Source organism: Lissotriton helveticus (assembly GCF_964261635.1).
Source record: "Lissotriton helveticus chromosome 1_1 unlocalized genomic scaffold, aLisHel1.1 SUPER_1_unloc_1, whole genome shotgun sequence".
NCBI classification, from domain to species: domain Eukaryota; kingdom Metazoa; phylum Chordata; class Amphibia; order Caudata; family Salamandridae; genus Lissotriton; species Lissotriton helveticus.
The window spans coordinates 3,999,056-4,071,144 of NW_027611648.1; positions in this window are offsets into that span (position 1 = coordinate 3,999,056).

Genomic DNA, 72,089 nt, shown 5'->3' on the forward strand with positions numbered 1-72,089 from the left:
CTGACGCCAACCATAGATGACATAGTTGGAGAGTTGTCTGGCTCAAAGTGGTTCTCGAAGATGGACCTGAGGTCTGGGTACCACCAAATTCCCCTACACCCTGATTCACGGCCGATTACCACTTTCTCCACTCACGCTGGCTTCTGGCGGTACACCCGGCTCAACTTTGGGTTATCGAGTGCAGCGGAGGTGTTTCAAAACATTATCCAGAACGTCCTGCAAGGGCTAGACGACGTCTTGAATGTCAGTGACGACATTTTGGTCCACGCACCAACCTTGGACGAACACATCCGATGCCTCTAGGCAGTGTTTACCCGGCTTCAAGAGCGAGGTTTGACCCTCCACAGGGAAAAGTGTGACTTCCTACGTAAGGACATTAGCTTTTTTGGCTACAGGTTCTCCGACCAGGGAATAGGCCCGGACCCAGAAAAAGTCAAAGACATCCACGCAGGTCCCGCCCCAACATCGGTGACAGCAGTTTGCAGCTTTCTCGGGATGGTCAACTACTGCGGGAGATTCATCAAGGACCTGTCCGACCTCACCGGCCCACTCCGCGACCTCACAAAAGCCACTGCCACCTGGGAGTGGGGTCCGGAACAGCAAGAGTCGTTCCAGAAGACCAAGGCGGCGCTCTCAGCTGACACGACCCTAGCCTACTTCGACCCCCGAAACGAATAACAACTCGTGGTGGACGCCAGCCCGACAGGCCTAGGGGCCGTGCTAACCCAGCAACAAGCATGCAGAGAATGGGCCCCCGTCGCATATGCAAGCAGAACCCTCATGCCAACAGAACAGCGGTACTCGCAGATTGAAAGGGAGGCCATCGCCATCCTGTGGGGTGCCGGCATTTCCACATCTACTTGTATGGGCACCCTTTTGTGGTAATCACAGATCACAAACCCCTCGTTCCGCTATTCCAAGGATCCTCCTCACGGCCTCCTCCTCGGATTGAAAAATGGGTGCTCCAGCTCCAGGAATTCCAGCTCACCGTGGAGTATCGACCAAGCACCCAAAATCCAGCCGTCTTCTTATCGAGACACGCCAGTCCGGCCACTGACTCAGAAGCTGCAGAAGCCGTTGCCACGGAGGAGTATGTCAGGATGATCGTAGAAAGGTCAAGGCCTCTGCCAATCTCCCTGGAGGAAGTGGCGCGAGCCACGAAAAACAACAACTGCCTGCAGATCGCCATCCAGGCCGTCACGTCGGGCAACTGGAAGCCACTCCAAAGGCAGTCATCTTTCCGCATGCCTGGTGCCCAAGCAACGCTGAAGGTGCTCCACCAAGTCCGGAACGAACTGTCCGTGTCTCCGGAAGGATGTCTCCTGAGAGACCCCGGCCTGTTGCTACCTGACTGTCTCACCCAACAGGCAGCCCTCCTGGTGCATGGCGCGCACCAAGGCATTGTAAAGTCAAAAAACCGCCTTCGGAGCAAACTCTGGTTCCCAGGCCTTGATAAAGTTGTTGAAACAATCGTCCAGCGATGTCCTGTAAGTTTGGCGACCAGCCTTCCCAACCCTCCGGCGCCAGTGATCACCGAGGAAGGACCGACGTCTCCATGGGTAAGAGCCAGTGCTGATTTCGGCAGTCTTCGGCAGAAATACATGTTGGTTGTGATGGATGACTTCTCACGATACCCCGAAGTGGAGATCCTGTCCTCGACTGCCGCATCTGAGGTAATCCCCAAGCTGGAAAAGATCATTGCCACCCATGGCCTCATTGGGGAGCTGAAAAACAGACAATGGTCCACCTTTTAACGGCGCCGAGCTGGCTGAGTACCTGCAGTCCCACCGTGTCAAGCACCGACGCATAACCCCGAGGTGGCCTCAAGCTAACGGGGAAGTCGAGAGGCTAATGAGGACTCTGAACAAGACTATTCAGATCACCCTAGCGGACGGCCAGGGCCTGGAACTAGCCCTCTACCAATTCCTACGCGAATACAGGCTGACGCCCCACTGCACCACAGGAGTTTCTCCAAGCCGCCTTTGTTTTGGCAGGGCAGTGACGGACACTATCCCACATCACCCCACGTGGGCGTCATCACCAACCCCGCCTAACCGATCCATGGAACAGGGAACAATGATCTATCGCGAAGCATCCCTGAAGAGGAGAGCCGCCGACAGCCCAATCCAAATTGGTGACCGAGTGCTAGTGAAAGACCGCCATCCAGGTGGAAAGTTCCGCCTGCCATTCAAGCTAGACCCTTGGACTGTCTCGAACATCAACGGTACCCTGATCACGGCGGCCAGGGACGGAGAAGAGGTCACAAGGAATGTATCATTTTTTAAGAGAGTCCCAAATGGAGTCGAGGAAGAACTTCCCCAGCCAGGAGAACACCGCCCAGTGTCATCCCCAGGTCCCCGAGAAGCCATAGAAGAAGAGACCCCACGCGAAACAGAAAATACAGGAAACGACTCGGCCACGCAAGCCCAAGGAGATTTTGTGTCGCAAGGAACACAGAGCCGCCCCGGCGTAGCTAAGACAGACTGCTCTGAGGACGTGTTTCAAACCACTCCAGACGGGCGCAGCCAAAGCAAGTACCATCTACACCCTTGTCCGAAGCCATCCCAGAGGTACCGAGACTTTGTGGCCTGCTGTCGACTGCTGAAGTGAGAGTGGGCTGTACCTCCGCCAAGACCAAGTAAGACTGTTCCTTTTTGTTTGTGAAACTCACAGAGACTGTGTTTGAGACTTTAAGATGTTTTGCCGCTATGTTTGATGTTTGTCGTTTTTGCATTTCTGGGTAAAGGAGGAATGTAGTGTTGCCCAAGCCGGGCCCGACCATTGCTACGGGGGTCTCTGGAGATGTTTGTATAGCCTCTCCCTGTGCGTGTGCATAGTGGACACGCCCTACGTCCATACGGAAGGCACGCCAGTAACCAAATAAAAAGCCCGGAGCACTGGGCGTGACCAGACATTAAGCTGGCCACTATAGAGCACCCGTGTGGTCTGCATTGATTTCTAGGCCCTAGGCTGGAACACGTCAAGCGTGGCCTTAAAATAATGTTGTCCTAATCCGACAAGATGGGAACGCAGTGAGAACGAATGTATCCTCGGAGTAGTAGAAGGTGTATGCGTCCAGCAGAATGAGCAGACTTTCTAAACTCCGAGCACCCTCTTCACGCATAAACCAGAAAAGAGGCCCAAGCACGTGCGCAGAAATGGAAAGTAATCCGGCGGAAGGCTCGCGCCGCAGACGGCACTTCCATCGATGTTTTGAAATCATTAGTGCACCCAGACCGCCTCCCACAACTTCTCACCCCGTCAAACAGTCAGGGTTTCACGTCCCACTGTGGGTAGCAGATACCTGCGGAGCCCCAGCCCTGCCGCCCCTTTCTGCCCCCAGAGAAGAAAGTATTTGAGCCTCTTTTTTAAAGTTCCCTAAAGCACCCCAACAAATTGATGATTGAAAAGTTTACTTTGAGTGGTGCAGAATGCTAGGCCAAACCGAAATTCCCATTACGCTGGCGTAGCTTTGCGTAATTTATTAAATTGCTTGTTGCACAAAGTTCCACCCTTATGGCTCAATTTTACCATGGAAGCACAGGAACGGTACGGGCACGGGCAACAAGTGACTTTTGTTCGTGGCACTTGTGCCTCTGTAATATTCTTGGACGGGAGGACACATTCACACTGAAATGTGGCGCCAAATGTTGGCCACTGTAGTTCGCATAATTCTACCAATTTTGGGGGGAATTTTGCATTATTATGTATATAACTAGGGTCGGGCTGGACTATAGGGTAATCAAATCAGGCAGTGCCAGAGGGACTGATCCGATAGATGTGGGTATGAACTGATCTTTTTGGAAGTCTGTATGCCTGTTTTATGGTCTGCTGGCTCCGGGTTTACTGTTGGAATTTCTATAATATTACCACAAATATTTCCTGCAACAAGATAGAATCCATGCTTTTTCCCATACCTTGCAAAACACCTATACAACATGTCTGTCCCAGTTCAATACTGCCATATTTGAAAAATGTGGGACAGTTTTTTTGTTTATCTGGGGGCCGTACTATGCATAGGGCGGACTTTCCCTGTTTGCACCACGTTAAACCTTTCAAAAAGGGCGGCAAGGGCAGTGCATCCTATTACAAAGAAGGCACACACGCTTCTCTGGGTGCAGCTCAGTCAAGGGAGGTGGGGCGAAGGTGTCCTTTAAATGCATCAGTGTAAAAGTCAAACGCAGACAGGGTTTGTTCATCTACTGTTGCTTCTTTTGTGACCTCGCCTGCATTATTTGTGTTTCACCCTCCCCCTGCACTTTGAAGAGTGGCTTACCAGATGTTCCTGTTCAGAATTGCACATTGAAGGACGACATGCCTGGGCCTTATGAAAGGGCTCTGATTGCCCTGTTCGATCTCCAGGCATAGCCAATAGGTCTCGCTTTGGGACCTTATAAGTGTTTAGCCACGCAACGGTTAATGTTGTTGCAACAAGGATATTGTGCTGCATAACTAAATACTTAGAAGGTCCCAAAAGTGAGACCTATTGGCTATGACAATGCTTGTTACATTCTGTTTTTGAACATACCACATTTAGTAAGTAGGTATTTTCTTGCCTAACCATCCAGTATGCCTCTGCTAGGGTTGTGTATTGCATGTCTGGCTTTTGGATGACAGGGGCTGGAGAGGGGCAGTGGCTCCAGACGTCTGATGTGTCAGGGCTGGGATGAATAGACCTGGGCTGCATTTGGAGTAGGGGGGAGAGATTTCCTTTCATCTGTATGGGCCTGGTCTGCCTTCAACAATGCCGTCTCCACCTCCTGCCAGGAAGCTGCACCAGTGAGGACAGAACTGGTTCTGGCTGGGTACAGACACTCTCTGCCTTCTGAGAACAATGGATTTTTGTTTATCAAAAGAGGGGCACAGATCACAGACTTTTAGATCACTTCTGGGAACTCAAGAGGAACCTTTGCCAAGGAGAAGAGCTGGGGAAGCTGAGGAGGAATACTGCCCCTGTGCTGTTTGCTGTCTGGGGTTGGCCTGCAGTGGCTACTTGCTGCCAAGGAAAGGAGAAGAAGGACTTTGCTGCTTGCTTTGTCACCTGCTTGAAGAAGACCTCCAAGGGCTTGAAACTGAGCTTTCCCCCCAGTTCTAGTGGCCTCATGAGCAGCAAAGTCCTCACCACATCCGTGGAAACTGTCTCCGATTGTCTCCACAGAAGAAAAGGGTAACCGACTCTGTCACCAAGTCTGTCGCAGGATCCCGTGTACTGAAAGCCCCGCCGAGAGCAAAGACTTGTTTCACAACGCAACCCTGGTCTCACTGACTCCGTCAACGAGACGCTGCTTGCACCGCATTATGAGGGCTACGCACTCCGCAAAGCTTTGCTACAAGCTGCAAGGACGTCATTGACTCCGTTGCTACCCGACCCGAACATTGACCGGTTTTGTCGCCACACTGTGACCTGCCAGCACCGCAGCGAGCACCGTCTCATCCTTCAAACAAAGCCCTGGTCTCCCAGACTACGTCAACAAGCCACTGCCTGCACCGAATCATGAGAGACATCGCCCACCGCAATGCTCCGCTTCACAACGCGACCACAACATTTGCCCCGACCGTCTGGCACTGACGTATTTGTCACAACAAGACAGGTACTGTGCCCGAGTCTGTTGACGCGTTAACTGGCTCGTATCGATGCAGTCAGCTGGAATTGTTAGACTTTGTCGTATTCAATATTGCGGTGTTGTATAGCTCCTATATATCCATATTTCGTGTTAAGTTAGCATAGGTACATTTTAGATTTAAACGCCATTTTTCCTTTCTTGCAACTTCTGCACACGACCCTTAATTGTTGACTTAGCTTTCAACCTAGTGGTTTGCCGTGGTGAATGTGAGAATAATATGTTATTGCTCTGATATCTGCTTTGTTTAATAAAACATGTCTGCACGGAGAGTGCTGAAGTTTCAGGAGCAACACGATATGGAATTGTTATGAGGTCTGATCTCCACGCCTTCATAGTCATAACACAAGTGCAGCCTTTGCCAACTTGGGCTTGAGGCGGGATTGATATTGCTTTGCACGAGAATTGTTAACACACTTGATGCGGTGCACATGCAGAGAGAGCTGGTGTATGCTGATGTGATTCCTTCATGCTAGGACACTAAGGTATGGGCCCGCCCTAAAACAACCCAAAGAGACCTTCTTAGATAATAATATAATATATGTGTTAGGGAGGGTGAGATATAAGTGTTGTTAACTCTTATTCATTACAGCATGTTAACATGCTGTCACCATTCGCTTTTTATGTCTTAGTAACTATGCTGATAATTTTGCTACTGATAATAAGTATACTTGTATTATCAAAGATACTGCGCCTGAGAAGACGGCATTAGTAAATAAACATTTCAAATGCACATGTGTCTTCTTTACTCCATGTTCTGGTTTGTAATGATAATATAACGAAAGAGTGTTCATGAGTCCCACGTACCCTGAGGTACTGTAAGTTCATGTTCTGGTTTGTCTAAACATTGGGTGTTTGATATGTCCAATGAGACACTGTAGCTAGCTCGGTAAGGGGTGAGTTGGTTGCTAAGGTAAGTTTTGGGACATCCTAATTTGCCGAGGTTCCACTCCTCTGTGCACAGTTCTGTGTGAGTACAGAAACCCTGCAACATGGCGCCCAACGGTTTCGGTGGTCTTATATCATGACACTCGAGTAGTTTATCGTTCATGCCTCAACCCCTTCACGTCCGTTTCCGGAAAACGGGGTGTTGGTGAAACCTACCTATTTTTTGAAATAGGTCTTTATTCAAGCTTGATTCTTACTTAAACGGTTTCTTTGAATTACTACCCAGTTGTGCTACAAAGTATTCTTTGTGTTTTCTTGTTTCCATTCTGTGATGGCGGCAGCGGTGGCTATTGCGCAGCATAGTCGCGTAGCGGTACGCAACCATCTTCAGACGTACCAGGTCCCAGTAGATGGGATGGCTGTGATTTTCGTGGTAAGTGCAGATCCGGCGTTTCCTTACGAGTTGTTTTACTCTTGGGTTACGTTTCCGGCTGTGGACGCTAATTCTGGTTTGTACCACTCCTGCACCGCCTCGGATGTCCCGGCTGAATATACGCCATACAGAGCTTTGGAAATACCTATTGATCATTGGCAGCATCGGGTTTGGTTTGCTGGCGCCCTCCCCCACTCTTTGTCCCCACTCTCGATTCCGGGTACTATTTGGCCTGCGCTGGGTGGCTTTACCCCGCACCCGAATCACGGGGCTTGTACCCTGATAGGAATTCGCAGGCTGCATGTAGTTTCCATTTCCGTGATTCGTGCTTTGGTGCAGTACATCGGTCGACATCTTCCTGGTGGTCCCCAGGTGGGTGTGATCGCTCCCATGGAACGAGGCGGGATGCGTCTCAATCCTGTTATGGTAAATTCGGTTTTTGGTGCGCGTCCTGTTGACAACGATGACTTCCCATTCTGGCTAGCAGAGAAGTTTGATCAACTGGAAGCGGTTTTTCCGAATTCCACTCGGAATTGGCCTAAAAAACAGACACAGGGGAAGCAGACAACGCAGACTCAGGGTCCTTTTCCTGCAATACTAGCTCCTGCACCACCCGAAAAAGTTTATGATTTGCGCGACCGCGCGATGATTAAATCACCTGATCGTTTTCAGGGTTCTGATCAACGCTCTCCTCGTTCCTTTCAGGACACATCGGCCCAGAAAACCGGTGGAGGAGGAGGGGGTGGACGTGGACGTGGTGGCCAACAAGGACGTGGTCAGTCCCGCCAGACGGACGGCGCAGTGAAGCAGGAGGATTCTACACCTCGGCGTCCGCAGTTTGCGAAAAAGAAAGTCGCAGCCTTAACAGCGCATCGATATGCCACAGATAGTGAGAACGCGGCTTCGGAATCTGACGTGGGCTCTGACCTTGCTGGACAGCGCGGCGGAGATAACAATAGTCAGAGAGGCGCTGCGTCCACTACTGAGGGTGACAGCGACTGATGTCTACGTTGTGATAGAAACAGCGGATACGAGACTTGCTCCCCCTGAAAGACTATATGAAATTGTCCTGTTAATTGAAGGTGACATACAGCGTACCGTTAAGGGTGTATTTTGGGAGAATCTGTCTTCTACATATGATATTTTACTTTCGGAGGCTGACTGGCCCCCACCTTTTGTGCTCGCGGCGCCGCGAGGGGAGGAGGTGATCCTACCCAGTTTCGCGAACACTGTCTCGAAAGAGCATGCGCAGCATTTTGCAGAAGAGTGGGCTCGGGCTCTCGCGCCGGCTCTGTACCGTAACCAATGTGGTTGGGATAAATTGTCGCCTTGCCACGAAATACCGTTGCGGTCTCAGCCGCAGCCTCAACCTCAATATCCCATCCGGCGTGAAGCAAAATCTTCCGTCGCGGAAATCCTTGAACAATTGGAATATCAGGGAGTTATTGAAACGTGTGTGTCACCGATGAATAATCCCCTTTTTACTGTGAATAAACCTGACGGGTCATATCGTTTGGTTTTGGATTACCGGCATTTGAACTCGCATTGCCGTAACTGTGCAGTACAGAATACCCACGGCTCTGCCCTAGTGGATAGTCTCGTGCGTAAGCGTTTCAAGACAACGCTTGACATATCCAATGGTTTTTATGCCCACCGATTGGACAGCTTTAGCTCCCAATGGACCAGTTTTACAAGCGCTGGAGTCCAAAAGCAATTCCGGCGTCTTCCAATGGGCTACAAGAATAGTCCTGGTGTATTTACCGCTCGAATTGTCTCTATTTTGGAGGCACTCGACCCTGATGCTTTTTCGTATGTGGATGACATATATCTCACAGACGACGATATTTGGGGGCATCTGTGTCGTGTAAATTCTCTTGTTTGCAACTTCGCAGACATGGGTTACAAATTCAACTTTGCAAAATCGCACATTGCTGAACACACAGTGTTGTTTTTGGGCTATGAGCTCAACAATGAAGGTAGAGGTTTGGCTCCTCACTTCTTGGAGAAGTGCGCACAATTACGCGCACCAACAACACTGAAGAAATTACAATCCTTACTGGGCTTTTTGAATTTCGGCAGAACTTACATTCCGGAATATGCCCAGCGTGTCAAGCCTCTGTATGCTTTGATACAACCAACTTTCTCAAAATCATGCTGGCTGCCTGAGCATTCAGCCATTTTGCAATCCTTGCAGGCTGATCTGCTCGCTTCTAAATATTTACTGACTCGTGATAACCACACCAACCTGGTAATAAGAATAATTCCTGGGACGGTGGGTTTCACCTACCTCACTTTTAATGAAGGTGACACAGTACCTATTGCTTACAAGTCACACTTGTACACCTCGGCTGAGATGCGGTTTCCCACCATAGAAAAGGTTTTAACTGCAGTACAGATGGCAATTCTAAAAGAACGTGCTCTGTCACAGGGGAAACGCATGCTAGTGGTAACACCCTGTCCTCATTTGGAGGCAGTCACGAAAGCCAGTGTACCAAATTCAAAGGCTTTGCACCCTCGGTGGATTCAGTGGGCTGCGTCATTGTCATCCGCAGATGTCATGTTTATTTTTGACGCCTCCTTACGGTCACAGGAGTACTTGCAGTATGAATTCGTTCATCCTGCTCCTCTGGCGATGCGACCTTTGGAGGACTTCCATTGCATCATTTACACTGATGGGTCGGCGCAGGTTGCGCATGGCTCTAAACATGCCTACGTTTCCGCATGCGCCATTGTGGTCGGTGCTATGTTGAATGACGAGTTCATTTCCAGGGAGGTACACACGTTGCCCCTGGGCGATTGCACTGCACAATTGGCAGAGCTTCGTGCTCTATTACTAGCTTTGGAGTACGCAGATCCAAGTGTTACTACTCTAATTGTAAGTGATTCTTACTACTGTGTCCAGTCTTACAATGAAAACTTGTTCTTTTGGATTCAAAATGACTTTCGTGATTCCAAGGGTAGCACAATAAAACATAAAATGATCTGGGTTCGAGTGGCAGAGCTTAAAGCTATGTTGCCACTCGTTTATGTGATTCATACTCTCGGTCATCAGCGCGTGGGAGTACACGCTCTTGGCAACTCGCTTGCTGATGAAGCGGCGAAATCAGCAGTATCTACATACTTAGTTGCAGCAGTTACTAGGTCTAAAACCAAGATTGATAGCGACATCTTGGCAGCGGTTGCTGCCTCTGAGAAGGGAAGTACACATCCTTCGGGATTCCCTTCGAAGTATAAATACCACTTAAGTCCCGAAAAGGTTCCTTTTGTGACAATTCCTGATGTTGGGGAACGGCTGATTCCCAACTCGGATCGCAGAACAGACTTGATTACAGCGGCTCATGAAGGTGTGGCGTCTGCGCATGCGGGCGTCTCAGCCACTGTAACGCAATTACAACAACGTTTCTGGTGGCGGGGACTGTACAAACAGACGCGTGATTATGTCCTTCTTTGTGACATATGCCAGCAGATTAAACCTTCAACTGCTACGCGTCCGCCTCAGACTCAGTTGTACATTTCTAATAAACCACTAGGCTGTGTTTATTTAGATCACTGCGGTCCATTTTCATCTGATACTGCGTATAAATACATCTTAGTAGCAGTTGACTCATGCACACGCTTTGTGTGGTTATGGCCACATCGCAGCGCTGATTCCCGGACTGTCATCAGAGATTTGCGTATCTTTATAGGGATTTTTGCCTGTGGTACCTTCCATTCGGATCAGGGTCCGGCTTTCGCCTCTAAGGCGTATAAGGATGCCATGACTTCGATGGGGGTCCAAGTCAAGTTTTCGTCACCCTACAGACCCGAGGGTAATAGTGTAGTTGAACGAATGAACCGTGATTTAAAGCAATCTTTGACAGCCCGAGTTATAGGCACTGGCAGAAACTGGCTGGCTCACCTCTATGGCGTGCAGCGTGCTCTTAATAATCTCCCTAGAAGGTCTCTGGGTGGGCGGACCCCATACGAAATGCTCTTTGGCATCAAGATGTTCGTCCCTGACCTTGACGGTCTAGACTCGGTGGTTCGCGCCACTGCCTTTGACGCAGATGAACATTGCAATGTTTTACAGAATCTACAAAAGACGAGAGACACTCTTGCAAAGGAACATTTGCCCTCCACATCGGATGATGCGTTGCAGATCCCGGTAGTTGGCTGGCTACCCCAAGTTGGAGAACTGGTTCGAGAGAAGATCGACAACAAGAAAGAGTTTGGTCCCTCCTATCGAGCTCCAGTCCCAGTGCTTGGAGTGAAGGGCACAAGAACAGTCATTTTACCACCACTTCCAGGTCGTAAGGAAAACAGGTTTATTTCTATTGACAATGTCAAGATACACAGAGTGGCCGATTCTTCTTAGCATGACACCGGCAGTTTCCTGTCCTTCCATTGTGAGAAATTCAGTTATGCACACTGCTTCTGATAATGAACCTGAGGTGGCAATCGATTTACCTGCTGTTTCCAGTCCATTATTGAATAATTTACCAGGAACTAACCTTGATGAGACAGACTATACATACCCCACTGATCTGTCCATGCCTGACCTGCAAGCTCGTTTAGCCACGGAATCCAGATTTTCATTTGACTCTGCTTCCCTTGCCTCGAAAAAACTCTCTAAAATTGCAGTATATGCCAGCCTGTTTAAAAAACATTTTTTGATACCTCCTTGGATATACATTTGGCTGGTCCTTTTTTCAGTTTACCTTTTTATGTCAATTGGTTTTGTGTTTTATTTTTTTCGGATTATGAATGGACACTATGTCGAGGAGAGAACTTGCATTACTCATTTAAATGGAACTTTGGCCCCACTTTCCTCTTCACATTCTACACACAGATTAAAAAGAGACTTGACTTTGGTTAACATCACAGCGTGGCCTGTTCTGGATGGAATCGCGTGGGATGCAGTTCGTTTTCAGATTCATGGTCCAACGGAAGTCGTTAATGTCCCTAATGTACTAAGAGTTAATATGGGGGATGTAGTGAAACAAAACATTCGTTCTGATGATTGGGATGTTAATGCTGTGGAGAGTTTGTTTTCTGATTTGAAATATTATGCTGCTTTTGATGCTGAGGATTTATATTTAGAATCTGCTAATTATGGTGAATTGTTCTGTTACCAACATTATGGCAATCACTTCTTACACAAGACATCTTCCCGAAGGGATGCGGTTAATTTTACTCAGTGGGAACATTGCCCAGCACCAACACAAGGGAGTTCTGAAACGTTTCTTAAAAAGTATACTTATTTCACTGACTTTAATCAGTCCAATCCCGAGTCCTTTTATTTTAAATTTCACAAACAGCCACAGTCCAAGGTTCGACTTACAAATACAAAATTGTTATATTCAAAAGCCTTCCTGGATCAATTAGTTACTGGAGGGTATGAGTTATGGAAGGATACCATAGACCTTAAATCAGTTTGGGGCTCAAGGGCCTGGCAGGTACAAGGCACTGAGGCTTTGCACCGTGCATGTCTCATCCCAAATCATATGTGGTTTTTAAATGAAACCATTTCCCAGACCACGTGCTTTGGATTGGCTACGTCTAAAAGGTTAAACACCCCGTCTTTCCCGGAGTTGGAGGAATATGAGAATTGGAGTAATTTCACTAATTTGTCCATTAGAGAAATACAGGCTTTGCTTCTGAATTCCTCCTTTAACATTTCCAGTATGAATCCCAAGGGTTGGCTACTTTGGCACCGTAGTGCTGATTCTTGCCAAAAGAGATTTTTAAATATAACTAACGGTTTTAGGGCTGTTAGATCTGATCCCCGTTTTGATTTGAGTCATACTGTCACCTCTTACTCAGTTGGCAAGTTGTGTCAAGCTTGGCTGAAACATTCAACTTTACCTGCGGTTAAGTATCACCTTTCCAAACTGAATGCAGACGTGGATTTGAATGATTTCATTAAAGGCCCGGCTAGTGGCAGATCAAAAAGATGGTTATATGGGGTTTACAATGAAATTTGGAAACTCTCACAGATTGAGGCTGCTTCACGTCTTAGGGCTATTGATCAAGCAAATCTTGAAAAAGTGCTTGCAGTGGTTGACAATAGCATTAACGTGCTTTCCTCTAGAATTTACACATTAGATAATATTGTGTCGTCTGTTGTTGATATTGTGCATGATGAAGTGTCTGTATTATACCATGGTCAAAATCAATTACGTTCAATCATGCAGTTTGCATGGACACTACAGACTCTAAAAATGGGTAAAGTTCCCTGGGGATACATGAACGTTTCCTCTTTATTTGCACCATTTAATTTGACAGACAAACAACGCTTGCTTTCAATGCGTGATGCTTCCTTTTCAATGCTCCATATTGAAAGGTTGGAATCTTTACCTTTCTCTGTGGCAGAGACCACTGCTGCTACGTGGCTTATCCACGGTTTGATAACACTGCCTTTTGCTTTATATAAGTTTTCAAATTGTATGAAATATGTGCCAATAGGTCGTTTTGAACCCTTAGGTAGCGGTTTTCTTCATGAGGTCTGGTCACTCCCATACACATACAGATGTTTCAAGGATGATCAAGAGGTTTATCTGACAGGGGATGAGTGTACTGAGACTCCAGATCATTCTTTAATGTGCAGACACATACAGTTGCACGGTTCATGTAACAAGGACCGCCCGAATATGGCTTGCGTTTTACAGGGCACGCCAGTTCCTGCTATCATCCCCACGTTTAAATTGTTAGAGAATGGTAGTTATTTAATGCTCAATAATGAAAACTGTTGTGGTTTAATTAAAGGTATAGCTTTCATAGTAACAGTTAGTGAGCGAGTTATTTGCTGCAGAAATGTTCTTTATCCTCCCACACGTGAACATAGGGAGTCTTCCATTTGGCCACAGATACCGACCTTGGGAGCAGAATTCAGCGGCATGGCTAGAATAAGAGCTCTATTGTCCCAGAAAGAGGTGGCCTTGAGCTCGGCCCGTGAAACTTTCGTGCTTCACATTGCTAACACCCGCACGGAGGTTCAGGCTCTTTTAAACACTGATTTGCCCTTGCATTTCGGAGCCATGGTCCGTTCTATCTTTAACGCGTCCTCCACGACGGGCCTAGCACATTTTTTTAAAGTTGTTAGCGGTGGTCTCGTGACTTCCTTTGAGAAGATTTTTGGAGTCATCCCTGCTTTCTTCCATTCTATTTTTTCATCCTTGTTTGGAGGGTTTCCGTTTTTGCTTGCATTAGCGGCTGGCGCATTGGTGGTTTTCTGCCTTTTTAAATATGGATGCCCTTCCTGTGCAAGACCACGCACGGCTACTACTGACGCGGTTTCGCACCCGCATGCTTGATTACTATGGCACACTGCCGTTAGCGACTCTAAGCACGGCTTTTGGATTATCTTTTCGGTTCTCCTATTTCACCTGTGTCCAGCCTGTATTTCGCTGCCTGACCTGTGATTTCCTTTGGGCCATTGATTTGTGTCTCTGCGGACCGATATCTGCTGACGTCGATTTTGATCAACTGATGAGTCCTATCATTGCTCACGAGTTGGTTTGTTCTGACGAAAGGATTATGGCCTTGGCAGTGGCACGTGGACTAATGGGTCCCTGGGATGTGTTGTCGGCAGCGCGAAATTTCTTGGAACTAAGTTTTCTTGAGAACCCACCGAGCTGTCCTCTGATGGTTATAGAGGATCCGGTGCTGGCAGATCACGTATGTTCCTTTCATCTTTTAAATTGGATGGCTGAACTGTTTTCGGATGAGGACGGTGACTTCCTCCTGGAGGCTGTTGCAGCTTACTTTTCATATACGGTCTTATCATAGACACTGCCTCAAATTGGCATGCTGATTGGTAGCATTTCCTTGATTTTATTGACTTTTGGTCAAGACATTTTATTTTTGCTTGCCTATTGGCTTGAGCCACATTATATTTGTGGACTATTTTTTAGCATTAGTTTTTATTTTTTGAATTTTTATTCATGCTCGTTTATAAATGAATTCTGCTCTCATGTGATGGCACTTCTGTTACCTTATTTAGTCCGTTCTCGGATCATGGGGGGGTGTTGTATAGCTCCTATATATCCATATTTCGTGTTAAGTTAGCATAGGTACATTTTAGATTTAAACGCCATTTTTCCTTTCTTGCAACTTCTGCACACGACCCTTAATTGTTGACTTAGCTTTCAACCTAGTGGTTTGCCGTGGTGAATGTGAGAATAATATGTTATTGCTCTGATATCTGCTTTGTTTAATAAAACATGTCTGCACGGAGAGTGCTGAAGTTTCAGGAGCAACACGATATGGAATTGTTATGAGGTCTGATCTCCACGCCTTCATAGTCATAACACAAGTGCAGCCTTTGCCAACTTGGGCTTGAGGCGGGATTGATATTGCTTTGCACGAGAATTGTTAACACACTTGATGCGGTGCACATGCAGAGAGAGCTGGTGTATGCTGATGTGATTCCTTCATGCTAGGACACTAAGGTATGGGCCCGCCCTAAAACAACCCAAAGAGACCTTCTTAGATAATAATATAATATATGTGTTAGGGAGGGTGAGATATAAGTGTTGTTAACTCTTATTCATTACAGCATGTTAACATGCTGTCACCATTCGCTTTTTATGTCTTAGTAACTATGCTGATAATTTTGCTACTGATAATAAGTATACTTGTATTATCAAAGATACTGCGCCTGAGAAGACGGCATTAGTAAATAAACATTTCAAATGCACATGTGTCTTCTTTACTCCATGTTCTGGTTTGTAATGATAATATAACGAAAGAGTGTTCATGAGTCCCACGTACCCTGAGGTACTGTAAGTTCATGTTCTGGTTTGTCTAAACATTGGGTGTTTGATATGTCCAATGAGACACTGTAGCTAGCTCGGTAAGGGGTGAGTTGGTTGCTAAGGTAAGTTTTGGGACATCCTAATTTGCCGAGGTTCCACTCCTCTGTGCACAGTTCTGTGTGAGTACAGAAACCCTGCAACAGCGGTAGTGTCAGGAGAAGCTACTGAGTCAAATGAACTGTGTTTTATTGATTTCCTGCAATTTAAAGGTTATTTTGCACAAGGACTATTTTTCAAGAGTATTGTATGTTGGATTTTATCGTATATGGTCTTGTTGGTTTAGAGAAAGATTTGCTATTTTTCTAAACTGATGTGGTGTCCTTTTGTAGTGTTTTGACTGTATTACTGTGAGAAGTTGGCCTGATAGGTGATGTTTCCAATTCTGGAACCACCTGTTATCAGACCAAACAATCCCTTATGGTGTCTGGTTGTAAGTCAACCTTATTAGACAAGCTATCCTAGGGGTAGCATGGACTAAGCAGCCTAAAGGCTTAACTTAAGAGGTCGTGTTAAGCGAGCTGTTTTACCACATACAATCCTGTAATATCAAATGAAAGGACACCACACAAGTATATATTATAAAAATATATGTATTTATTACAAAAAACAATTCCCAGTATTCTTTATGAATAAAGGGGCACAAGCGTTAAATCAAAAGCACAGTATAACATACAAAGTTGCACAATTATGGATGAGGGCAGGGGGCCACTCAGACCATATACTAAAAAAATGGTATAAGAGAGACCATTCGATCAGTGGTTAGGCCTAGGGCCTAGGGAATCGCTGGGAGCAGTCGGGACAAGCAATGCTGAAGTCGGGAAAAGCCCGCGGGATTCGGGTGCAGTGCAGAAAGTGCACGCATGCATCAATGTTAACCAATGGTGCGTAAAAGTTACACAAGTAGAGTTTAAGGACACTTCTGCTGAACCTAGAGGAACAAAACTTAAGACACAGACCCTAGAGGTGTGTATCAGTGTGGGAACACCGGCGTTGCAATGTTACCTCACCCACAGGAAGTGGGTGCACAGGGTCGAAGTTGAGTCGGGTTTCGTCACGCAAGCTCTTGGTGCTTGAAGCTGAAAGGGCTGCAGGCGGGGTGAAAGAGAAGTGTCCGGTGGAGTCCAAGGGTGGACTCAAGTCGAAAAGTACCTGAAAGCAGAGGGGACAGAGTCTGGGCCACTCAGCAGTGACCAGGGTGGAACCAGGACGGAACCAGGCAATGTCGGGCGCAATCAGGTGGTGTCGAGGAGCTTCTCTCCACTGTCACGTGGGCTCTGGGGCATCTACGACGTCCAGGAGCGGGTCACGATCTGTCCCATGCAGGCTCTGGCCGTCGGCGCTGTCGACTTCAAGATTGGAGCAAACAACACTTGGCAAAAGCAATCCACGCGGAACCGGGAGATTGCCTCTTACTCAAACCAGGAGGGTCAGAGTGGGGGCTCCTTTTCAGGGAAGCTGGTGCAGATCTGGAGCAACCAGAATCGCAAGTTGTATTTCAAGTTTCGTCGGCACAGGGGCCACAAGCCGGCTGGCAAGTGACCAGGCCAACGCGTAGAGCCAAAAGAAGCAGAAGGGCCCCACGCAGCACTCGTCGAGTGTGGAGGGCTGGACTTCGGTGCAAGAGTGGCTCAGGGTTGGGGCTTCTCAAACCCCGGTGTACAGCTTCGAGGGTCACTCGTGGGCTGCACGGTCAGCGTCTCGTGTTCTTTTCAAGATGGCGTGCCCCACGCTTCCGGGTCGCCTCCACGGGTCTCAGCTCTGCAGGGACTGTGGATCGGGCTGTTAGAAGGCAGGCAAGCTTGATCTCGTCGATCTCTGTTGCTCGAGTTCCGGCGGGAACTGCAACAAAGCAGACGTCGATGGCTGGATGGTGCCTGTTTGCACAGGGTGGTCACTCCTTGACCACAAGGGAGATTCTTCAGTCTTCTACGTCGAGTAGGATGTCGAAGGGTCCAGAGTTTCGTTTCTTATGTTTCATCAGGATAATCTGAAGTGCATTGGCACTGCTCCCATTCTTATACCAATCTAGGGGGCTGGATTACCTGCTAGGTCCCCTCCTATGGGTGGGACCCAGGAGGTGGGTGGATACACCCCCTTCCTTTGATCCAGGCCGCGCTGGCACGAGGGCTGGAGTGCCCCAGAACCGGTTTGACCGGATTATGCAAGGGGCAGCCTTGTGCGCCCCCAGCACTGTCTGGTTTCTTTCAAACCTCCCTGCTACAATCCACTATCTCCTGTCTGGGGAGGTGTAACACCTCCCTGCGACAGGAAACCCTTTGTCCAGGCCCCCTTGGCTGAGTTTCGGTCAGCTGCAGGGGGTCAGACCTGTGTCTGTGGCAGAAGCATCCATTTTGTGGATCTGAGGCTCTTTTAAAATTAACCGCATTTCAGTAAAGTAACATGTCTTCTCCCTCTAGAGGGGTGGAATGCTATCCCCGTCGCCAGAACTGGCGAGGGGATAGTATTCCAAATCGTATGACACTTTACACAACATGTTTTGATAAAGCCAAACCAAAGTTGCTATATAACAGCGAGGATTATAAGGCACTTAAGAGTATATGGTATGGCATTATCCTGAAACAGCTTAGGGAGTTGTTCCCGACAGCTGCAGACAGGCTCAGCTCATGCTAGAGCTCCATCTCACATAAAACCACGCACTCAGCCTCCAGGATTGATGAGGCCTTCCATAGGAGTGGCTCACAGGTTTACATGTGTCCAGATATAGGTTTAGATATAGGTATACTATATCTAAGCAAGGGGTGATTACACCACCTTACCCCAGCTGAGTGATCAGCCAGTTGTGTCAATTTAAGAACCAGCCAGGGGTGGCAAAAGATATGCTGCAGCCCCTGGTAGGCCTTGGTGGCTCCTATGCCCTGGGCACCTATAGTGCATTATACAGGGGCTGACAAGGAGTCCATTTCCAATTGTGGTATGTACCTAGGGTACATGGAATCCATTTTACAGAGAGAGCAGATGGCCTGGGGCCCTGATTAGCAGGGAACCAGGTCAACTAAGGCAAAAAACCAGCTAAACACAGGCAAAAAATCTGGGGTAACCATAGTCAGGTAGCCACCTTCCTACAGTTAGTTTGTCATAACTGGAAGTTGCCTGGGTAAGGTCAACTGTCACAGACAGAGAGCCTGAAGCTTCACCTGTGCCAGACATGACTCTAGTGTGGTGTAAGTGATGCACCTACCTACACTAAGTGTTTCCCTACTGTACCTTGCTAGTGAGTTGTAGTCAGGGTGTGCTAATCCCTTTAATCTACAACTACTAAGTTCAGTAGAACTTATATATGCTAAGCTTTTGATTTTATATGTACCTAAGGTACTTGATGTGATCTTTCAATTTGATAAAAGATTGCAATGGTAAAACAACAGCAAGCTCAAATCCGCACCGCTGCTCACCAATGTGAGAAGTTGGCCTGATAGGTGATGTTTCCAATTCTGGAACCACCTGTTATCAGACCAAACAATCCCTTATGGTGTCTGGTTGTAAGTCAACCTTATTAGACAAGCTATCCTAGGGGTAGCATGGACTAAGCAGCCTAAAGGCTTAACTTAAGAGGTCGTGTTAAGCGAGCTGTTTTACCACATACAATCCTGTAATATCAAATGAAAGGACACCACACAAGTATATATTATAAAAATATATGTATTTATTACTAAAAACAATCCCCAGTATTCTTTATGAATAAAGGGGCACAAGCGTTAAATCAAAAGCACAGTATAACATACAAAGTTGCACAAATATGGATGAGGGCGATGGGCCACTCAGACCATATACTAAAAAAATGGTATAAGAGAGACCATTCGATCAGTGGTTAGGACTAGGGCCTAGGGAATCGCTGGGAGCAGTCGGGACAAGCAATGCTGAAGTCGGGAAAATCCCGCGGGATTCGGGTGCAGTGCAGAAAGTGCACGCATGCATCAATGTTAACCAATGGTGCGTAAAAGTTACACAAGTAGAGTTTAAGGACACTTCCGCTGAACCTATAGGAACAAAACTTAAGACACAGACCCTAGAGGTGTGTACCAGTGTGGGAACCCCGGCGTTGCAATGTTACCTCACCCACAGGAAGTGGGTGCACAGGGTCGAAGTTGAGTCGGGTTTCATCACGCAGGCTCTTGGTGCATGAGGCTGAAAGGGCTGCAGGCGGGGTGAAAGAGAAGTGTCCGGTGGAGTCCAAGGGTGGACTCAAGTCGAAAAGTACCTGAAAGCAGAGGGGACAGAGTCTGGGTCACTCAGCAGTGACCAGGGTGGAACCAGGACGGAACCAGGCAATGTCGGGCGCAATCAGGTGGTCGTCGAGGAGCTTCTCTCCGCTGTCACGTGGGCTCTGGGGCATCTGCGACGTCCAGGAGCGGGTCAAGATCTGTCCCACGCAGGCTCTCGCCGTCAGCGCTATCGGCTTCAAGATTGGAGCAAACAACACTTGGCAAAAGCAATCCACGCGGAACCGGGAGATTGCTTCTCACTCGAACCAGGAGGGTCAGAGTGGGGGCTCCTTTTCAGGGGAGCTGGTGCAGATCTGGAGCAACCACAATCGCAAGTCGTATTTCAAGTTTCGTTGGCACAGGGGCCACAAGCCGGCTGGCAAGTGACCGGGCCAACGCGTTGAGCCAAAAGAAGCAGAAGGGCCCCACGCAGCACTCGTCGAGTGTGGAGGGCTGGACTTCGGTGCAAGAGTGGCTCAGGGTTGGGGCTTCTCAAACCCCGATGTACAGCCTCGAGGGTTACTCGTGGGCTGCACGGTCAGCGTCTCGAGGTCTTTTCAAGATGGCGTGCCCCATGCTTCCGGTCGCCTCCACGGGTCTCAGCTCTGCAGGGACTGTGGATCGGGCTGTTAGAAGGCAGGCAAGCTTGATCTCGTTGATCTCTGTCGCTCGAGTTCTGGTGGGAACTGCAACAAATCAGACGTAGATGGCTGGATGGTGCCTGTTTGCACAGGGTGGTCACTCCTTGACCACAAAGGAGATTCTTCAGTCTTCTACGTCGAGTAGGATGTCGAAGGGTCCAGAGTTTTGTTTCTTATGTTTCATCAGGATAATCTGAAGTGCATTGGCACTGCTCCCATTCTTATACCAATCTAGGGGGCTGGATTACCTGCTAGGTCCCCTCCTATGGGTGGGACCCAGGAAGTGGGTGGATACACCCCCTTCCTGTGATCCAGGCCGCGCTGGCACGAGGGCTGGAGTGCCCCAGAACCGGTTTGGCCGGATTATGCAAGGGGCAGCCTTGTGCGCCCCCAGCACTGTCTGGTTTCTTTCAAACCTCCCTGCTACAATCCACTATCTCCTGTCTGGGGAGGTGTAACACCTCCCTGCGACAGGAAACCCTTTGTCCAGGCCCCCTTGGCTGAGTTTCGGTCAGCTGCAGGGGGTCAGACCTGTGTCTGTGGCAGAAGCATCCATTTTGTGGATCTGAGGCTCTTTTAAAATCAACCGCATTTCAGTAAAGTAACTTGTCTTCTCCCTCTAGAGGGGTGGAATGCTATCCCCGTCGCCAGAACTGGCGAGAGGATAGTATTCCAAATCGTATGACACCTTACACGACAGGTTTTGATAAAGCCAAACCAAAGTTGCTATATAACCGCGAGGATTATAAGGCACTTAAGAGTATATGGTATGGCATTATCCTGCAACAGCTCAGGGAGTTGTTCCCGACAGCTGCAGACAGGCTCAGCTCATGCTAGAGCTCCATCTCACATTAAACCACGCACTCTGCCTCCAGGATTGATGAGGCCTTCCATAGGAGTGGCTCACAAGTTTATATGTGTCCAGATATAGGTTTAGATATAGGTATACTATATCTAAGTAAGGGGTGATTACACCACCTTACCCCAGCTGAGTGATCAGCCAGTTGTGTCAATTTAAGAACCAGCCAGGGGTGGCAAAAGATATGCTGCAGCCCCTGGTAGGCCTTAGTGGCCCCTATGCCCTGGGCACCTATAGTGCATTATACAGGGGCTGACAAGGAGTCCATTTCCTTCCTACAATTACTGTATGTGTTCACAAATGCTTTACACACTGCCTCTGAGATAAGCCTGTCTGCTCATGCCAAGCTACCCCAAGAGGATGAGTAGGGGTTATTTTAGGAGTGTATCCCCCTTACCCTGACTAGAAGCAAGGGTCCCTATTTGGACAAAGGTACCTACCTCTGCCAACTAAAGACCCTCATTTCTAACACTGTCAGTTGGCTTGCGGTGCAAAGCTGCTATTATCTGTCTTTGAATGCCCAGCATTTCTACATTTAAGTATATGATACATTTCTTACTTTTGGTCATACTGAACTTGATGTCGGGAGAGCTGTTATTCAGCCAATTGAAAAACTGGTCAAGGGAGTGTTCCTCTCCTGTCCAGATACAAAGAATGTCATCTACGTATTGATGTAACAACAGCATAAGAGTGACATTGAACTAATTAGTATTTGGTAGAAAACCATTCTTATAAGACATGTTTCTCAGGTAAGTATGTTCTCCTCTTTTCTCACACCTGTCCACACCCTCCTGCTTTTTATTGATCTTATTTTTGATGGTTGCTATTGGAAAATATTATCATTGCACCTTTAGTCACTCTTATGTTGTTGTTACATAATTTATAGGGGTAAAGGAGTGGCCTACTGACCCTGACTCTCCTGTTGTTTAGCTATATTTATGTATTGATGCCAGCTTATGACATGGTGTCTACAGATATTGTTATTGTAGACAAACTTGTCCTTGAACCGCCAGCTCTGGGGTGAAGGAACATCTCATCCCAGTCCCTTTGATTTGGAAGAAGAAATTATCTTCAAGTGTAAAGTAATTTTTCCTTAAGGCCAGTCTTGCCAAATCAATCAAAAACTCAGTCAGGATGAATTGTGGTTTTGGTCTTGTTTCAAGATATATTTCAATGGCTTGAAGGCCATTCTCTTGGGAATTTTACAGGAAACAAATTTTCCACCACATTCATGCAGCTCACCATGTCCCTTTTTTATTTACAGTGTCACCCAGTTCATGGTCCTGAGGAGAACCCTTAAGGGTCGGGTTCGAAACACGTCAACACTTTCAATATTAGGGAGTTGGTAAAAAAACTATGGGATAAAGGCAACCTGATGAAAATAGAAAGAACACTCAGGTCCCCAAGTTTCTATAACCTCGAGTTTTTTTTTGTAGGAGTATAGAGTAAGGTAATGAAAACTTCCTCCTTGAATATTAGAACTAAGAACTGGGATAACATTAATAGTATAATTATTCACTCAATGTTTTAATCCAAAAATAATTTAAAATGTATGATTTGAATGCTAGTTATTGTTTATCCAAGTGTGTTCACTACTGTAGTGTCTTTGAAAAGCAGCTACCCGAGTTTCACAACTGGTTTTGGGTTCCAAAGTCTATGACATGTTGGTTGTTAGAAATGGGATCCCTGGCTGGCAAGGGCTTGCGCCAAAGTCAGTCAGAGACCACCACTCCCAAGTCAGGGCAAGGGAGTTACACGCCAAGATAACCCCTGCTCACCCTCTAGGTGACGTGGCGCGAGCAACAAGGCTAAACTCGGAGGCTATGTAGGTTAAGTGTTTGCGCTCGCACCCCAGCAACAACACCCAAGGCCCACGACAAAGGAAACTCCACACAAGGTTATATATAAAAATAGCCTTTGTATTACACCAAAACACATTAAGTGAAAACACACACTTTACAATGTGCCAACAGGCACGGGCAGAATTTACAGGGGATATGTACAAGACAGGGCCACATGGACCACTGTCAGGACTCAGCACTTTTAGAACTTAGAATAATAATCACTGTAGCACAAATTAGAAAATGTAGCACACAACCAGTAACTACTGGTAATAGGTAAGTACCACCTACGCAACCCTAACCACCTTAGGAGAATGTCGTGCAGGGAACTAGGACCTCACTAGCACCACCTGTACTAGCAAGAACAACCACCTAAGTATCATAATACCTGTAGGGGTATAAGCACATAACACATGATGCATAACATACATTCAGAGGTGTAAGGAACAAGGCACATGATGCATAAACAACACATTCAGAGCTGCAGCGAAAGAACAATTGCGCCAACTCGCATAAGTCACCACCTGTGACTGTCCATAGGCCAACTGACCTTGTTGGGGCTAGGACGCCCTGTGTCCCAATGTCAGGGGCCTAAACGTGGCAGCTGCCCAAGAAGTGCTGGGCAGCTGTGTAGACAATGAGGGGGGCCAACTTGGGAGCCTCGCAGGCTCTTCGCCACTGACTTGGCCCTCAAGAGCCTCTCTGGGCTCTAAACACAAGAATGGGGCCCTGGAGCCTCGGGGCTCCTAATTACAAATGCCCCCCTAGAGCCTCCGTGGCTCTGACACAAATCTGGCGCCTTGAGCCTCTCGTGGGCTTTGCAGAGCAACTCGAACTGCCCCATAGCTCTAAATCAACAATGGCCGCCGTTGGAGTCCCCCCTTTGGGGACTCAAAGTACAAGATGCCCCCAGAGCCTCGCGGGCTCTACAGAAATGCGGCTGTTACGGTGGAGTCCCCCACTGGGGACTCCGAACTTGCAATTGCTCCAAAAACAAAGGTAGGACTTAGCAGGTGGGGGGCGGGCACCGGCAATGTGCCCCGACGCCCCCTCTAGCAATAATGGCCCCTGGAGTCCCTTGTGGCTCTGCAGACGAGGGAGCGCTTCACGGAGCGGAGGAGGGACGCCCGTACTCACCAGCGGATTCGTAGGCGGCGTCTCCTCTCGGCTCTTGGGCTGCGGGGCTCTCCCTCCGTCTCGGGAGCCCCGCTGGGAGATGCCGACTTCTGCGTGGAGCCTCCGAGGCTCCGGACCTCTCCTCCAGTGTGTCCCAGTGCGGAGTAGGCACCCGCCTGGGTCTTCCGGCTTTCAGGGACACCGGGCCGGTCCCGCCGGTCTCTTTGGTCCGGGGGCGGGCCTTCATCGGCTTCCGGGACTTCTGGACGCGCTGCAATTGGGCGGTTCACTCCGCTTCCGGGTCTCTGGAGGGGCACTTCCGGGTCGTCGCAGGCAGCGCAGCGGCCCGGAAAAAGCGGCTGGTGGCACAATCCGGGGTAAGCTCCCAATAATTTAAATAATAAAAACGGGGCAACCCGAGGGGTAGGCTCACTCGTTAATTTAAATATCAAGTGTGCTGGCCACCCGCTAGGCCACAAATATCGGCACAGCGTCCAGGGACCTCAAAATGCGGCAATTGAGCGGGGAGCATGCCGGGTGGGAATAAAGCGCCCTCAAGCACTAAAGGACAAGAACAAGCGCCCTCAAGCGCTAGGAGTAAAAGTGAAGCGCCCTTAGCGCTAGAAATCACATACAGCGCTCCCAGGCGCTATAAGCCCAATAAAGTTCCAGTAACGTTCTTCAGGTGGGCAGGGGGCAAGGCTGGGCCCAGAGCCAGCCCACTGGGCCTCCAGGCAGGGAGGCAATCCAAGTGGCGGTCCTCCTGCCCAGCAACAGCAGCAGCCCCCTCAGACAGGATCCTGGAAGAGAACACCTTGTAAGGGGACACAACCCCTTCTTATACTTGAAATCCCTTTGTTTGTAGGTGCAGGGTGGGGGAGAAACCAGTCGCAGCTGGTTTTGGAGCACCCTTGATGTGCTCAGCCCCTCACTCTATTCACTAGGGAGGCTAGGGTCATTAGGCGCACCACAGGGGGCGGAGCAAGCATTGTGTGGGGAAAGCCCAGCCCTATTCAGCCCTATTCAGGAACCAGGTGCAGTCCCTCCCTCACATCAGCATGCTAATCTCTCCATTCACCACTGGGGCAGATCCACACAGACTCATGGAGCCTGGCATCCCAGCCAGCTCCAGCCAATCACACGCCAGCACCTTTACAGCACACACACAGCAATGTCTAGAAGTGGCACTTCCACACTAGACACTTACACGCCGCATACATCATTTCGCAGCATTCAATCACACGAGTCCGCACATACCAGACTCGAGCCTGTACACCCTCGCATCAGGAACTACCAGGGACACATACATTCCCCATGCATTCCTATGGGAGGGCAGGCCAACCCTACTCCACGCACTCAGAGTGCGCACGCACCTCCCACTGGGACACAGTGAAAGTGCGCAGAACCCAAAAATCACCATCACCAGGTCACCATTAAAAGCAAAAAGTTTAGGGGTGAACCTGCCAGAAGGGCCAAGTCCAACATTGGTTTTGAATGCACTTGTTATAAATTTGTAAAAAATGTAAGAGAATAATTATGTGGCAAAGCTAATTAAGTTTTGTGCCCAATAAATTGATTTAAATGTGTTGGTAATTAAAGTCATAAATGGTCAATCTTCTTTCCGGACCTTTCTAAAAGTATTGCTATTTAAAATCCAACTTCACCATCAGTTTGGATTTTAAATTGTGATTCCAGAGACATGAGACTTGAAAGCTTTATTTCTTCCCAATTGGGAATTACACTTACTAAAGTGTGATAAGGTAATCCCAATGGTATCCTAGGAGATATAAACCTTGCTGTAGTGAAAAACAAATTTTTGTTTTTTTCACTACTAGGACATGTAAAACCTAAAAATGTATGTCCTGCCTTTTAAATACATTGCACCCTGCCCCCTGGGCTGTCCAGGGCCTACCTTAGGGGTAACGTATATGTATAAAGATAGAAGGTTTGGGCCTGGCAAAAGGTTTATTTTGTTAGGTTGTCATGGCAGTGTAAAATCGCACACATGCTCTGCAATGGCAGATCTGAGACATGGTTAAAAGACTACTGTGGGTGGCACAAACCATGCTGCAGGCCCACTAGCAGCATTTCATTTATAGTCCAAGTATAAGTAGTACCACTGTACTAGAGATTTTCAATTAAATGAAATATACCAATTGGGGATGAACAAATATTGTAGGAGAGAATGATCTGTTTACTATGGTTACCCCCTCTTTTTGCTGGTGTTTCACTGTTTTTCGACTTTAGTCTGGCTGGGGCCCTGCTATCCAGGACCGCAGCCTTGCCGCTTCCTCTCTAAATTGATTGCATGTACTTTAGGTACACTCCGGATTGGTTGTTGGGTTACCCTTTTGAGTCCCTAGTATATGGTACCATAGGTACTAAGGGCATAGGTACCCCAGAGGCTTGCCAGGGGCTGAAGCATGTATTATGCAACCCCTGGGAGCCTTCCAAATTGGCACCACAGGTCTGCTACTGCAGCCTGGGTAAGGTGGTGCATGCACCCCTTACTGAGATATAGGTTACCTATATTTACCATAAATCAATGACACATATAAACCTATAAGTCACTCCTATGGCAGGCCTTATCAATCCTGAAGGCGCCTTGCTTGATTTTGTGTGAGAGGGTGCCCATGCATGAGCAGGACACCTCTGCAGCTTTCAGAATCTATGCAGCCAACCCATAAACTCTTAAGAGCATTATAACCTCGCGGTAAATGCTAACTTTGGAATGGCGGCATGGAAACATGTCATGTTTGGCGTCAAACACTTTGCAATCCTACCCCCACCCCCCTCCAGTCCTGGCAGCAGGGGTATAATTCCACCCTTCTAGAGGATGAGACATGTACACAATGGTCTAAAGGGTAATAATTTAAAAGAGCCCTGGCATCACAAAATGGATGCTGCTGCCACAGACACGGGTGTGACGTCCTGCTGTTGGACGAAACTCCGGCAGGGGAGGTCAGGACAATAGGTTTCCTGTCACAGGGAGGTGTAACCACCTCCCAGACAGGCTTTAGTGTATTGGGATTGGGTGGGTGCATTCAGAGAATGCTGTTCAGACAGTGCAGGGGGCACACTTGTTGTCCCTGTGCATACCCCAGTTCAAACTGGTAGCAGGGGCACTCAGCCCCTGCTCTGGTGCGAAACTGGACAAAGGGATTGGGTGTAACCACCCCTATTCCCAGACCCTCCCATAGGTGGGTCCCCAGAGTATGTCCAACCCCCTAACGTATTATTATTATTATTATATTTAAGTTTATAGAGCGCACAGCTACCCGGAGGTTTCCCGGTGCTAGGAACCGGAAGAGGGGAGTGTACCAGCAGAATAGTGACTCAGGATAAGTGATGCCTATTGGTTAAATAACCATGTTTTCACATCCCTGCGGAACGTAAGGTAACTAGGTTCAGTGCGCAGGGAAAGAGGAAGAGAATTCCATAGGGAGGAAGCCAGAAAAGCAAAAGAGCGGCCACCCATTCTGGCTCTCTTGATCCTAGAGACCTGAAACCTGTGCTGGTTGGACGAGCAGAGGGTGCGAGAGGGGCAGTATTGATGAACTAAGGTTCTAAGATAATGTGGGGCCCTACCTGCGTTGATTCTATGCATAAAGCAGAGGGCCTTGAACTTAGTACGACTTTCAATACGGGGCCAATGAAGGCTTCTTAGAGAAGTGGATGTGGAGGACTTGTTAGGTAATTTGCAGAGTAGACGGACCGCCATGTTCTGCACAGTCTGTAGTTTCTGAGTCACCTCCTTGCAAGCCCCCAGGAAAAGAACGTTGCCATTTCCAGTCTGGATGTAATTAAAACCTGGACCACGGTTTTCTGTGTTTCCTGAGGTAGCATCCAGATGATCTTTCTAAGCCACTTAATGATAGTGATACAAGTGGAGGAGATTTTGACCACATGTTGCTTCATGGACAACTGGTCATCAAAGATGACGCCACGGTTGCGTGCTGTTTTGGAGGGGACAGGGAGGGTACCCATTTGTTGCGGCCAGACGCTACACGGCTGGACCATGTTGAGTGAAGAAGCAGTGTTTGTTTTTCTTCTCTTATTTCTCATCCACTTCCCCTTCCCTTTGGGAAGCCCTGCAGTGGATTGTGTTTTATCTCAGCACTGAGAGGAGTTCCAAGAGGTATTGGGAGCATACATCGTTCATCGCCCCTGCAGACATCCTGAGATTTCAGGTGAGTGGTCACGCCACGTCCTTACACCATCGTTAACGTGACATTGTACCACACCACATAATTAACTTTTCTGTTTCATTCTCTGCTAGAATAAAGAATTACCAGGATCCACAGAGAAAGCTAAAGAGTTTTCTGAATGCCCCCATTCTTGGAAGGTGAATCTCTGTCAGTTTTGTCTCTGAACGCTCCAAGTTCATGATTCTCTGTACTTTGGGCTTAGCACTTTGACCTAACTTCTATTTGACTAACTGCAATTTGTGCCTATGTACTTTGAATAGTTTTGAAGGAATATATGATGTTACCCCGCTAACAAACACTCCGCATACCATCACCACAAAATGTTTACAAAGCAAATTCAATGACCCCGCAAGTTATGACAACGCAAACTTTTACCACAACTATGCCTTTACATCGCATGCAATTACAACGCAAAGGTATGCGTGGTAAAGGTATACTCATGGTAAAAGTTTTAAAGGTTGATTCTGAAGCCTCAGGTCTTCGTTGCGCTAGCGCTTGGGGGATATTATTTGTTACACTGTTGCCATCATTTTTAATTTGATACTCACATTTTAAAAAACTGTTCTGTACACTTTGTAACTCCGCTGTAACCACGCACTGATTCCCTGTACCACCGCAGCTCATTGTGCTGTTTGTTGTGGAGGGAAATAAAAAGTGCATTGCACTTCCTGGTGGTGCCATTTGCGGGCGGCCATCTTGCGAGGTGACGCTCTAACTTTCACAAGAACCCAATCTATAATAAAGCACACGATGCTGTAGCGCAGCGGAAGCGCCGAGGAAGCGCCGAAGAGGCGCCTAAGAGAAGCCAGTCTGCGCCAGTCCGCGTCCAGCCGCGCCCAGGGCCCCAGACCTCTGACTCTAGATCTAAAAGTCTAATTACCTATGACCCCCTAAGACTAACTGAATTAAGACCTGCTGTCAATGCGAAATGCCTACATTCCATACATTTAGATCTTACGACTCACTGCAAACACTGCATTTTAAAACTATGTCCTATTATCTCTGGAAAACACACCACCCACAGACGCTGGAAGCTATTTCTTCTTAATTGCAGATCTTTATCCAAACATTACACTGAGATATCCCTATTGATAGAAGAGCATGAGCTTTGACAGAGACATGGCTCCAACCGGAAGCTGACCCAACCATTGTCTGGGCCACTCCGCAAGGTTATACAATAAAAAGGGTCGACCGCCCCTCTGGCAGAGGAGGCGGGTTAGCTATTATTTATAGAGAGATATCACTGTCGTATTAAGAAATTTATACGACTAAGAATAAAAATCCAAATCCTCCATTGAGGCAGCCTCATTCATGGTCCACTCCAATGGTTTCTACTAGAACCACTCCTAGTGCACCTCCGATAAATGAATCACCAAAATTGTACCCAAATAATTCTGAATCATTTGGAACTCCAGAACGATTTGAATCAAGAACTGATTCTGGTGTTTTAAATGAAAACAGTTGTTTTCCAAAGGAAAGGGAAGCCCCTAGAAATTTAATGAGAACTGAGAGAAGTGAAGACGTCGCAGATACTTCAGAATACTTGCGATCAAAAGAGGAATTAATTAGGCAAATAACTAAAAATATGGAAGCAGTGACAGTACCAGTAACAATTGGTCCTGTTCAGCCTGTATTTGATCAAAAAGAAATTAAACAGCCAGGTTTAATGGTTCCATTAAATACAGAAATTCAAAAGGTAGCTGAAAAATTGTATTCAGATTTGACTGAAATACATCATGAGAAATTAAAAATGCCTGACTTGACTTTTAATCAAAGTTCTTTTAACCAGACACCAATGGGTGCAGAATCGGATGCTGAATCTCCTGAAAGAAATGAGTTGAATTCAAAACTTGATGTTGCTAAATTAAAAGCAGATTTGGAAGAATTAATAATTGGCACAATTGGTCCTGATAGTTTAAAATTTTATCGTGATGATGAACTCTTGTTCATCAGTAAAAGCATTCAATGGAAAACAAAGAATAAATACGATCAATTGGAAGAACTGGCAGCAGAATTAGAAATCGATTTGAGCAAGCAGAAAAACCTGGGAAAACACTACAGACTAGGCTTTACTGAGAGAGATATTGGGAATTTAAATACGGGTGGGAGAATTACTCACATAAAAGAATTAATTGTTTACATCAGGAAATTGGGAGAATTGAGTAAATGGAGAGTGAAATGGACCAAAAAGAGGGAAGATGAAAGACTGGACAGATTGGATAATTTGTCTAAACAGTTTCCGATGAGAGAAATTGCTGGTGGAGGATATGTGCATGTTCCTTGGTCGAGACAAGATATTCTTCTCTTTACCAATGATTTTCCTCGGCTGAGAGAAAAGCCTGTGGAATGGTACCGTCAGGTAGACAGGTTTATTAAGGTTTCAAAGGTTCTGTGGATTGATCTAGATGGATTTTTCGACATTGTTGTTCCATCGGATCTTTGGACAGAATGCAAGATTGCTATAAGCTGGCCGAAAGCTGAACCAGATCGAATTAAAGAGACAGGTGCTCCAGCACCCGAGGTCATGGAATTGTATGAAAAAGTGATTTACTGGTTAAAACAAAAAATTGCCCCAAAGGAAGTGGACTGGGTTAAAATAGATAGGACAAACCAGGAACCGAAAGAATCAGTTCATTCATTTTATGAAAGGTTATTATTGGTTTTTAAACAATACAGTGGCTATGAAAAATTAGATGAAAAGGACATGAGCCACTTTATTTACAGATTTGTCTATGGTCTTAGACCAGAAATTGGAGAAATGATTAGGAAAAATATTGTCGATGGCAATCAAATTCGGTTGACGATATTTTGAGGAAAGCAAAATATTGCAGTGATGAGTTGGAGGCTAAACAGAAAAAGTTAAAGGAGAAGGCAATGTGGGCACAAGTGAAGGTGGCTGAGCAACAGATTGCAAGCCTTGACAATACAAATGGAAATTTTGTGCAGACTCAGAATCAGGGTCAGGGAAAGTTTAAAAATAATTTCAATAATTTTAATAAACCAAAGTTTAATCCGAAAATTGAAGAAGTAAAACAAAAGATGCCTTGTTTTAATTGCGGCGAGGTGGGTCATTGGAGAAATGAATGCAAAAATCCACCCAGAAATTTAAAGAATGCATCATTAAAACCACAGATGCAGAATGATGTGGATCTGCAGCAACAGCTACAGCTACAACGTCAGTTTAATGAACTGAGTCTTCAGCGACAGCTACAACAGCAGTCGAGCCAGCAGCAGAATCAGATTTCATTGCCTCAGATTCCACAGCCTCCTTTTCCTGGCTGTGGGGGAGGTCAAAAATACAATCCAGATATTGGGTTCAGCGGATGTGATCAGGTAATAAGAAATCAAAGACAAAATTTGCAGTGTGCAACAGGTCAATTTTTATTAACAGGAAAACAAGGAAGTGATTCTGATGATGGCTTCTGACGGTGCCCGAGAGAGGGGGAAGAGTGTGTAATTGGAGCCACTCTTGAGGTTGACCAGTCTGGTCCATTTGTAAACGGAAAGGTGATCGATGTAGAAGTTACCTTTCTTGTGGACACTGGTGCTACCCGTTCTACTGTTAGATCAGTGGAAATTGAAAACCTACCTCTCTCTGGGGATACCATCCAAGTGGTCGGAGTTAGTAATCAGCAAATGAAAACAGACCTTACTGAGCCTGTGAATGTGGAAATAGGGAATTTCAAAGACAAACACAGATTTGTAGTTTGTAATAGCAGTCCAGTGAATTTACTTGGGAGAGATATATTGTGTAAAATGAATTGCAGGATATATTGTTCCCCTGGTGGAATTGAATTACAAACCATGGAAGAAGATGGGTTGTACAGGTTAACAATGCTAATGATTGAGGCAGAAGAAGAAAAATTGTTTCCTACCTTTGATAAAGAACACTTACCTGAGGAAATGAAGGAGACAGTTAATTCTGAAATTTGGGATTTGACTGGAAATGAGATGGGTCTGATGAAACATGTCGATCCAGTCAAAATCACAGTGAAGCAGGGAATAGATTTTCCAAATATTCCTCAGTACAAAATGAAAGCCGACAATTGAAGGTGTTATTCCTGTAATTGAGAAATTCATTAAGCAAGGTGTTCTGAAGGAGATTGAGAGTAGTCCTTGTAACTCACCGATTATGGGGATCAAAAAGCCAAATGGAACATATAGGATCGTTCAGGATTTGAGAAAAATTAATCAGATTGTTGTTCCTTGTTGCCCAGTTGTTCCAAACCCAGCTGTCATTCTTTACCAGATTCCGCATGATGCAGAATGGTATACTGTCATTGACCTTTGCAATGCGTTCTTTACTGTTCCATTGCATCCAGAGAGCCAGGAAATCTTTGCTTTCCGGTTCCAGAGTAGAACCCTCGCATGGTGTAGAATCCCTCAAGGGTATACAGAGAGTCCTTCTATCTCTAATGAATTGTTGAAAAGATCATTGGAAGATTTAAATCTACCTAGCAGATCGACATTGGTGCAGTACATTGACGATCTGTTGATCGCAGCAAAGACGAGAGAAAATTGTGTGACAGACACGATTACACTATTAAATCATTTGGCAGATGAGGGACATAAAGTGTCTCCTGCAAAGTTGCAGTTTTGTAAACAAGAAGTAAAATACCTTGGTCATAGAATTGCAAAGGGAATGAGACTGGTAACAATTGAGAGAATTAAAATGATTCAGGGAATGCAACCTCCAAAAACACAAAGACAGGTGAGAATGTTCCTGGGAATGGTTGGTGACTGTCGTCAATGGATCAGTGGATTTTCAGTAATTGCGAAACCACTGCAAAGATTGACAAAATCAGATGTAAAAGATCCAATTGTACTTACTGATGTTGAATTGGAAGCTTTTGAGAAATTAAAAAGAAGCCTGTGTGAAGCTCCAGCTCTGGGTATGCCAGATTATGAAAAAGGTTTTGAGCTGTATTGCAGTGAGAGGGAAGGTTGTGCCTTGTCTGTGTTGATTCAAAGACATGGAAATCTGAAAAAGCCTATTGCTTATTTCTCAGCAGTTCTTGACCCAGTTGCAAAAGCATTACCAGGTTGCTTAAAAGCAGTTGCAGCAACAAGTGTTAGCCTGGAGCAGAGTGAAGGAATTATAATGGGATTTCCTGTAAAGGTTTATGTTCCTCATTCAGTTGAAATTCTCCTTACGAGAAGTAAAACACAACACCTTACAAGCAGCAGATTAACCAAGTACGAGAAAATCATTCTGGGAGCAGACAATGTGTCAATAGCAAGGTGTGTGAATTTAAATCCTTCCACATTGTTACCTGATACTGAGAATATTGATGAAAATGATGAAGAGCATGAGTGCTTGGATGTCATGGAATATTGCACCAAGCCAAGGCAGGACATCAAAGATGTACCTTTGCCTGAATCTGATTTGGTTCTTTTTGTGGATGGCTCATGTTTAAGATCAGAAGGAGGTGTTTTGAAAGCTGCCTACTCGGTCTGCACAGTAGCAGATGTTGAAGAAGCTTCATGTCTTGAAGGAATTCGTTCAGCACAGGTGGCTGAACTAGTTGCTTTAATTCGTGCTTGCGAAATTGCAGTAGATTTGAGAGTTACCATATGCACAGATAGTCAATATGGGTACGGAGTTGTGCATGATTATGGACAGCTCTGGTCTCAGAGAGGCTATATGACATCAGCAGGTTCTCCAATCAAACATGCAGAATTTATCAAGAGGTTGATTGATGGCATTCAGTTGCCAAAAGAAATTGCTGTAGTAAAATGCGCAGCACATCAAAAAGGTGAGGATTTTATCACCAAAGGTAATACCTATGCAGATGGTATTGCAAAATTCTGTGCAAAGAATGATCATGCAATTAATCGGGGAAAAAACAAGGATTATGGTTCAAGTTCATTTATGCTAACATCTGTTGTTGAGACATGGCATGAAATTAGAGATTTGCAAAATGAAGCTTGATGAAGAAAAAGACACATGATTGAAAGCAGAATGTAGGCCGAGAGATGAGGATGGAGTGTGGACTTACAAAGATGGCAGGGTAGTTTTACCAAATTGCATGATTTCTGACATGGCCAGAATGTATCATGGTCCTGGTCATATTGGAAGAGATTCTATGGTCAGACTTTTTAAAGATACATGGTTTAATACCAAGTTCAGGACAATTGCAGAATCTCTTTGTCAGAGGTGTGTGACTTGCCAACAAATGAACCCAAACAGCAAATCAATTGTGGGAACAGGGATCATAGGTCGGGAGGGTGGTCCTTTCACCAGATTACAGATGGATTTCATTGAGATGCTCATACACAATTGCTTGAAATATGTCTTAGTGATTGTATGTTTGTTTTCAAGATGGGTAGAAGCATTTCCCGCACGTCATTGTGATTCAGTTACAGTGGCAAAGTTGCTTCTCCGTGAGATTATCCCGAGGTATGGTTTCCCTGTCACCATTGAGAGTGATGGAGGAGGACATTTTGATGATACACTTTTGAAATTAATTTGTGAAGCATTAAATTTTGAGCAGAAAATACATTGTGCATACAGACCAGAGGCATCAGGAGTAGTTGAGCAGATAAATGGGACAATTAAAAACAGAATTGGGAAAATGTGTCTTGATACAGGCATAAAGTGGACAGATGCTCTTCCACTTGTTCTGATGACTTTGAGAAGTACACCTGACAAAAAGACAGGTCTGAGTCCTCACGAAATTATAATGGGCAGAGTGATGAGGCAAGCTTTTGTACCAGTAGGAAAACTGTTAAGCATTAAGCAAAAAGCTGTCTGACATAGTAACTTCTGTGTCTAATCAGGTGGGAACTGAAGTACAATCAAAGGACAAAGTGCAGACACATGATCTGAGACCTGGAGATTGGGTCAGAACGAAAGTACATCGGAGAAGAAACTGCTTGGTCCCGAGGTGGCAGAAACCAAGGCAGGTGATTCTTGTGACAACGAATGCAGTGAAGTGTAGAGGTTTGAACAGGTGGATACATCCTAGTCACACCATTCCAATACCTACACCTGAAAATTCTGACGAAGAAAGTGATACAACAGATGATTCAGATTCTGAGGAAGAAGCTGAAGGAAATCCAGATACTGAAGATCGACAGGGGGGTCGACATCTGGAAAAGCCATCTGTGAATGGAGGTTTGACTGAAAAAGATTTGGAAATCATTGAAGTCGATTCTGAAGGTGATAATGATCTGATAATTATAGAATCAGACAAAGAAGCAGGAGGAGAAAAAGAACTTGATAAAGTTAAGAGAAAAGAAAAAGGATCAACAAAAGAGTCTAATCAAGTTCAGAATACAGACCAGGAGAGTATCGAAAAGCAGACGAACTCTGAAAGCAGGAACGAAAAATCTGGATTTGGGAAGTTGAAGGTAATTGAAGAGGAAGAGGAAGACGAATTACCGAGTACCAGTGACGGAAGAAAGAGTGCTGTTCCTAACGGAGTGAAATCGCTGATTAGACAAGATACCGGGTCTAGAATTCAAATTTCTGACAGTGACTCTGGAGATAGTGATGAGAGTTCTTTGAAAGAAAAACTAAAGAGATCATGGAAGTCGGAATGTAATGCGGCTGAGCCAAAAAAAAGAAAATTGTGAGAAAAGGAGATACTTGGCCGAGTGAAAACGGAAGATTAAGGGTCAGATTAGTGAAAAGATCAAAGGAGCAGGTGAATGAAATCACTAGTCAAGGTGATCCTGAAAAGAAGGCAGAAAAAGGAAGGAAAATAGAAGTAGTGACTAGAAGGACAAAGAGAGTTTTAAAGCCAAATCAGAAATATAAGTCTCCTGAATGGGCTTATATCGTTGTTCCGCCTGTTATTGAAATTGGCAGTAGCAGTCAGGAGGAAGTTGAAGAAATTAGTGACAATGATTGAAGTACTAACTGTTAGAATTTAGGATTAAGTTTAGGTTTCTGTTTTTGGCATAAGGCTGAAGAAATTGTGTTAGGTGACACAAGGTCGAAGAAATTGTATTTAGTTGAAGGAGAAAAACTTGTGACGCAAGGTCGAAGAAACTTTGTTAGAGGGAAATAATTATTTAAATTTTTTTTTTTTTTAAAAGGGGGGTGTTTAGATATTTTGAAATTTAAAAATTCTTGTTTTATCTTTAAAAAAAAAAAAAAAAGATGCCTTATGTTATGACGCATGCTACTTCAAGATGCACCATTTTTAAGAAGTGCTGTAAGATGACTCTGGTGTGTGTGCTCATACTAATTCTGCTCTGGTTAGTTTTAGCTGTCATCTTTCCTTTCGGGATCGATAAGGAGAGGTACAAAGTGAACATGACAAGTAAAGCTTCAGTTAGTCAAGACAAACATAGTGCAACACACAAAGCTAACATGGTTATTGATCATAGACCAGATATCCATCAGGATAGGTCTATTGGTGATTTTTCTAGCAATACATTTTCAAGGCTTTTGGGAGAGTATGTTAAAGTTATGGGTGTTAAAGACTGCTACATTTGTGTGAAGCTGCCTGCGTCTGTTTCTGAGGGAGTAACATATAATATGCTTCCTCTTACCTATGGTATGACTTGCAGTGTGATAGCTAGCTTATTTTATCAAACTGGTCGTCTGGAATACTATTATTCTAATTATGATGAGATTTTTGCTAACCTTAAGGTAGAAAATGCTTTGAATAAACACAAGAAAGCTAAACAGATGAGGGAATTCTTCCTGGTGACTAATGAACTTACTTATGAGTACGCTTATAGAAATAATTTAACTTGCAAATTGAGAGCTGAGGAGAAGTCTCTCCTGAACCTTGTTGAGGAAAGAAGAGCGATTTATAAAAGAAATGAGATGGTCAAACAGACCAATTCAAAGTTCTGGCAGAAAGAGGATGAGAAACTCAATGGCAAATCTTTTGATAATGTTGCAATTCACATAGATAAACCAATTAGTGGCAAGCTTTGCATTAGGAGAGATAACACTCTTTTTGATAATTATTTTGTAGGAGCTAGTACTTGTGAGGACACTTACCAAATCATGGGAGGTTGGGGATTCAAAGGTGGCAAAGGTCCAATTTTTCCTGGGATTTATTTTGTTTGTGGAGATAAAGCTTATTATAATCTCCCAGACCACTGGTACGGGACATGTTTTGTTGGTCTCGTTTTCCCGAAAATGTTTCATGTGGACAGAAATGCAGAGGGATCTTTTGAAATTAGTAATTATGGAAGCAGATTCAAGAGAGAAAGTTTTTCAGAAAGTTTGGGAGATATTTTTGAGGCAGTGATACCTTTAGTAGGTATAACCCTGAATGCAGGAAGGATCAGAAAATTGTCCACAATTGTTGACAGATTGTCCACTGACACAGCTGGTGGTTTTCAGTTAGTGGATGTTGAGGTCATTGCGGTTAGATCTATGGCGATGCAAAATCGCCTTGCACTAGACATACTCTTAGCAAAAGAGGGAGGAGTCTGTGGCATTTTACACGTACAGCACTGTTGCACCTACATACCAAACGAAAACAAGAATATTGAAATGTACATTAGAAACATCACAGAGATGCATTCAGAGATTGTTCCCCTAGAAGAGAATGATTTTTCAGAACGACTTTCAAAAAGATTTGAGGCGATCAAAACCTGGTTTCAAGAAATTGGTGGTTCAGTTCTTGGCAAGATTCTAACACCTTTGTTTGTGATAATTTTTGTAATAGTTTTGACAAAGATCAGTTGCATGTTACACAGGAGAAGGAAGCACACGAAAGAAAAGAAAAGGATTTATAAAATCAAGAAGGAACAAGAGAGAGAAATAGAACTAGAAGAGTTGCGTACAGCTCAATACGAAAGTTGCAGGGATTTTGCTGAAACTAGTCTTTAGAAATTACTAACAGAATGAAATTGAACCATTTTCGTTGAAATAAAATTTGCTAAAATTCTTTGGGTGTGGTGTGGTGATTGGTTAATCACCAGATGAGGGAGTTGATGGAGCGAGATTTAGAAATAATTTTATTTCAACTCGCAAAGTTATACTTCCATAATATTGAATAAAAATACCAACGTTGTGTGCTGTGTGTGAAATAATTCAACTTAGGTTTAAGTTACATTACACTTGAGAAAACACGTGGGGACTAATATGTGTGCTCATAAATGTGCATTATGTTGCTTTTCCTTGTTTGTAAAAAAATAATAAATTAATCGTGTCTTTTGTTTTGTCATAATAACTGCAGCTGTTTGAAAATAAATGGCATATGCTTATTTTGCTTCCCTGTTTATGTGATGTCACACTATTCTCTATAGGTGCATAAAAGAATCCTACTGGACTAAATGAAGAATGGTAGATATAAAACGCTGCTTTATTTGTGCTTCACAGCTAGGTAATTTAGATTAATGGGTTAAGTTTTAGAAATGGCGGGTGGCAACAGAACGAATTATATTTCTTGCATTAATTATTCTTTTGTGTTTGTTTATATGTTAGTTTCAATTGAGCTTTGGGTCTAGTAAAAACTCACGTTTTCTAAAATCTGCCTGGAGCCAGAAAGAGTCCATGTTGACAGTGATTTCCCTCCTGCCTTGAAATAAAATTGTCGCGCGGAACTGAAAGTCTCCTGGTGGAGTGTGGCCAAGGCCAGGAACCGGCAAAAAGGCTTGAAACAAACTTTGCGTATCTGAGGAAGCCAAGAACTTTCTCTACACTGAATGTTGCAAACTGGAGGAAACTGTGCTGTTCAAAAATAAAGACAGTGGTCTCAAAGAACGTGACGGAACTGTGATTCTAAAATGTGGTGACATGTCGCTTGTCACTTTTGGACCAATGGGACTCCATTTTCAGCAGAGAAAATTACATTTTCTTAGATTAGCTTAGCTAGAAAGGTATAAAAACTCTTACCTCGTGGAAGAGTTACCGCTTCTTCTTGCAGACCTTTGGACGTGGGTTTCGTGCTGATGAACTCTCTTGGAGCACGTAAGAGCCCTCTGAAACTTTACTTTACAAATTTATTTTAGATAGCCTAGTTAGGGACTTAGGTTTTGAAAATGCTAAACTGATGATTTCCATTATGCAATAATATTTTTGATTCCTAATAAAACTGTCATAACTATATGCAATGATTCAAATAAAAATGCTTTAATAAAATTCTAATACAATTTTTAAAATGAGTAGCTAATAAAAATCTTACTTTGGAAAACAAGCTGGCCTTGTTATTTCATTTGTTTTGGTTACCATTAGCTAGATCTTATCGCCACAGTGGCTTAATTAATTTGTAGGGTTTGTGAATATGACGAAATCATTTACCGTGGTTGTATATAAATGTATATCATTTGTGAATAGGTTAATTAGGTCACATGATTCAGTAGGGCAAATTATGTCATGTTAGATTTATGGGCCTTGTGATTGATTATTGATTGATGGTGTATATTGTGGAGTTGGGTAGAGTTGTTTATGACAAATTTCCTATAGCCGGCTGGATCACTGTCATCCCACACAGTACATCAGATTATGCTGGAAAAACATGTGGTGCCCCAACGTAGGCGCAGTTGTAAACCACCAGTCTGCTTACATAGTAAAGCGTCTGGTAGCTATTAAATGAGGTGGAACATTTCCCCTGCAGGTGGTTGGGGTCTGTCACCATCCTGTCAGTTGGGGGTATACAATCAATGCGCCTCCTGATTGCTTGTTTGCCTTTTCACCCGTGTCAATAATACAGTGCAGTCCTTGGAGGAGGAGTCAATTTGTATTCATGAAACACACTTGTGTTTCTCGGATGTGTAATCCCCAGATGATGCCTGAACTGTTCCCCAATGGGCAATTTGTACATGGTATTGAATTGTATGGTCTTATAAGGACTGTTAATAATAATACAAAAGATTTAGTGGAGTGTTTATTGCCCTCTATGTCACTCTACTTCTAAGTACCTAATACAGCTTGTACAGTGGTTACTGCATCTGCTCTCCTACATTATGCCTAATATAAATAGTGCACAATTTAGGCGTTTGTGTCTGCCTGCAACGTGGACCTGATACGAACAGCAGTACCTACAAGGTGGATGGTACAATTCAAAAAGAGTCTAAGAAACTCCAGCACAGATGACTTTGCATCAACATTACAGGGCATCAGTCTTGATGGCAAGCCAACTTAAAACTTATCAGTATTGTATATATTATTATCAGAGACTATACTTGCCTCTTGGATACAACTTTACAACAGAATTTTATTAATTTTTGTACAGTTGTGTGTATACAATAAAACAACCTACCCACCATATTTGATCTGGCTATTCATCTTTTTGGGTTCTGGAGTAGCATGCTACTCGCCGAAAAGCACTTCAACACTTCATCAGGGGTAGCAAGCGCTATATAAATACAAAACCTTCCCTCTTCTATCCCCCCACTATCTTTTTTAACCCAACCAACAGACCAACATGTACAGCTCTCAAATACATTTTATATTTCCCTATACTAATTCACCACTAATCATTTTTGGATCCTGGAGTAGTGTGCTACTCACCGAAAATGCGCTTCAAAGTTCATATGGGGTAGTAAGTGTTATGTAAATCTAAATACATTACAATTACTGTTTACATCGGGCTGCACTAACACGAGGATAGAAGTAGAGTGGGGATTAGAGTTGATCTGCCCAGAACGAAGCATACTACAGACAGTGTGTGAACAGTCTATATGTTGTGCGCCTGGCAGAGAGAGAAAAACACAGCAGAGGTGGGAAGAAGGTAGGTAATGTGATGGTCAGACCTATGTGGAAAGAGGCAATCACTTTGGGCAGAAAAGAGGGCTTATACGGAGGACTACTTTGTCCGGATGGACAGCAAGAAAGGGGGGTCTGGAAGATAAGCCTGAAGCTCACTCATCCTGCAAGCAGAGGTGATGGCAAGCAAAAAAGCAGTCTTCAAAGGAGGCGAAGAGGACAATTATGTAGGCGCTCAAAGGGAGCACACATAAGATAAGTGAGGACAAGATTCAACTCCCACTAGGGCATTACGAAAGGAGAAGTAGGAAAGAGAAGAGTAATGCACTTCAAAAATCTGTTAACAATAGGATCGTTGGCCCTACTCAAGAGCTCAGGGTACCAGACTTGGGACTGACCGTGTTTGATCTTCTTCGGCAATCTTGGCAGAAGTGGTACAGGAGGCCGCAACTCCACTCGCAACGAAAAGGGTCGCAGAGCGAAAGCCGCCTTGGAAACTCTAACACGCAGAACTGCTGACATTGAGCGTTCTCTTCGGTGGCGAATAGATCTAACCAAGGCTCTCCCCACTACTGAAAGAGACCTAGCACCACCTTCGAGTGAAGATGCCATTTGTGATCCATCATGCAGTGGCGGCTGAGTTTGTCCGTCCTTGCGTTCAGTGAACCTGTTAAGTGTTGAACTACCAGAGATATGCCCTGATGTTCCAGCCATGTCCAAAGGCGAAGAGCCTCTTGACATATGGTCCACGACCCCACCCTGCCCTGTTTGTTGCAGTACCACATGGCCGTGGTGTTGTCCGTGAACACCTGCACCACTCTTCCTTTGACAGAAAGAAGGAATGCCTTCAGTGCAAGACGAATCGCCCGGAGCTCCAGAGGGTTGATGTGGTGCCATTCCCATATGGCTGCCCCAACCCAGGAGTGATGCATTCGTCACTACTGTGAACTCAGGTTGGGGAAGTGAGAGGGATCTGCTGTTGACCTAATCCTGGTTCGTGAACCACCATTGCAACTGACTTGCAGTCCCCTCCGAAATCTGAACTTCATCGGAAAGATTCCCATTGTGCTGCGCCCACTGGAACTTCAGGTCCCACTGCAGAGCATGTATATGCCATCTGGCATGATGCACCAGCAGGATGCAGGAGGCCCAGCAGCCTCGGGGTCATTCTCACAGAACACCGGGATGGAGGCTGAAGCATCAGTATCATAGCCCGAATATCCTGGACTTGCTGCTAGGGAGGATAGACCCAAAACTGTGCTGTGTCCAGAACCGCTCCGATGAAAAGGAGCTTATAGGAGGGAATCAGGTGCGACTTCAGCACATTAACTGTGAACCTCAGCAAATGCAGGAAGTCCGTCGCAGTCTGGAGGTGTGAGACGAAAGCCTGAGGGAGCTCGCCTTCAACAGCCAGTCGTCAAGATAGGGGAAGACTGGAACCCCTGATCTGCGCAGATGAGCTGCGACACCACCATCACTTTCGTGAACACCTGGGGGGGGCTGGTAAGGCCAAAGGAAGCGTGGTAAACTGAAAATGCGTGTGGCCTACCGTGAACCGTAGGTAATGCCGGTGGGCAGGCAAGACGGGGATGTGAAAGTAAGCATCCTGCAAGTCCAATGCTACCATCTAATCTCCAGGGTCAAAGGCAGACAAGACCTGAGCCAAGGTTAACATCTTGAACTTCTCCTTTCGGAGGAAGCGGTTGATGTCCCTGAGGACTAAGATAGGATGCAGGCCTATGTCCTTTCTGGGTACCAAGAAGTAGTGGGAGTAGCAACCCTGACCTAATTCTGGCACAGGGACGCGTTTGATAGTTCCCTTGGCAAAGAGATCCATAACTTCCTGGAAGAGAAGGGCCAAATGATCTTCCGACATGGGATGAAATCACCACAAACGGCATGGCCCTTAAGTACTCCACTGCTCGCGGAACTCTGCGTAGACCACCAGAGTTTTTTTGTCACTTTGCGGAGTTCCTCACCGAGGAACTCCGCATAGGCTTAATCTTATCATGAAAAAATAGATATCAGTCATATGTTAAGAAACAAGGGCGAGTAGAAACCTTTTGGGTGGATATTTAAGACATTATTATTGTGATTTTGTTGGCAATTAGTTGATTTTTGCAAGCACTAACACTACTCTGTGTAAAGTAAAGACCTTGAGAGTTTTGTAACTTTCAGATACTCAAATTGTGGATTCAGTTGCAATTAAAAATATTTCCAGGCCTGAAATTTCTTTGGAGGTTGCATGCGGGTAGCCTAAGTTATCCTGCAAGAGTTTCTTGATAAATCCTATTGCAACTACAACATGTGCTCTCTCATGGAAGGTCAGGTTATTGGAAGCTTTTCTGCAACTCAAGATACGCCTTACTTTTCACCTGGTGTGGATGCATTTCTCATGTTTAGAGAGATCTCCTTTCTGAGTATAACGTTTCTGGCTTTCCCCACCTGTATATGGCTTTATTCCAGTGTGAATTCTCTCATGTGAAATGACATTGTATTCAAGACTTTGCTTGCATTTCGAGCAATCATAAGGTTTTTCCCCAGAGTGGGATCTCTCATGAAGCATAACTCTTGTTCAAGCTTTTATGGCATAAGGATTATCTCCAGTGTGGAGTTTCTTATGCAGCTTTTCTGGCATTCAAAGCACTCATAAGGTTTTTCATCAGTATGGAGTCGCTTATGGTTAGTGAGGCTGTAGGAATTTCTGGCATTCACAGTATTGGTAAGGTTTTTCCCTGTGTGCATCTGCTCATGTAGAGTGAGATTGCGTTTAAAATGTATGCTTTTCTGGCATTCGGAGTACTGAATTATTTTAATGGTGTGTTTTCTTATGGTGCATATAACCATCTCTACCTCTGAATCTTCTCTGACATTTAGAGCACTGATAATTTTATTCACCAGTGTGGATTCTCACATGTTTACTGAGACTAGATTTTTGGCTGAAACATTTTTGGCATTCAGAGCACTGATAAGGTTTTTCCCCAGTGTGGGTTCTTATATGCTGAGTGAGACTGACTTTTTCACTGAAACATCTTTGGCATTCAGAGCACTGATAAGGTTTTTCCCCAGTGTGGGTTCTTATATGCTTAGTGAGATTGCTTTTTACACTGAAACATTTGTGGCATTCTGAGCACTGGTAAGGTTTTTCCCCAGTGTGGGTTGGTATATGTTGAGTGAGTCTTATTTTGTCACTGAAACATTTCTGGCATTCAGTGCACTGATAAGGTTTTTCCCCAGTGTGGAATCTCACATGTACAGTTAGAAGTGATTTTAGTTTGAAATCTTTTGGGCATTCAGAGCACTGATAAGGTTTTTCCCCAGTGTGGGTTCTTATATGCTCAGCGAGACTGTCTTTGTAACTGAAACATTTCTGACATTCAGAGCATGGATAAGGTTGTTTCCCTGTGTGGGTTATTGTATGTTGAGAAAGACTTCTTTTGTCTCTGAAATCTTTCTGGCATTCAGAGCACTGATAAGGTTTTTCCCCAGTGTGGGTTCTTATATGCCGATTGAGACCATTTTTTTCACTGTAACATTTGTGGCATTCAGTGCACTGATAACGTTTTTCCCCAGAGTGGATCTTTCTATGCTGTGTGAGACTACTTTTTATATTGAAACATTTCTGGCATTCAGAGCACTTATAAGTTTGTTCCACAGAATGGGTTATTGCATGTTGAGAAAGGCTTTGTTTGTTACAAAACCTTTTCTGGCATTCAGAGCACTGATAAGGTTTTTCCCCAGTGTGGAATCTCAAATGTGCAGATAGAAGTGATTTAAGTTTGAAATGTTTTGGGCATTCAGAGCACTGATAAGGGTTTTCCCCAGTGTGGATTCTTATATGTTCAGTGAGTCTGATTTTGTAACTGAAACATTTCCGGCATTCAGAGCACTGAAAAGGTTTATACCCAGTGTGGGTTCTTATGTGCCGAGTGAGACAGTTTTTGTCAATGAAACATTTCTGGCAATCCGTGCACTTATAAGGTTTTTCTCCAGTGTGGGTCATTGTATGCACAGTAAGGTCTCTTTTTTCACTGAAATATTTCTGGCATTCAGAGCACTGGTAAGGTTTTTCCCCAGAGTGGATTCTCATATGGTCAGTGAAATAAGATTTACGGCTGAAACTTTTCTGGCATTCAGAGCACTGGTAAGGGTTTTCCACAGAGTGGGTTAATGCATGTCGATATAGACTCGCTTTGATACTAAACCTTTTCTGGCATTCAGAGCACTGATAAGGTTTTTCCCCAGTGTGGATTCTCATATGCACAGTGAGATAAGATTTACGCCTGAAACGTTTTTGGCATACTTTGCACTGAGAGTGGTTTCCCCCAGTGTACATTGTGTCAAATTCTGTGAGATAAGATTTATGGCTGTATCTTTTTTGGCACATGTAACTTTTTTCCCCAACTTAGGTTATTTTGCCTTGATTGAGGCGGTTTTGAACACTGAATTTGTTCTCACAGTCCGAGTTTTTATAAGGTGTATTCCTAGAGTTAATATCTCTACGTTTAGTTTTCTCTTGCTTATATGCCACAGTAAGAGTGAACCCGATTTTAGAGTTGGGCTTGTTTAGATAATGTTCAGCATTTATCTCTAAAAGAAATTGTGTGTAATCTTCTTAACACTTCAATTGAGCAAAATATGTCTGAAAGCAGCCCTGTAACACCTGTTGAAATATTTCTAGCAGATAATAGTCTTTAGGTTATAGCCTATCTGTCAGCCACCTATTATGTGACTGAAGATTTTCTCAAATCTATTTGTATAGGTTCTTAGCAATGCAGTGATAAGGTGTTAGTCTGATATTTATTAATTAAACTGATAAGAACCTTTTTGCACTGACGTAAAGGCAGTAACTGAGGGTGTTAGAACGTGCACAGTACTATTGTGGATCAGTAGTCGCAGAACATCAGTTCCTTTTACCCTTTCTTTGTTTGGTGTAAGGTTAAGATTTGTAGTTCTGAAGACGAGGATTTATTTACATTACCTATAGCACAACTGTGCTCATTTAATCCATTTTTATATTTAACAGTTTTACATATCACTCATTCACAGCAGATACTGTTGTGGCGATTTACATAGAATTACAGAACAGTACACAATAAAAAATAAACAATCTGAGATGGTTATGAACACAATAACGTGGTGAATTTTTAAGGTTTTCGCCAGAGTGAGCAGAGTGGGTCGTGGTTTTCTACCCAGAGGCAGATAGTCTCAAACTTGCGTAACTGGTTAAAAACGGTTGTTGAACAAAGGTGATTTTCCAATCTTTCGGTTGTTAACGTGTCAGCTTCGGAGTCTTCTTTCAGCGTCTTTTCTTTGATGGTCTGTAGAAGAAACCTTTTGTTATAACTTTCTTTTATGCAATGTGTGCTTCCTCTCTGGAATTACATGATGTTTTAGATGAACGTTATTCTGTGCACGGATATGGCTTTGCTCTGGGTTAATGAAATGCTAAATTAGAGACTTCACTTACATTATAGTACTTTGTTCAGCTCCCACTTCCTCGCCACACCTAGATTTTGGAAATTGTTTAAACGTAGAAGGCTGGATGTCCTTCAGTTTTTAAAAATAATCCTTCTTATGGCACTGACTTCAGTTGCCTGGTGCTAAATCTTGCTTTCTTCGTCCGTAATTTCAATCACCTATAGTATTAAAATGAAATAGTTAATACATGAAAATGTCCTAAAATATAATTTGCAAGCCAAATCAATGTAGAGTTGCAGAATTTTGAAAACGTTGAGCTGTTTTTCAGACAGAGCAGAGTGTAGAATGGTAGCCTGAGAGTACTTGGATGTAGGAGTGAGGATTTATAGAATATTCAACATTTTATTAAGCTCACAAAGGATACATGCACCCTATGGACGTGTAACATAGAATCCCAAAGGCAGAAATTAAAGTCATATGCACTGGCACCAAACAGATATTTAAAAAAGGATACTATTAATTAATTTTTAATCTAGATTTCTGGGACGGGAATTTCCCCTCCATGGACAACAGGCATTTTACCTCTGCCCTGAGTTACCACCTACTTGTATCTGGTATCCTGACTTTTGAGTTTGGCCTCTGCCGCACACAAATCTATTGTGTATTGCAAGGACTATGCCTAGACCTATCCCTCAACTATGGTTCAGAGTATGAATTGAGGGCAATGAAATTAAGGCGTACTTTCAGGTGTTTTTTTTATTCCACCTGATTATCCTTTGTAAGGTTTTTCTGCACCTGGATGTACCGGGTGCAGAAAAACAGGACACCATTTTTGTCCGGACAGGAAAATTAGACTGAATTTTTCTGCCACCCCAGTATTGTGCAACTTCTAACAAGGGACTATGAGAGGTCTTTTACCGGTCCTGTGACCTGGAGGGTCACACCAAGTGTGCCCTTATTTAAGGCAGAGGACTGTCATGGGTTTAACAGCTAGAGCGGTGGTGGCAATACACCCTGTTGTAAGGATCAATAGCCTGATGAGATCTTTGAACATGGTCAGTGGAGTGGCTTCCTACTGACACACCCATGTAATGCTCCATTTCTATACCTGTGCCCAGATTTTGCGATAACATCAAGTGTGTGTTTAGGGTGTTGGTGTGCGTAGCATAAATGCAATGTGAGAGTGTGACAGAGTAAACCGCATCTCCTGCCTGCCAGTTGTGTATGCAAGTGTGACCATCTATCCCTCTTTTATACCATAGTTCAAAGTCCTCTGTTACCAAGGAATAAAGTGCTCTACAAAGTACTCAGGTGCCTGCTGTGACACCAGGGATGGTGTCAGCCTATCTAAGTTGAGGGGACATCACCTGCAGGCTGAATTACTTAATGGAGAAGCTGTGTACCTGTCCTGAAGAGCCTAGAAGTCTGCCTAGAAGCCTGCCTGTCTGGTAAGAAAGGGAAGGGAGGACAAGGATGTCCTGGAAGAAGTAAGGTCCGACACATCCTCGTTATCTGTAGGGCGGGCCGGAAAGCCATCCAGCAGGACCAACTAGTCTGAGGGACTTCCCCCCCGCCCCGCCAAGACTCTCCCAACAGTTCAAGGCAAAAAATAAAACTCTACAACAAGGTGATTGTTGAGGCCCGTTGGAAGATTGTGTGCTGCCAACGGCGTTTTCAAGGTTGCATTTGCCAAATTCCTAACACAACAGGGTCTAAATCTACTGGCTTCCTGGAGCGCATGTGTTGGGCTTTTAGCTGCTGAATTTCTGACTACTCTGTGTCAAAGGCCCATGAGGGACTACAACTACTCCAGTGTCGAACACCCTGTCTGAGCTTATGCCTGTGGTCCAGCCGGCCACAGTGTGGGCTCAATTGCTGACGGTCGGGCCTCCAGAGGGCCTGCACTTACCGACAGGCCAGGCGTGGCTGCTACCTTGGGACTGCTGATCTTCAAGCAAAGGCAAAGAAAAGACAGAGTGGGTGCCCTACTGTATGCAGCCCTACATCCAGGACAAAAGCGCACCACAAAAGCCTGCTGGTGGGTCACTGCTCTCTCGAGTGTTCAGGCGGGCCATTCAAGTGCTGGGAAACAGGAAAGAGACCCAGACAAGACTGACTCATCCTGTGGAAGGATAAGACGCTTATGACAGAGCATATACGCATTGGGTTGACTGGAGTGACAGAACTGCACCTATACTATATTCATGATACTCCTAAATGCCCCTAGAGGGGAAGAGGGTATCAGAACCGGGCACACCTGTCCACAGCACATGGTAGTCTGGCATGCCTGCACCATCCTTTCACCCAGACTGTCCATAAAGTTGACTTTAGAGATGCTACGCACATAGCAGGGGGAATCTCAGACCATTCGCTGGTGGAGGTGCAACTCGATGGTCCGGTTGTGGACTTCATCCTACCCCCAAGGGTTGATCCGTGATATTTAAAAGACAAGACGTTCAAAGCTCGTATGAGAGGTAGAGCAGAATTCTATTTTAAGGAGATCGGGCGGCCTGTTGAATCAGCTTGCATGCTATAGGGTGAATTTAAGGCAGTGATTCGAGGCCAGACACAAGCCTTGATTGGGAGCATGTCGAAGGAACGTAAATTGAAGTGCGAGGCTCAGGACAAGGAATGTGCTTTCCTGGAGGTTGGGTTGGCAAGTGGGGAATCCATTTCTCTCCCATTACACAATCAACTGAAGCAGCACACATTAAAAGCACTAATGGAAAATAGCGGGCACTCATGCGCTGGCTACCCAGCATTGTCTCTATGATGTCGGTGATAAAGCCAATGAGTTGCTTACATGGTTAGAGAGACAAGACAAAGGAAGGAACTGGATCCTTGAGGACACAGACAACAAGGGAACGGAAATACTGGGAGAGACTTCCTGAAAGACCTGACCCTGCCAATGCTAACGAACGAGGACCGAGACGCACTAGACCAAGACCTGACAGTAGACTAAATCAATAAGAAAATAGGAACCTTGCAAGCAGGGCAAGCGACGGGGCCTGATGAGCTCCCGTTAGAATTATATAAAAGCATGATGGATAATATCAGGGAGTACCTCCAGAGTAGGTTTCAGACTGCCTGAAAATAAGGGTGTCTCCCAGAGCACCAAAGAACGTCTGAGGTGGCGGTCATCCCAACAAGCATTAGAAATGCAATAGGTCTCGGATTTATTTGAGTTAGAGCTAATGGCATTGTAAATGGCAAAGTCTTTTAGCCATGTGTTATGGAGTGTATGCATGTGGTGTGTAGTGGAATTATGTGGGTTGGATTGGAATTGTAGCAATGGTGGCATGCTGCGCTTTAGATGAATATGTTTAAAAGTAAAGTGCACCATACTGCGATTGCTACAATAGTTAATTGTGGATGCGTTAACAATTGATGTGTGCACTGATGCCTGGTGGTGTGTGTGCCTGTAGAAATTGTACACTGATGGCTGGTGGTGTGTGTGCTTGGTGGAAGCGTGCACTGCCGGCTGGAGGTGTGTGTGCTTGGTGGAAGCGTGCACTGATGTCTGGTGTTGTGTGCCTGGTGGAAGCCTGCACTGACAGCTGATGGTGTTTGTGCCCGGTAAAAGTGTGCAGTGACGGCTGGTGGTGTGTGTGTGTGGTTGCGTGTGTGGTGGTGAGTGTGTGGTTGCGTGTGTGGTGGTGAGTGTGTGGTGGTGAGTGTGTGGTGGTGAGTGTGTGGTGGTGAGTGTGTGGTGGTCTTATGTGTGTGGTCTTATGTGTGTGGTCTTATGTATGTGGTTTTATGTGTGTGGTCTTATGTGTGTGGTCTTATGTGTGTGGTCTTATGTGAGTGGTCTTATGTGAGTGGTCTTATGTGTGTGGTCTTTTCCTGCGCACTCACTCTTACTCTGCAGTCATTCTGCACTCACTCTCATTCTGCACTCACTCTGCAGTTATTCTGCACTCACTCTCACTCTGCACTCATTTTGCACTCACTCTACTCTCTGCACTCACTCTCACTCTGCACTCACTCTCACTCTGCACTCTCACTCTGCACTCACTCTGCACTCTCACTCTGCACTCACTCTGCACTCACTCTGCACTCTGCACTCACTCTCACTCTGCACTCACTCTCACTCACACTCTGCCGCACTCACTCACACTCTGCCGCACTCACTTACACTCTGCCGCACTCACTCACACTCTGCCGCACTCACTCACACGCTGCCCTCAACACGCTGCCCTCAACACGCTGCCCTCAACACGCTGCCCTCAACACGCTGCCCTCAACACACTGCCCTCAACACACTGCCCTCAACATACTGCACGCCTTCAACACGCTGCCCTCAACACGCTGCCCTCAACATGCTGCCCTCAACACAGGGAGAGGAGTTGGCCTAACGGCTAGGGTGCTCGACCTCGGACCTGGGGATCTGGGTTCGAGTCTCGGTAACGACGCCAAAACCTCCTGTGATTCTGGGCAAATCACTTAATCTCCCCGTGCCTAAAATGAATGTGTGTCCATCCTCATGTAACGTAACTGGTGCTATGTAAAGCGCTCTGATACCTGATTCGGTTCGGGTCTAGTTCGCGCTATATAAAACTCTGCAAAAACAACAAAAAAAACACGCTGCCCTCAACACGCTGCCCTCCACACGCTGCCCACAACACGCTGCCCTCTGCACGCCCCCTCAACACTCTGCCTTCTGCACGCCCTCAACACTCTGCACTCACACACACTCTGCACGCCCTCAACACGCTGCCCTCAACACTCTGCCCTCAACACGCTGCCCTCAACACGCTGCCCTCAACACGCTGCCCTCAACACGCTGCCCTCAACACTCTGCACGCCCTCAACACGCTGCCCTCAACACGCTGCCCTCAACACGCTGCCCTCTGCACGCCCTCAACACTCTGCCCTCAACGCTCTGCCCTCAACGCTCTGCCCTCAACACTCTGCCCTCAACACTCTGCCCTCAACGCTCTGCCCTCAACGCTCTGCCCTCAACGCTCTGCCCTCAACACTCTGCCCTCAACACTCTGCCCTCAACACTCTGCCCTCAACACTCTGCCCTCAACGCTCTGCCCTCAACGCTCTGCCCTCAACGCTCTGCCCTCAACACTCTGCCCTCAACACTCTGCCCTCAACGCTCTGCCCTCAACGCTCTGCCCTCAACGCTCTGCCCTCAACGCTCTGCCCTCAACACTCTGCCCTCAAGTCTCTCTGACCCTGCCCCAGCCCAGCGCCCCTCTGTGTCTTCAAGAACCATGCCCTAGAAGCTGACTGACCCTACCCTAGCCCAGCGCCCCTCTGTGTCGCAAGAACCATGCCCTGGGAGCAGACTGACCCTGCCCAAGCCCAGCGTAGACACAGAGAAGAGGCTGACAGGGAGAGCTCCGTGCTCTAAATACATATTTGGAATTTTTGCAGTTTGCCAACTCCAGCTGGAAAGCAAGCGCCTGCTCCAAGTGCTCTTGTTATTCAGTTCATAGACAGCTAAGCGGCCACATTTGCTGACATAAATCATGGGAATGAAATGTATCCAATCTCTCAATTAAAAGTTTTAAATATAATTTAAATATAATATACGAGTCTATCTATCAGCACCCCTGCCTACTCGATCTCATAACAGATATGAGTATGCCCGATACGAGAGCAACTCGCAACAAAAACAGAAGCCGCAAAAAAAAAAGAAAGAAACATAATCGTAAACCGCCGGCGAGTGGTGCACGCGCGCGCGCCACTGCCACCATATGTCTTGAATTATCTCCGCCGTGACGGCTGAGATAATTGAAGATATATGGCCTTCTGGTGCGCGTAACAGACACCAATAGGCCATAGGCGGAGCTACTCGACCGCCTATGGCCTATTGCGTGTTCTGTTTCTAAAGCACACGCACACGAAGGCCAATAGCAATGCACGTAGCAAAAAAAAGCACGAAAAACCACAAGCAGCCTGGAATTCGTTAGGTACGTTTTCGAAAGCCCTGAGAAAAGGACTCTTAGGCCACGCCCACTGCTGACGCAGTGGGACGGTAGGCCAGAGCCCTAAAAAGGACGAACCAGCAACTGAGTGTGGGTCTTATAGGCCTATCTCCCCGCTTAATATTGAGACTAAGGTCCTTGCGAACGCCCTGGCGATCTGCCTGCGGACAGTAATTGCAACAGTGGTTCATCCTGATCAATCGGGCTTTATGCCACACCAGGGAACGCGCTTAAATCTCCGACACCTTGATGGAGTACCAAATGCAATAGGGGATTCCTTTGCTGAACCAGTGGCGCTGCTGTTAAGCTCTTGTATGTGGCCCCTCTAGCGAGCATGCGCCTCAATAATACAGTCTACCGAGTCTTTGCCATCCGACAGGGATGTTCCTTGTCTCCTATGCTCTTCACACATGTTTGGGTTCACCAGGACCTCTCATATAGGGTAATCCAGTTGATCAGGAGTGGGATGTGAGAATCTCCGTCTACTCAGACGTTTTGTTATATGACACGTAGCCAGCCTTCTCGAGTGAACGAATCCTACACATTTTTCACATACTTGGAGATTATTCAGGATATAATATTAACTGGAAGAAGTCCTTAATATTCCTGTTAGTGTCAGGGACCCTGCGGCTGCACTCTAGGTGCACAGTTAGGGTGGCACTACATAGCTTTAAATATTTGGTTGTGTTCATTACAAGAGAGCACAGGCAGGAACATACTCCCGTAATTAGATCTTCGCTGGGATGCCCCGCACTTGCGGGCGCTCCCGCTCTCCTTAATGGGCTGGGTGGCCCTATTTAAAGTGATGACCCTCCAGGGTCTCCTGTACATTGTGCAAAAAATGTCCTTTAAGATCCCACCAGACATTTTTTTCAAAAGATAGTCTGAGAACTTCGGCTCCTGTTGTGGGATAGTGGCACGTCACGCTGAGTAAGTTGTAGAGGGGAGTTTATTAAGGTGGACTGGCGGTCCGGAACATTCACAAGTATTACTGGGTCACGCAGCTGGTGGCAGTCAACAACTGGGTTTTTGCGGACCGTAAGTATCCTGCTTACCGGGTAGATAGATTGGCCATGGACAAGAGAGGTTACCCCACCCTGGTGCTGTATCGAAGAAAGTATGAGTGCACCCTGCCTACTCATACCCAAATATTGGTAAAGGTGTGGAAAGAGGCTACCAGGTATTTAGGCTGGGAAGATAAGCTGACTGAAATGACTCCACTGTATGATGGTGATCTCTTAAGTGCAGTGGGAGGATTGCAGGGCTTCACAAAATGGGGATTGATTAGCTTAGAGCGGCCGGGCGATGTGTGGGGGGACAGGCGCTTGTGTCCTTCACGATCCTACAACAAAAGTATAAATTAGGTGACTAAAAACAGTTCTGGCATTTGCAGGTGGTCACGCTCTGCAAAGTCACATCCAGGAAGGGGGGCAGTTGCCTGATGTATCCCTACTGGAGGACCAGCTACTAATTGATCTCCTGACTGAAAAAGCAATCTCAACCATCTATAGGAAGTTGATCTACAATTCTCTGGATCCCTTGGGGGAGTGTGGGAGAGGGATCTAGGCACGCTTTGCGATGGCGATTGGGTTGAGGTGATTCAGGGTGTCAGGGAGTTGGCAATTAGAACTCATTTTTGTCTAATTTAACTACAGATACTGATACTGCCAAATCAATTACCCTGTTTACATTAAAGGGCAGCTTGAACTCAGAGCTCAACACCAAAAATAAACAAAAGGTCAAATTATCAGTCGATAAACATAGAACACCAGCACCACCCTATAAAGTAGGGGATCTCGTCTGGTTATCATCCAGAAATATCCAGATTGAAGGCCCCAAGAAACTAAAACCTAGATTCATTGGCCCCTTCCACATAAATAACATTTTGAATCCAGTTTCAATGAGATTAACTTTGCCCTCAGAATATGCCATCCACCCAGTTTTTCATGTATCTTTTCTCAAACCACATGATCCGTCCACACGAAAAGACAACCCTCCTCCACCTGTTGTAGTTGGAGACAATATTACATATGAAGTAAATCGCATTATAGATGCAAAACGTATACATGGTTGAATACACTATTTAATTGACTGGAAGGGTTATGAGGCATCAGAAAGATCCTGGGAACCAGAAACACATGTACATACTCCAAGATTGGTCAGATCTTTCGATGCCTTACATCCGGAAAAACCCCGTCACATACAAAGATCTTTGGGGGGGCGTGAGGGGAGGGGAACTGTTACGAGAAAACTAAATGCAGCCATGATTGAATCAAAGGAATATGCTGTTTTGAGTTAAGAATGTAATACTCAACTTCTGTCTCATCCGTAGTATGCCAAGATTGCAGGAGTTGTTACTGTGTTTAATATATGTTTACTGTTTATGTGCCATACAGTAATATGATTTGTTGAAGCCAATGATTGTTTAATTTTGGTGCTCATTTTTCAACAGAACTGGCTTTCTAGACATTAGGGAAATGAGCAAATATTTCCTTTCAGGCATTTCCTGCATGTGTAAACGGTCTTGGCATGAACACATGAATTACTTGGGAAAGATCTAGAGCCCAAATCACCTTCACATGCACACGTGAGAAAATCTGAGACCTAAAGCTATTTAAACCCCACGTACTTGGTTCCCGATGCTTCGCTTCGTGCCTAAACACTCACCTGACTCCAGACCAGGTTGCCAGATCATCTGAAGCTCTTCAGCACTCCTCCCTGATTCCTTCCCTGTCTTCACTCAGTGTTTTCGGCTGTGTTCTTGCTGCCCGGAGCACATTTCAGGCGTCCCTTTCTGTTTCTGAATTTACGGCTCCAAATTCTCTCCCGGCACTGTTTCCGATTTCCTGCAAAAGAGAAAAGAAAAGAGAATCAACAAAGGGTTGCCAAGCAACACCTTGCTCTGAATGGTAAAGTGTTAGCATGCTTGAACACATACCGGTAAGAATGTAAACTTTATGAAAATTGTGGCAGACCTTTTGACCTTCTATAAATCAAGAGAACGTTTTGAAACTCTTCCTGAAACAATCCAAGGACTTTAAGGACATTGAGTAAGTGAAGAATGTTAAAGTAAAACTGACATTTGTGTAAATACCTTGAGTCTGATTAGAAGACTGAAAGAGAACAGAGAGCTCAATTGTTATTATTATTTATATATATTTAAAGATAAATTATGGATCAAATATTGTAAAGGAAACCAGTAACTCTTGTGATAATTTGAGCAATCACAGATTATTAGTGCACCTGTAGTGTTTTTTTGGTTTATTCTTTCTTTTAGTTTCAAGAATCCTTTTGAAAAAAGGTCAAGGGTAATTCAGGTATACCCAATTAAGAGTTCCAAAGCAGATGTTTGACCTAAAGAAGTGATTTAGGATGTTCAGATTAATCGGGTACATTTATCAGATTATACACGAGCTGGAAACTAAAGCCCAGTAACACTTTGCCTTTCTCAAGAGACAGTCTACACGACTGAATTGTCAAGTCGGTCTACAAGAATCCAGTGTGTCTTCCCTTTTCTCTCGTCCCTATTCCCCCCTCCACCGGGATTCGATCAGGGCGGCAAGTGAATCATATCCTTGCCTCTCTGGTGGAGTTCAGAGGGAGTTGGGTAATAGCAGCATCAAGGAGGGAACAAAATGGATTACAGGTGGGTGAATTCGTAACACCCTGGGCCCCGTGGACCACCACCTCCCTGGGGCTTTGTACTCGTTGGGAGGTGGGGCCGCATGGCCCCCCTTCTGGAGCCCTTGATGACCTGGGGACTATCACCCCCAAGGGCCAGCTGCAATGTCTCCCGCCATGCCATAGCAAACTCTGCTTTGCTTCTTGGAAGCGAGAGCAGGAAACCTGCTCTCGCTTCCAAGAAGCCAAACAGAATTGCTTTTGTGCAAGGGCAGCTGCATGTTAGCAGCTCCCCTTGCCCAAAAGCAAGTCCGGCTCCCGCAGGAGGCAAGGAGCCTGCAGGGATGTGGGGGCATTGGGGCTCCTCCCAAATTGAGGGTCGTCCCACAGGGATGGGGTCCCTGGGGCCAGAAGTGACACAGGAGGGGGGCAACAAAGCCCCCTCCCTTTTAGTTTATTGATTTTTTTTATGGAAGGAGCTGCCCTGTGGGATGTGGTCCCCGGGGCTAGAGGTGGGCCAGGGGTGTGAGGCCATGCAGTCCACTCCTGGCAACATCTTTTAACACAAGGCCAGGTCCTGAGGGTTTGGGTCCCCGGGGTCAGAAGTGACCCAGAAGCATGGGGCCCCCTCCCTGCAAAAAATAAAAATAAAACAAGGCTAGGCCCTGGGGGGTGGGGTCCCCGGGTCCAATAGTGGCCCAGGAAACCGAGGCCACGCGGCCCCCTTCCTGCTTATTTTTAAATGCTCAGGCCCTGGGAGATGGGATCCCTAGGGACCAAAGAAATGAAGGCGGGCCACACAGCCCCCCTCCTAAAAAGCAAAAAAGAAAACCGAAGCTGGATCTCATCGGAGGCCACGCCCCCTCCCTCCCCCACTCTGAAAACAAGCCTCCTGGTGCATTTTGGGTTGGGGGATGAAGTCCCCTTGCATCTTATGGGTCCTTAAGGGCCAACTAGCCCACCAGGTACCTCCAGCAAGCCCCTCACAGTGGGACTGCTGAGAGGTGGTCCGAGGCCATTCCCTTTTTTACACCACTTTGCAAACGCGCCTTGTGGCGCATTGCTGATGGGGCAATGAGGTCCTGTTGTGCCCTGAGGCCCTCAGGACTAAAGTGAACTTCATCCCCTGAGCAGCAGTGCGCCAGGAGTCGCGTTTGCCGAATGGTGTAAAAAGGTGGCGTGGCCTTTGAACACTCTCAGCAATCCAGCTGTATGGGGCTTACTGGAGGTAACAGGAGGGCTGGTTGGCCCCGAGGGACAGGGCACTGTCGCAATTAAAACTCACATGTGATCAATGGCAGTGATCTGCATTTTCTGAGACTCTGGCTTTACTGCCTCACTGATGAGTGATCCTATCCACTTTCGGGTACTCACTGACACCCAATGTGCTCCTCAGCCCTTACCTCTACACTCAAAGATATCAATTTATAATAGGATCTTCCAGTTAAGCCGTAGGCTAGTTAGTAAATTCTCTCTCTCTCAATCTATGCAGCCTCCATTTGTAGCTGCTTCGACTGCCTACTCTTTGGAGTGCAGCACGTTGGCAATCAAAGTCTTGTATAGATCATGATTACTGGACTATTTATACTTCACAGATGTGCCTGCGATCACTCTGTGGCATACTTTTCGCCTAAAACAGCAGTTTACAGACATTATTTCCTTGTGAGAACTAGTTGGCACTGAAAGTTGATGTATCATTCTATTGTGAGTTAATTTCAAAACTGTTTATCCAAATTTTTTTTAATGGATCAATATTGCTGATTTTTCTTTATTCCTACCACCTACAAGTGGTGTAATTGTTTTGATTTTCATTAGTAAATCCCCGTACAAAAGACATTGCTACCTGCGCCTGGTTATAGTTTTTATGAAAAGTACGTCAATTCATGAGAAAAAAACCTTGAACATCACAAATTCCTTCTCTGCTGCTTTTCTTCTCAGTCCACTTTACTTTCTCTCCTTACATGTCTCTCACGAATGTGGTCCCTCTTCTATCCTTTTCAGCCTCTCATTCCCGGTCTCAAGTGGACCTTCATGCTCATACTTTATCTCTTACTTTCTCTTTCTAGCTTCTCACTTTCTTTCTCCCCTATTATCCCGCTATTTTCTTTTAACTCGCCCTCTTTTTCAACAGCCTTTTTGTCTTTCAATCTTGTTTTTTTCTCACTTCTTTTCTTGCTTTTACTTTTTATGTCTCACTGTCTGTTGTATTTTCGCTCTCTTGATCTTTTTCTCTTCTGCTAGCTATGCTGCTCGTTTTCTCCCTCTGTTCTTCTCTCATCCTCATCTTTGTCTCCTTTTATCTCTCTCTTCATTTTTGCCTTATTTGCTCTTCTTCTCATCCATTGTCTGCATCACCCTCTTTCGTTCCTCATTTTCACTCTGTTATCTGATACCTTTGGGTTTCCTCTTGCTCTCCATTCTCATCTTTCTCACTCTCCACCCTACTTGCACAGTGTGCACCTTTAAGCGCTCTGAATAAGGGGGACATCATATCTGACAATCTCTGGCTGATATCCATCATCTCACAAATTCTAAATGCTAACCTTTGACTTTTTCACTCTATTCTGTAATTCCCTTGATTTTGCAGTCACTTTCATGTTAATGTGTTTCTCTTTTGCTCTGGTTCTTACCCTATTTCATTCTCTCATGCTATTTCTCACTTAGTTTTCAGATTCTCTTATTCTATCTTTCGATCTCTTTTGCTATTTTGGTCACACATAAGACTACCAGATTTTGAAAACAACAAAAAAACTGTATATTTAAAAAAATCTAAAAGAAGGACGACTATTTTACATCAACTGAGGGGTATGGGATGACAGTGCTTATCAACATCAAAACGCCAAGGAAATAAATAAAATGCAGTTTTAAACACAGTTTCATACCTGCTAATTAAATTGCTTTCTGATAACAGAAACTAGGCAGTCCTCCTTTGGATACATAAAAATGTGCCTCTTTCAGTTAGCCCTCTATGAAAACAGGGACACAAGACAAATTTCTTGAAAGTTGAAAAACTGGGGTTGTCCTGGTTCAATCCGGGGCACTTGGTCACCCTAATCACACAAGCACTTCATAACCTTTGTTTTTAGCCCTTGCTGTTTTTCTACAATATGCACTCTTTTTTATATCTCCATTTTCTCTCTTGCTTTGTTTTCTTCTATCTATTCTCTGCATATCAGGTTTCAGAAAGGCCCTTCCGGAACTCAGAGTTGAAAGGGTCTTATCTAATGTATGATTCCTATGAGGGGTGCCGTCCAGCAGATGGAGTCACCTCAGGGCACATAAATGTAAACAGCCCAGTGCAACCAACTCCCAGGGCACCGAAGGTTAGGGGTCAAAGTGCAAAATGCTCCTAGGACAGAGCACATGAGCACATCTATTGATAGTGCAGCAGGCACAGTGGCTCCAGGGCTGAAGAAGGGGTAAGAGCTCACTGAAGCCTACCCTATGCCCACACAGGAGCAGCAATCATTAGTGAAGCAGGTGCAGGGAAGCTCACCAAGGTGCTATTTCCGTAATCAGATGTAGGATAGATATATAGGCACTCACCCTTGCATGCAAGGCCGTTTCTCTCTCAGATCGATAGACGGCCTTGCATACCCGAGGAGACTACATGCTAGTATTTATCAAAGGCAATAATCCTTTCAAGATGTTATCTGACTGGATGCGACGGTGATAAATTACCAGCGTATTGATATTGCATCTCTTTATAAGAATAAGCAACTTGGTGTTCTTCAATAAGACTATTTCAATATGGATCATAGGCATTAAATCAATCATGAATGTACCGAACTGATGCTACGGTGATTGCCTATATATCTATACTACATCTGATTACAGAAATAGCACCTTAGTGAGCTTCTATAAAAGACTATTCCAACCCTGATAAAGTCCATGTTGGACGAAGCGCGTTGGCTGGCCTGATGAATTTGACTACAAATAAAGAATACATTGAAATAAAGAAATCTCTAGACTCTGCGCTGTACTTTCTGATTTGGTGGATCTTATAATAATATTGTATAGTTTGCAAATGAAATGAGGTTTAATTACATGCTTGAGCATAATTGGTGAAGGAATCTAGTTATAACTGTATGCTCCTTTTCAAAATTTGACAATCCTAGTCAGGATAAGGCACAAGCAAACCCCAAATTAAACTGTGGTCACCCCCTGGTAGCTTGGTACGGAGAAGTCAGGCTTAATTTAGAGGCAATGTGTAAATACTTGTGCAACACTTCAAACAGTGAAACAGCGTAAACAGCACAAAATCAACACCAGGTTAGAAAATAAGAGCTTAGTTTAATTAACAAATTGAAACCCAAAAGACAAAAATCCAATTAGCAGAACAGGAGATATGAATTTTTAAAGAATAAACTTCTATACAGCACCTAAAAACATAAAGCGCCAACAAAGACAATCTGGTTATGCTGAACCAGGTCAAAGTTAAAAGTTCAAGCTGATCATAAATGTGAGAAGTTGGCCTGGTAGGGGATGTTTCCAATTCTGGAACCACCTACTACCTGACCAAACAATCCCTTATGGTGTCTGGTTGTAAGTCAACCTTATTAGACAAGCTATCCTAGGGGTAGCATGGACTAAGCAGCCTAAAGGCTTAACTTAAGAGGTCGTGTTAAGCGAGCTGTTTTACCACATACAATCCTGTAATACCAAATGAAAGGACACCACACAAGTATATATTATAAAAATATATGTGTTTATTACTAAAAACAATCCCCAGTATTCTTTATGAATAAAGGGGCACAAGCGTTAAATCAAAAGCACTGTTTAAACATACAAGTTGCACAATTATGGATGAGGGCGGGTGGCCACTCAAACCATATACTAAACAAGTGGTATAAGAGAGGCCAAGCGAACAGTGGTTAGGCCTAGGGCCTAGGGAATCGCTGGGAGCAGTCAGGACAAGCAATGCTGAAGTCGGGAATGGCCCTCGGGATTCGGGAGATGTGCGGAAAGCGCACGCATGCACCAATGGTAACCAATGGTGCGTAAAAGTCATAGAGTTAAAGTTTAAGGACACTTCCGCTGAACCTAGAGGAACAAAACTTAACACACAGACCCTAGAGGTGTGCACCAGTGTGGGCACACCGGCGGAGCAAAGTTACCTCACCCACAGGAAGTGGGTGCACAGGGTCGAAGAGGCGTCGGGTTTTGACACGCAGGTTCTGGGCGCTTGAAGCTGAAGACGCTGCAGGCGATGTGAAGGAGAAGTGTCCGGTGGATCCAAGGGTGGATCTGAAGTGGTGAAGACCTGAAAGCAGAGGGGACAGTGTTCAAAGTCACTGGCCAGTGACCACCGTGGAACCAGATTGGAACCAGGCAAAGTCGGGTGCAAACAGGTGATGAGGTGTTGATTCTCTCTGCAGCCACGTGGACACGAAGAGGTCAAGGACGTCCAGGAGTCGATCACGAGCTGTCCCTCGAAGGCTCTAGCTGATGGCAGTGTCGGCAACTCGATTGAAGCAAACAAGCCTTGGCTAATGCAAGCCACGGGGAAAGTAAAAAAGGCTTATTACTCGGACCAGCAAGGTCAGAGCGGGTACTCCTTTCTACAGGAGCGAGGGCAGGTCTGGAGCAACCAGACCCACAGTGTAAATCGTAGGTTTCATCGCCAAGATGGCAGCTGACCACGTGACAAGCGGCCGGGATGGCGAGTCGAGTGGCACAAAGCAAAAGGGCCCCACGCAGATCGTGGAGATGCTGGAGGGCTGATCTTTGGTGCAAATGCTGCTCGATTGTGGGGCTTCTCAAACCCCAAAGCACAGAGTCGAGGGTGCCTTGGGTGCTGCGCAGTCAGCGTCTCGGGGGTCTTTCAAGATGTCCGCTCCCACGTCTCTCGGTGCCTCCACGGGTCCCTTCTTTGCAGGGACTGTGGATCGGGCTGGGAGAAGTCTGGGAAGCTGGGTCTTGTCAGGCTCTGCACTCGGGCTCCGGCGGGAGGCGGCGGCAAAGCAGACGTCGAGGTGCTGGGTGGTGCCTGTGTTCACAGGGTGGCCCCTCCTAGGCCACAAGGGAGATGCTCTTCAGTCTTCTGTTCATCAGAATGTCGAAGTCCAGTCGTCCTCTTAGTTTAAAGGTGATTTCAGGATGATCTGATGTGCATTGGCACTGCTCCCACTCTTATTCCAATCTGGGGGGCGTGATTACCTGCTAGGTCCCTCCCTATGGGTGGGACCCAGGAAGGGGGTGGATACACCCCTTTCCTTTGATCCAGGCCGCCCTGGCACGAGGGCTGGAGTGCCCCAGAACCGGTTTGGCCGGATTATGCAAGGGGCAGCCTTGTGCGCCCCAGGCAGTGTCTGGTTTCTTTCAAACCTCCCTGCTACAATCCACTATCTCCTGTCTGGAGGGTGGTGACACCCTCCTGTGACAGGAAACCCTTTGTCCAGGACCCCTTTGGCTGAGTTTCGGTCAGCTGCAGGGGTCCAGACATTTGTCTGTGGCAGAGGCATCCATTTTGTGGATCTAAGGTCTTTGGAGAAATCAACCGCATTTAAGCAAAGTAACATGTCTTACCCCTCTAGAGGGGTGGAATGCTATCCCCGTCGCCAGAACTGGCGAGGGGATAGTATTCCAAATCGTATGACACCTTACACGACATGTTTTGATAAAGCCAAACCAAAGTTGCTATATAACCGCGAGGATTATAAGGCACTTACGAGTATATGGTATGGCATTATCCTGAAACAGCTTAGGGAGTTGTTCCCGACAGCTGCAGACAGGCTCAGCTCATGCTAGAGCTCCATCTCACATGAAACCACGCACTCTGCCTCCAGGATTGATGAGGCCTTCCATAGGAGTGGCTCACAGGTTAATATGTGTCCAGATATAGGTTTAGATATAGGTATACTACATCTAAGCAAGGGGTGATTACACCACCTTACCCCAGCTGAGTGATCAGCCAGTTGTGTCAATTTAAGAACCAGCCAGGGGTGGCAAAAGATATGCTACAGCCCCTGGTAGGCCTTGGTGGCCCCTATGCCCTGGGCACCTATAGTGCATTATACAGGGGCTGACAAGGGGTCCATTTCCAATTGGGGTATGTACCTAGGGTACATGGAATCCATTTTACAGAGAGAGCAGATGGCCTGGGGCCCTGATTAGCAGGGAACCAGGTCAACTAAGTCAAAAAACCAGCTAAACACAGGCAAAAAATCAGGGGTAACCATAGTCAGGTAGCCACCTTCCTACATAACCCCCCCCCCCAAACGAAAGGAGATAAGGCTATCCTTGGCCAGGTAAGCCTATATTGCCTGAGTGGCCATATAAGGAAGTACCTGCACTAGCATGGGTACCCCCTGTCTCATGGTCCACTAAGCAGTCCCTCACCCTTGGGGTATCAGAGGGTCTCCACCATAGGGAATCACTACCTTGGGTGTGTTTATGCAAAGTTAAAGGCTGGTTTGGATATGGAGTATTGAAGTGAGGCTCTACTAAGTTAGGGCTTGGCTTCCTCCAATTATCTTCCACCATGTGTGCCTTTCTTTCTTTAACTGAGTTGCACTGTGCTCTCAGGGTCAACCTCTGGCTACCTAAAGCTGGAGGCTGGGTCCCTCTGTTTGGCTTGCTGGAGGGACAGTTCAGGTTTGGGCCCTTTGGGTCCCAGGTTTGGCTGTGCCCAACAGAATCCATCTGTGGGAGGTCCCTAACTGTTTTTAAGGGGGCTCTCTCAGGGGTTTTTAAAGTTTTCACCTTACTAGGGCTACTAGTTTTGGTGCACCTAATCTTTTGATGGGGGTGCTTTATTTGACAGGGGGCCCTCTGGGTCTCACTGTCCTTCTTGTCCTCTGCAGCCCTGGGCTGACTAAGGCAAGGTAGAGAGGGGCAGGTTACCTGCTCCAGACTGGGTCCCACCTGAGAAGGGTCCACCGCCATCAGAGGCTCTGTCAGGCCAGGCCTAACAATCTCTGGGGCAGTTCCTTCATCAGGGGTAAGATCAGTTCCCTGAGGAGGCTGATCCTGTCCTAAAGTCTGGTGAGGGGGAGATTTCTCCTCCTCCTCCATGCTCTCAGTTTGTGTGGAGTTATCCATCATTTCAGGCTTCACAACACACATATCAGTTTGAGTTTGGGCTGTGGCCATCAAAGCCCCACCAACCTTTTCAGGAGGAGACTCAGTTTGGGTTTCTGCTGTTATCATAACAGCTTTGCTATTCTGTTCAGGAAGAGCTTTTGCTAAAGATGGGGCAGAGAGTTTCTCAGCCCTACCAACCTTTTCAGGAAGGACATCTTGAATTGGGGCTGTAGCCATTACAGCCCCACTAACCTTTCCATTGGAATTTACCATTCTAGAATGGGTTTCCTGTTCAACCTCAGCCCAGGCTGAGATTTCCAAATCATTACCAAGTAGGCAGTCTACAGGCAAGTTTGATGACACTGCCACTCTCTTTGGGCCAATGACACCTCCCCAGCTGAGACTCACTACTGCCATGGGATGATTTGTTTTGAGGCCATCAATGTTTGTCACCTGGTATGTGGCACCAGGTAAAAGTTGTTTAGAGGGGACTATACAGTCAGCCACCATGGTGATGCTAGCCCCTGTGTCTCTAAAAGCTTCAACTTTCAAACCATTGATGATGGGTTCTTGTCTATACTTGCTCAAAGTATTTGGGCAAGCAGAGAAGTTGGCAAACCCCATGCCAGTCTCATAAACAAGATCATTGGGTGATGGGGACCTGGATAGGCCAGGGTCCACCTGAGCTCCAAAAGTAAACCCACCCAGATTCCTGGGTGTGCTTCCACTTCCTGGGGGATTACTGCTGACAGTAACAGGAGGTGTTGAAGCTGGCTTTGGAGGTATATTTTCTTTATTGTTATTCTTGGGACAACAGTTGTCTGTTTTGTAATGCCCAACCTGTTTACAGGCATAACAATAAGGCTTTTTCTCAGTTGAAGAAGTGTCTTGGGACCCACCCCCATTCTTGGAGTTTTGGGGCCCTGGGGAAGTCTTTTCTTTATTTTTATCCCCACCCTTATCTTGAGGCTTGGTAGACTCCTTCTTCTGGTTACTGTCCTGATTCTTAGGCCTAATCCTGGTTCTGACCCACTTGTCTGCCTTCTTTCCCAATTCTTGGGGAGAGGTCAGATCAGAGTCCACCAGGTGCTGGTGTAAGAGCTGGTTCTGACAATTACTTAGGATCTGCTCCCTCGTAATCAAATTATACAATCCTGTAAAGTCATGTACTTTGCTGCCATGTAGCCAACCCTCCAGAGCCTTAGTTGCACAATCAACAAAATCAGTCCAGTCCTGAGTCTGTGTCTTCTGGGTGTCTCTGAACTTCAACCTGTACTGTTCAGTGGTTAAGCCAAACCCATCTATCAGAACACTCTTCAGGACTTTGTAATTGTTTGCATCCTCATGTCTAACAGTGAGGAGCTTATCTCTCCCTTTCTCTGAAAAGGAGTACCATAAGATTGCTGCCCACTGTTCCTCAGGAACCTGCTGTACCATGCAGGCTCTCTCAAGAGCAGTTATCCACTTGTGGATGTCATCCCCTTCCTTGTAGGGGGGCACAATCTTTGTCAGGTTTCTACTATCATAGGACCTGGGTTTCTCTTTAGGAATATTGCTGCCACCAGTGGCATCTAAGCCACACAATTTTTGCTCTCTTGCCAAGGCAAGTCTAGCTTGAGCCAAGGCTACCTCCTCCCTCTCTATCTGGAGTTTGACAGCCCTCATTCTGGCCCTATGCTCTAGCTTTTGAGAAGCACTCATGCCTCTCTGTGATTCTCTGGAGGCACTAGAAACATGAGAGTCCCCTGAGGGAGATCTCACTCTTCTGTTGCCTGAGAGAATAACATGTTGGGTTCTGGGGAGGTGCTGGCCCTCTCCATTCCCCAGTAGGTCCAAGTTGGCCTGGCTAAGCCTGGCAACTGGAACCTGGCTACCCTGATCCTGAACTCCTAAGTCCTCAACATCTGAGTCTTCATCTAAGTCATCATCATCCTCCTCCTCCTGAGGGGGATCAGTTTCAGGGGGGTTCCCTCCACTTCCTGTGTCTAGGGAAGCTGCCTTTGCCTTGTCTAAGTCATCCTGTTCTAGGATTTCTACCAGGATTAGGCAGGTGGGGCTTCTGCCCCTTTTTAACCCTCTTGCTTTGCACAAGGCAATCAAGTCTCTACGGGTTAACTTGTCATATCCAAAAGTTGCCTGGGTAGGGTCAACTGTCACAGGAGTAGACCCTGAGGCTTTTCCTGTGTCAGACATGGTTACTAGTGAGGTGTAAGTGGTGCACTTACCTACACTAAGTGTTTTCCTACTGTACCTTGCTAGTGAGTTGTAGTCAGGGTGTGCTAATCCCTTCAACCTACAACTACTAAGTTCAGTAGAACTTAATATGCTAAGCTTTTGATTTATATGTACCTAGAGGTACTTGATGTGATCTTTCAATTTGATATAAAGATTGCAATGGTAAAACAACAGCAAGCTCAAATCCCACCGCTGCCACCAATGTGAGAAGTTGGCCTGGTAGGGGATGTTTCCAATTCTGGAACCACCTACTACCTGACCAAACAATCCCTTATGGTGTCTGGTTGTAAGTCAACCTTATTAGACAAGCTATCCTAGGGGTAGCATGGACTAAGCAGCCTAAAGGCTTAACTTAAGAGGTCGTGTTAAGCGAGCTGTTTTACCACATACAATCCTGTAATACCAAATGAAAGGACACCACACAAGTATATATTATAAAAATATATGTGTTTATTACTAAAAACAATCCCCAGTATTCTTTATGAATAAAGGGGCACAAGCGTTAAATCAAAAGCACTGTTTAAACATACAAGTTGCACAATTATGGATGAGGGCGGGTGGCCACTCAAACCATATACTAAACAAGTGGTATAAGAGAGGCCACTCAAACAGTGGTTAGGCCTAGGGCCTAGGGAATCGCTGGGAGCAGTCAGGACAAGCAATGCTGAAGTCGGGAATGGCCCTCGGGATTCGGGAGATGTGCGGAAAGCGCACGCATGCACCAATGGTAACCAATGGTGCGTAAAAGTCATAGAGTTAAAGTTTAAGGACACTTCCGCTGAACCTAGAGGAACAAAACTTAACACACAGACCCTAGAGGTGTGCACCAGTGTGGGAACACCGGCGGAGCAAAGTTACCTCACCCACAGGAAGTGGGTGCACAGGGTCGAAGAGGCGTCGGGTTTTGACACGCAGGTTCTGGGCGCTTGAAGCTGAAGACGCTGCAGGCGATGTGAAGGAGAAGTGTCCGGTGGATCCAAGGGTGGATCTGAAGTGGTGAAGACCTGAAAGCAGAGGGGACAGTGTTCAAAGTCACTGGCCAGTGACCACCGTGGAACCAGATTGGAACCAGGCAAAGTTGGGTGCAAACAGGTGATGAGGTGTTGCTTCTCTCTGCAGCCACGTGGACACGAAGAGGTCAAGGACGTCCAGGAGTCGATCACGAGCTGTCCCTCAAAGGCTCTAGCTGATGGCGGTGTCGGCAACTCGATTGAAGCAAACAAGCCTTGGCTAATGCAAGCCACGGGGAAAGTAAAAAAGGCTTATTACTCGGACCAGCAAGGTCAGAGCGGGTACTCCTTTCTACAGGAGCGAGGGCAGGTCTGGAGCAACCAGACCCACAGTGTAAATCGTAGGTTTCGTCGCCAAGATGGCCGCTGACCACGTGACAAGCGGCCGGGATGGCGAATCGAGTGGCACAAAGCAAAAGGGCCCCACGCAGATCGTGGAGATGCTGGAGGGATGATCTTTGGTGCAAATGCTGCTCGATTGTGGGGCTTGTCAAACCCCAAAGCACAGAGTCGAGGGTGCCTCGGGTGCTGCGCAGTCAGCGTCTCGGGGGTCTTTCAAGATGTCCGCTCCCACGTCTCTCGGTGCCTCCACGGGTCCCTTCTTTGCAGGGACTGTGGATCGGGCTGGGAGAAGTCTGGGAAGCTGGGTCTTGTCAGGCTCTGCACTCGGGCTCCGGCGGGAGGCGGCGGCAAAGCAGACGTCGAGGTGCTGGGTGGTGCCTGTGTTCACAGGGTGGCCCCTCCTAGGCCACAAGGGAGATGCTCTTCAGTCTTCTGTTCATCAGAATGTCGAAGTCCAGTCGTCTTCTTAGTTTAAAGGTGATTTCAGGATGATCTGATGTGCATTGGCACTGCTCCCACTCTTATTCCAATCTGGGGGGCGTGATTACCTGCTAGGTCCCTCCCTATGGGTGGGACCCAGGAAGGGGGTGGATACACCCCTTTCCTTTGATCCAGGCCGCCCTGGCACGAGGGCTGGAGTGCCCCAGAACCGGTTTGGCCGGATTATGCAAGGGGCAGCCTTGTGCGCCCCAGGCAGTGTCTGGTTTCTTTCAAACCTCCCTGCTACAATCCACTATCTCCTGTCTGGAGGGTGGTGACACCCTCCTGTGACAGGAAACCCTTTGTCCAGGACCCCTTTGGCTGAGTTTCGGTCAGCTGCAGGGGTCCAGACATTTGTCTGTGGCAGAGGCATCCATTTTGTGGATCTAAGGTCTTTGGAGAAATCAACCGCATTTAAGCAAAGTAACATGTCTTACCCCTCTAGAGGGGTGGAATGCTATCCCCGTCGCCAGAACTGGCGAGGGGATAGTATTCCAAATCGTATGACACCTTACACGACATGTTTTGATAAAGCCAAACCAAAGTTGCTATATAACCGCGAGGATTATAAGGCACTTACGAGTATATGGTATGGCATTATCCTGAAACAGCTTAGGGAGTTGTTCCCGACAGCTGCAGACAGGCTCAGCTCATGCTAGAGCTCCATCTCACATGAAACCACGCACTCTGCCTCCAGGATTGATGAGGCCTTCCATAGGAGTGGCTCACAGGTTATTATGTGTCCAGATATAGGTTTAGATATAGGTATACTACATCTAAGCAAGGGGTGATTACACCACCTTACCCCAGCTGAGTGATCAGCCAGTTGTGTCAATTTAAGAACCAGCCAGGGGTGGCAAAAGATATGCTACAGCCCCTGGTAGGCCTTGGTGGCCCCTATGCCCTGGGCACCTATAGTGCATTATACAGGGGCTGACAAGGGGTCCATTTCCAATTGGGGTATGTACCTAGGGTACATGGAATCCATTTTACAGAGAGAGCAGATGGCCTGGGGCCCTGATTAGCAGGGAACCAGGTCAACTAAGTCAAAAAACCAGCTAAACACAGGCAAAAAATCAGGGGTAACCATAGTCAGGTAGCCACCTTCCTACAATAAAGGAGCGCGAATTAGACAGAGCCCCAGATTAGTTCAGCTGAAGGTTTACCCTCTCAAGTTTTGAGCCAAGAGCCCTGTTCGCATTGGAGAGGGTTGCGGGGAGTAAGGAGAGAGTTAATGGCAGTGGTGGACATGGCACTTAGAGCAGGTCGGGTGTCGAAGATGGTCGGGCTGGAGATTTACTTTGGTGGTCTTCCAGATCGATTGATGCTTTCGGTGCAAGGAGATAGGCGGCAGGGGCTTGTGCTGAAGTTCCGTGCGAGCAGTGGGATTCCGGTGCGAACGGGCTCATTTGCATTCATGAAGAGTTCAAAAGCTTGATTTAGGAGCCCACTGAACCACAGCAAAGGTCTAGGGCCTGAGAAGCACTATTAGGGAGCAAGGAACGCGCTGAACACTAGTCCAGGAGCTCCTTGGGAGCTTGTTTTGTCCCTGAGGCTCAGATCTGGAGGCCAAAAGACTAGCCCACTGAGTCACTCGGGGGTCCTGGGTTCAAGATAGAGTTGCAGGCCTAGATATTCTTCCCCAGTCCAGATTGGCCGCACAGATCCTTGGGCTCTATCGATTATAGTCCCGGTATATAAAAAGGGAGATCAGGACAGTACCTGTTATGGGCCCATTTCTCTTCTGGACTCTGTGGTGAAGGTGGTGGGCTGCATGGTACTTGGCACACTTGTATCTTGGGTTGATGAAAACAACTTTTTATCCAATATCCAAAACGGCATTCGCCCAGGTTGTTCCACTGTGGAACAGTGTTTAAACCTGTACATGAACAAATACACTGTGGTTTGTTCCAGCCCCATATACCTAGCCTTCATGGACCTGTCCTCATTATTCCACTCTGTCAATAGGTCCAAGCTGTGGCAGTTGATGTCCTCCATTGGCATTGACAGTAACATCATTTTATTTCTGAGGGATCTTCACCGTGATTCAACTGCAGTTGTCCGCTATTCAAAGGATCTGAAAGTGTCCAGTCAGCTTGACATCAAGAGAGGGGTGTGTCAGGTGTGCATTGTAGCATCCTTTTTTTTTAACCTATATACTAATTCCTTAGAGAAGGCCCTCTTGGTCACAAATGCGGATTGTCCCCAGGTAGAAAAGCGTAGCATTCCAGTCTTCCTAAACACGGACAACGCAATCCTCTTGGCGATAGCTAGGTGCCTACATCTTCTTCTGAATTCTTTTAACCTGTTTATGAAGGACTTGGACCTTTCGTTTAATCATTCCAAGTCGTTTATTATGCAGGTGGGACCTCGTAAAGCTAAACAGTTCACTTTTAAATTCGGACTTTCGTCAATACCGAAGGCCAATGTTTTCTCTTATTTGGGAGTTGTGTTTGACAATTCCTTGAGTTGGTACCCTTTGCTTACTTGGAAGAAAGGGGATATAGTGAAAGCTTTTGCAGCTGTTTTTAAATTTGCCAGCAGAGTGGGAGAGAAGCCAATAGCGGCTCTTTTGAAGATATATGAAGCCAAATATATTTCAAAGGTTAGTTATGGGAGTGAGATATGGGGCCAGATTGGGGTTGGGGCAGTGCAAAGTACTGAAAACTCTTTACTGCGATGGGCCCTTCCTGTCCCACAAAGCACCCCGTTTTATGTCGTGCACGAAGAATTGGGGATGCCTTTCCTCTCAGATGTACTGGCTTTCCGTCCCCTGGCTTTGAGGCTTAATATTTGGGCTAAATAAGAAAATATACTTAGCAAAGATGTCCTACGGGAATGCCTTTCACTTGACCATGTCTCAAGCATCCGATGGCTCCAGTATGTAAGAGTTGGCCTCTCCAGGGTAGGTAGGAATTATTTACTAACCCTGAGCGCAGATGTAAGAGAGACCTTTCTCTGGTAAAAGAGTGTTTTTTAAGAATGAGCTGCTGTGATAGAGAGGGAAATGAGCTGTGTAAGCCTAGTGTGCGTAAGTACATTGTGTTAAAAACTGTACCAACCAACAAACCTTATCTTCTAGGGCTTAAAAGCATCCATGATCTTTTTCTATTGACCCGGTTTCAGCTCAACCTCTTCCATTACCTCTTGGCACACCCTCGCGGCTGCCACAGAGGCCAGTGCCTCATACCCTGTGGCTGCAACGGTGAGTCTCCTCAGGACATGATGCACTTTTTTAATGTTTTGTAGTTTTTCTGCTGTCCCTAGAAAGTTATTTATTATTCCCATTCTCAAAAAAGCGGGTGTTAGGAGGGTGAGACCAGCTCTTATCTTTTTACAACTCATCTCTAAAGACACTGGTTTGCATACGCTTAACTTTTTACGGGTCGCTGTTCAGGTCAAGCTGTGATTAACTTCTGTACTGTAATTCATTAATTTTTATCGTGTGTTCTGATTAACTTGGACATAAATATATTTGTCAATCTGTAACTTGGAAGATGTTTTTCTTTTATAAAACCGAATAAAGTTTGTTGATAATAATCACTAGGGGATTCATTTACAGGGTAGCATGGTATCCCTCACAATAACTCCAGGAGTCACAGTCCACACAATGTATATGCGTTGTTCCCCCTACTTCCAACCTTACATGTACCCCCAATCACCTGCCCAAACCTCTCCCTCCTGATGCCAATGTGGTACTCCGTCAACCCGCAGACCAGATTTTTGGCCCCTTTGTAAGCGCCCATACAATAAAAATGCTGCAGTTGTA